At 38.1% G+C, this 72,089-nt stretch overlaps 1 pseudogene; it reads left to right on the top strand.

Moving 5' to 3' along the window:
• Positions 1–32,807: 32,807 nt before the first annotated feature.
• LOC107972861 (histone H3.Y-like) lies at positions 32,808–71,881 on the top strand (annotated as a pseudogene).
• Positions 71,882–72,089: the final 208 nt, after the last annotated feature.

The raw sequence follows: 72,089 nt of genomic DNA, 5'->3' as shown, positions 1-72,089 counted from the left end.
ACCTGCAAATCATTCAAATCATTATCATCCACTCATAATTTCTAGCGATAAGTAATGCAGATTTGTTACATTCCTAAAGGAATTGCTCTGCAGTAGTTAACCCTATTATTTTTTTCTCAAGAAATCAGAGTGGGGAGAAAAGGACATGGACTAAAATATCCAGGCTCCCCTCCGCAGTAAGGTTCTGAGAGAGTCATCGTTAGAATTAAATCAATTAGTTGTACAGATAATTCAATAAATTGTGGTTGGAGAGTGGATGTTCTCAAATCATATTTTACAAACTAATTATCTCCTGGTTCCTCAAAAGGGTCAAAGAGCATTCAGGGACCACAAATGGAGTGGGTATGTCAGTGGTACTCCTCAGAGCTTGGGATGGTTTTACTGCTGCCGGAAAAAGAAACCTACTAGCAAAATCCAGATAAACAGTCAAAGGTACTAATCTTTTCTTAAGGCACAGCATCTATTTGCCCCTTGGATTCTGTCTACTGCCCTCACACATGGGTGCCTATCCCTGATTGATATAGTTTGACTCTGTGTCCCCAGCGAGATCTCACCTTGAATTGTAATAATCCCCACATGTCAAGGGCGGGACCAGGTGGAGATAACTGAATCATGGGGGCAGTTTTCCCCATGCTGTTTTTGTGATAGTGAGTGAGTTCTCACAAGATCCGATGGTTTTATAAGGGGTTTCCACCTTTGCTCAGCACTCATTCTCTCTCCTGCCGCCCTGTGAAGAGGTGCCTTCTGCCATGATTGTTAAGTTTCCTAAGGCCTCTCCAGCCATGCAAAACTGTGAGTCAATAAACCTCTTTTCTTTATAAACTACCCAGTCTCAGATATTTCTTCATAGCAGCATGAGAACAGATTAATATGCTGATTCTGTGGAAATGTATGTACGCTTTAAGGGGGGTCACTGAAATAAATCACCATTGATTTTGGAAAGGACTTCAAAAAGGGTAACTGAGTTTTGTCTGAGTTAACCTTACTTGGCTGGAACTTTTCATTTCCTCTGAGTTAAGTCAAGTCAGGTTAATATGCTTGTATTAGGCACCTTTTGTTTACCTGGAACTGAGAGAAATAACAAGATAATTGTTATCCTGTTATTTGTCTCCAAAGGAGAGTCTGCAAGCCAAAAACAAAAGCTTCATAGGTGCCAAATATCATCTTATGGATTTATTCTCTAATTGTGATAATAGATTTTCACATTATTCTGAAAGATAATTATTTCCCAGAATTGTTATTAAAGTGTTTCAATAAAACATTCTTACAGATAAAATTTATGCCCAAGAAGTTATCATAAAATCAACTCATGAAAATGTTAAATAATCATGGTGATGATAACGATGATGATGATGATGCCAATGATGATTTCGAACAAGATGTAGTCAGTTTTGTTTTGTATGCATATTTTGATATGCAAATTTGTTTCTACACCATTAATATATTAGCAAAAACTGTGAGCATAACATTAATTTTACATTTCACAGTTATGTATAGTTATTTCATCTTTAAGGAACATCAGGTGAATGCAGAAAATGGCACTCTGCTGAAATTGAGCCTCAAAGGAATACATAAAACATACGAACACCGAGAATTTGTCAATTATCTCAGTTTACTCATGGGTTATGAGCCATACCCTTCTAGTGTTACAACTTTCCCATGACTTGAAAATAACTATCCTTCCTCTACTTCACAATAACTGCCAAGCTGCAACTCTTCTACAGCCAAACTTCAAGTATTTTTCAAGATAAAAGGCTATATTTATGCTATTATTTATTTCTTAACCACATAACATATGTAAGACTGTGCTACTTGTTTTAGTAGATTCCTACCTTATTTATGTGTCGGTGACTTAGTTTGGCGGTATTATACCCATAACCCCATTTTTCTCACAAGCCCTTTTATGTTATGTAATTTTCCACAACAGTGTGACTTATAGTAACACATTTGTCATGTTATAACAGAAGTGACAGTACTTATACTTTTCATATTTAAAGCGGGTTCATCAAAATAAAAACAACAAACCACCCAACAACATATTATACATTTTATATAACACAGGAAAATCCATTCTTGGAGCACACCAAAGGCCACTCATTCATTTAACTGAGAGAGTCTTTTATAAAATTAGTATTTTTAAACTAGATCCACAGCTTAGATCTACAGCATGAGCCTGACTTGTATTACAAAAAGACTCTAACATAGCCTTCAATGTCATTGTGGTTTCCATTATCCAGGTAATTTCACCACCATCTCTTACTTTTCTAAAGTACCACCTTGAGAATCAATATGTACTATCAACAGCCAAGTGGGAAGGGAAGGGTGGACTAATGAAAGTAAAAGGCTTAAAACAAGGTTAATGCTGCTTAAATGGAATTCAATAACTTAATTCACTTTGTGCTTAATATCCAGAACAGAGCTATTTGCAAATATCCCATTCTTGCATGTTTGCAAAATTAGTTTCTGTAGTTACATATTATGCAACACAACACTATCAAAAGGGATGCACTGGTGCAATTTATAGCAACACAAAAATGTTTGGTTTTTGTTTTTTATCTTGGGAAGGAAAGGGAGAACTATTAACTAAGCAAATGGTTTATATCTGTTTTTCTAAGAATTTAATAATGTCTTGGTTTTAATTTATAAGGCAATGGTTAAATATGACTGTAAGACAAAGTTTAGATTTGCTAATGAACTCTATTCAAAACCAATGGCACAACCCTATGAAAAAATTTTGTTTTTGTTGTTGCTTTGGGGTGGTGGGTGGTGGTGGCATATGCCACTTTGCGAAATCAATTAATTTCTGTCCTAATGCTCAGTCAGAGCAAGACAATAAAAAGAAAATAAAAATATGAGCATGACTACTAGTTAAGCTGTTAGACCTTTAAAAATATATATTTCCATGCTCCACTGTTTTTACTTTCTATCAGAAAGAAGGGTAAACTAGACAACAAAAAGAAAGATAAAAATTTCATTTTCTCTGCTTGTTCCATCAGTCAGAGTAGGACTGTGTTTTCCAGAAAGAATCACCAGGTTTATTTCCTGTATCCTGCGTTTTCTCTTAGCTTTGGGTCCACTGGTTTAGTCTACCTTGTTCTGACCAGAGAAAAACCCTCATTAATTTGCTTTTGCCACTGGACTCATTTATATGTCCACTGCCATGGGTTTTGCCACTAGTGTGTACAGAGATGGGATCTTTGCACCGGTAGGTCAACACCTCACCACCCTCCCAGCTGAATTGACACAAATGATCTTCTCCAAATTTTCCCACTCCAAACTCAAGATGGTTTCACCTGCAACTGGAAATCTCTCCTGCAACTGAAAATCTGTCTCCCAATTCCCTATGTCCTTAATGAAGATCTTGTCACTCCCCACTAAACTCCTCCATAATGCCACCACACTCCTACTACCAAGCAATGACTAGGATTTTCTCCTTATTTTCCACAGGGTAAAATTAATCATGGATGAAGCTGAAAAAGAAAATACGATTAATTATTTAAAAGTCATCCCATTTTGCAAGGTCCCTTCAAGAACTAAGCCTGCAAAATCTGACTGGGATTAAATGGAGTTCATTAACACATCTAAAGAAATAATATGTTGATACAAAGTATGCCTGATGAGTTATGGAAGATTTAAAAAGAGAGTCAGAAAGTTACATGTAAGCTGCTCACCAAAGCATTTTAAACAGGCCTAGCCAGACACAGAATATTGTAGTCCATTGTCAAGGTCTTTCTTTTTATGGCGGTGTAAACAACAAGCTAATTTAGCCTGTTGCCAAGAAACACTGAAGTTCATCAAACTAACAGTATGTTCTCATGCCACCCTGGAAAGTCTTCTGATTATAATGGGCTCCCTATATGGGATGACCTATAGGGAGAGAATGTGCTGGTGCTGAGGACTTGAGTATTCTGATTCCTAAGACAGAACTTTCACTATAAATAGATAAATTTGCATTCTATGTTTATATGTCAACCTTAAGCTCAACTAATATGAATCTGAATCTTAGAGACAGATGATTCTCAATTGCATCACACAGTCAGGCTTCCAAGTCTGTAAACCTAAGCACCTCAATAACTTTCTAAGATAATGCTACTGAAGAAGGTGTTTGGGGAAAAAAGCTGCCATCTGAAAGGTATCTTTGGTGGTAGGGGTCGGGGAGACAGCGTGGCATGCTGTTTGAATAAGTGAAGCACTTCTTACTGAGATTTCTAAATTCCCAACCAATTCATTTGTCAGGCCATTTTGCTCCTGACCCACCTGACTTCATACAGGAAAGGCCATTTGAGTTTTCTATGGTGGGAATACCTACTCACAATCATTATCATGGACACCATGTTTAACTACTGTGATATCAGTATCTTCCAAAATGAAATATAAACTTACCATATTCGTAGATAAAACAAAAATGTATTCCTACTTGAGGGTTACTCCTTCAGCAGGGTTGGCTTCTTCTTTTGCCACCTAATACCAGCTCTCTCCCCTTTCAACAAAACTCTATGTAGGATTGTATTAGGCCGTTCTCGTGCTGCTGATAAAGATATACCCAAGACTGGGTAATTTATAAAGAAAAAGAGGTCTAATGGACTCTCAGTTCCATGTGTCTGGGGAGGCCTCACAATCAGGGCAGAAGGTGAAAGGCACATTTTACATGGTGACAGGCAAGAAAGAATGAGAACCAAGAGAAAGGGGTTTCCCCTTATAAAACCATCAGATCTTGTGAGACTTATCCACTACCACAAGAACAGTATTGGGGAAACTGCCTCCATGATTCAATTATCTCCTACTGGGTCCCTCCCACAAAACATGGGAATTATGGGAGCTACAATTCAAGATGAGATTTGGGTGGGGACACAGCCAAACTATATCAAGGATGTTCACACAGAAATAAACATCTTTAAGATAAAAATCTCTGAGTTCTGCTACTTACCTGCCTTAGCCCATTCTAGGCATCAAAATATTCACTTCAGTAATCATAGTTTGTACCCCATCAGCTATCTGCATAAACGGTATCTATAGAACATTATGATTGCGGCAAATAATTTAGCTGCAAAGACTGGAAGCATACACTATTATGAAAACAATATAGAGTTTATTTTGTGACTATGGTAATAGAATATGTTCTAAGTAAATATATCAGACTCAAATTCTTTCCAAAGACCTGGTGATTACTCTCAATCTGCATGAGTAACAGAAATGTTATGGAACAGCCTGGATATTTCCAATGTGTTCCCCCAATTGCATTTGTCCCATGACCACTTGCTGGAAGGTTGGAATATTGGCCACTTCTTCAAAAAGCTTATTAAAAAGTTTCTGACTTACTAATATACCTGGTCAAAATAATACTTTTCAGAAGAGAATATATATCAACAGATTTGTATGGAAGTCTTTGCCAAGCTGCAAGAACCTGTCTCTAAAATCTAAATATTTTCTGCTCCTTTTTTTTTCATTTTCTTTGACATTAAGGTTTTCTCTAGCTTGATCAACTCTCCTCTTTAGGATCACTCTCCATTCTGCTGTATAGACGCAATACTGGGCTGGGTGTGAGGTAGAAAGGTGAAAAGACAAGCCCTTCCCTCAGTAGGGAGATCACACACAGTCATATAAAACAATTCCATCTAGAAAGAGAAATAAGCCAATAAGCCACAGTGCCAAGTGATTTGTGACAGGTCAAATGCATTTATAGCAGAAAATGCATTTTGAATGCATTTTGAATACATTTTGAATCAGGATGGTTTTTAAGATTTCTTAAAGAAAGAAAAGTTTGAATTCCGCCTGATATGATGAACAGATTTTAAATAAGCAAAGAACAAAGAGGAAAGAATAGCTGGGGAAAGGGTAGATTGAGAGGGGTGGTGGGAAAATGGTATATGCCAGGCATGGTCAGGATACAGTGAAATACCAGAAGAATCCCATTTGTTGGCATTTGTCTCATAAAGTCACTGAGTTTTTTTGTTTGTTTGTTTGTTGCTGTTGTTGTTTTTTGAGGCAGTGTCTTGCTCTGTCACCCAGGCTGGAGTGCAGTGGTGTGATCTAGGCTCACTGCAACCTCCGCCTCCCAGGTTCAAGTGATTCTCCTGCCTCAGCCTCCCGAGTAGCTGGGATTACAGGCATGCACCACCACATCCAGCTAATTTTTGTATTTTTAGTAGAGACAGGGTTTTGCCATATTGGCCAGGCTGGTTTAGAACTCCTGACCTCAGTGATCTGCCCACCTCAGCCTCCCAAAGTTCTAAGATTACAGGCATGAGCGACCACACCCAGCCTGAAGTCACTGCCAACCCTAACACAGCCTCAGAATTTCCATGCCAAATGCATTCTGAGCAAGGCAGTCAGCAGGAGATTTTAACACAAATAGAACCCTTCTCTCAACTGATGTCTTCTCTGGGAAATATTTGCTGCCAGAGAAGTCAAGCCTCTCTCCCCAAGACTGTGCTCTCCTTCCTCTCCACTTCCTTTATCATCTAGAAGAACATGCTTCTTCCTCTTGCTATCCAAGTATCTTCCTGAAGGTCACTTCTCCTTCTGAGCGACTCACTCTGAGCTCTTTATGTGCCTACCATTTTGCTATCAGCTGCTAAGAAAATTGATATTTTTTCATCTATATTATTTCATTAGTTAAGCAGGAAGAGAGTCTGCTTAGGAGAACCATGAGAAGTCAAAATGGAAAGTCTGATTTCAGCCAAAAGGAGGAGAGTTCTTAGAGTTTAAACATTTCTGAGGACTACTTAATAAGTCATAAGCAAAGGAATGACATTAAAAAGAGTGTTATGTGAACAACCAGGTGCTAAGGTCAGCTTCCTGGGCTTGCGACCTATGTAGGCACACAGGGCACTGGGCTCAGAAGAGCCCTACGCATCATTTAATGCTCTGCTCTCACCATCTTGAAATTCTTAATATTATTTGAAAAAGGGGTCCTGCATCTTTATTTTGCAGTGGGTCCCTCAAATTATGTAACAGGTCCTGCAGGGGCAGACTAGTACCCAGCTACTAGCAAAACACCTGGTACAGTTATTTTTTTTTAAATAAATTGGTAAGAGGAAATTGAAAAGAGAAGACATCAGAATCCAGAGGCTTCTTGCAGATGTCTCAGTATTAGGTGAAGCCATGCAGAGTACTAATCAAAGTATAAGACTATGAGTCAGAAGATGTGGCTTCTCGACCCAGATTTCTCTCTACAACCAGTGTCAACTTTCTGAAGTTTGCTTTCCTTACAAGTAAAGAAGTCCTCATTGGGGACTTGCCTAATAATAGTACAGTATACTCTTCCAGAAGAAAAAACTAAATGTGGGAGATATTGCAAAAGATATATACAGTCCCCAGCACTTTGGGAGGCTGAGGTGAGTGGACCACAAGGTCAGGAGTTTGAGACTAGCCTGGCCAACATAGTGAAACCCCATCTCTACTAAAAATACAAAAAAAATTAGCTGGGCATCGTGTCACGTGTGGTGGCCGCACCAGCCACTTGGGAGGCTGAAGCAGGAGAACTGCTTGAACCCAGTGGGCAGAGGTTGCAGTGAGCAGAGATCGTGCCACTGCACTCCAGCCCGGGGGTCCACGCAAGACTCCGTCTCAAAAAAAAAAAAAAAAGAAAAAAGAAAGATATATACAGTGATTTTAAAATATATGGAATTTGAGAAGTAAGGAAGCAAGGTCCGCAGAAAAGCAGGGGGATGAATTTGTTCACAAGAAAACAAATAAAGGTTGGGGACAGGAGGAAATTCGGCCTAAAGAGTAACTGGCCCAATCCAAAAGTGTTCAGCAGAAAAGAGGCACTGTCACTAGATGATTTCCTTAATCGAATAGTGCCTTCTTCAAACATTTAACAAAAACTAAAGCTACAGTTTCTGGTCACATTTTACCAACTGCAACTACTTTCCCCCTTCGTTCATAAGTCCAAAGGAACCTATTATTCATGATTTTGGCTCATTTATATTCAACTCACTAAAATATTACTTGTGAAGAGATATTTGATGCTAAAGAAGATGTGTGAACTCTTTATAGACCATTTATCATCAGAAGTCAAGAAACAGTGTGGTGCCAAATCAGTAAACACGATAGACCTGCAGTGTAAACTTAACTTCAGACCTTTCTATTTCAACTGGCTCTGAAGTTGGCAAAGGGTCCATTTCTCCTTGAATCCTTGTTAATGTCCAAAATGCTTTGAAGGGAATAATAAATATGGATATATGTTTGGCAAAAATTTGTAGTAGAGTAGATATTGAATTTGGTCTGTGGATTGGAGCCACATGTCTCATTAAACCATGCTGAATATCAACTTATGTGGCTCCTTCCCTGTCTTTGCTACTCACTTCAAAGGAAGTTTTCTGGCCATGTTAAACACCCCATTGACTGCAGAAACTCAAATGTAAACATATGGTTCCTGGCCTGACAGTTTAATCAAATCCTGATATCCCCCTATTTTGTTGGTCTCTAAATATATACTCACAAGTAGAAATATATTGTTGAGACTACTGATCTTGTTAGTATATTTCATGGCTGTTTCAGAAATCACCACTGAGTTTTACTTGAAATATTTTAATTTATCACTAACAGAATTAATTACTCTTATTTGTTTTATATAATCTTAAATCAAACCTCAAAAGTGCAAGAGTACCTGTAGTCTATTAAGCCCTCAGTTAGGAAATGTCCCAAAGAGCCAATTATTATTATTTCTGTGTGCCAGTGAAATGCCATTTTCAATTTAAAAAAAAACTCTGTGTTCATTCCAGAACTTCAGTTCAGTATTAAATATCAGGCCATCTGTGTACCATTTATTATTTGTATATTTCTAATGTGCTTACGGCTTTGCTCACGCATTTATGCCCATTTTTGTTCATTCTATTATTTATTTGATTTTAAAATATTGTCTATTTTGGTACCATTTCCAAATGTTCTAATTAGTTCTAGCTTTTTCTACATGTTTAGCATGGAAATAAATGTAGATGTGATGTTCAAGATCAGAATTAAATAATGAAATTCAGCAGATTATTTTCTTCAAATTACGTGTTCTGTTGTCCACCAATGTAAGAGGCATTCTTCCTCCTCCAAAATTATCCTTACTCTTTGGCTTGTCAGATGCCCTTAGCACCTCTAAACAAGTCAGACACTATTTTGGTTTTCTTGACAACATTATTGTTTGTGACAGTACTCTCTCAGGAATAAAACCAGGTTTGTTGAATCTCTCTCCTTTTTCAAATGACTAAGAAAGTACTTAGAGGCTGAGAACAGATGAGCATATCAACAAACGGGGTGATTTCAGAGGAACCTAGAAGCTTTCTAACCTCATCTTCTATCTCTGCCTAATCATTAATGTTTAAAATTCTCTTGAAAAAGGAAAAGCCTTTACTCAACATTTAGATAAGAGTTTACATTCAACTATCCCAGAAAGGAATATCATGGTGTCTGCAATTCACACTGGAAGATGATTAGATACCTTGCATGGTGCTGGGTCCCATCCTCGTGGCACAAAATGCACCCACTGCAATGGGGCTAAGTGGTGCTTTTGGGTTCAGTAAGAAACATCTTCAACTCCCTCAAAGCTAGTCAGTTTTGCCTAAATTCAGCCCTCACAATAAACATAAAATTCAGTTTGTGCCAAAATAAGGGGACATGGTGCTGTGGTATTTGCTCCTGTAAGACAGAGCTCTGAGCCCGCTCATCACATGCACGCTGCATCAGCCCAACTGTGCCCCAGGCACAACCTACTTCATCATGGAAATTGCCAGATTCATCAAGCTCATCACATGCCACAAACTGGAAAGAATATTCTCTATGCTTAGCTCTGTAGTCTCACGCCCAAAAGCACAACAATATGACTCAGTGTTCTGTGCACTACTGTAAGTGTGAAGCCATGAACAACAAAACCTTAGTGAAGCAGATAAAACAGAGGGCCTTTAATCCCAGCTTTGAGGGCCAATAGAATGTTGATCTCCAGAGAGGGGAGTGTGTATGCCAGGAGTGCACAAATCAATTTACAGGACTGGAAAGAAAACACTAGAACTCCTGTTTTTATTTGTATCTTAACCTTTTAAAATTCTGTTAGCTATGTGTTTTTAATGTATACAGTAATGCATGTCGATAACTTATATATATATAAAAATATATGGAGTTAAAATTGTTATAACTACAACTATATAGTTATGTGTTACACATATCACGTATATGTGTAAGACTATAAATATGTATGCTGACAAGGTTTTAGGACTCATACCTAATAGAATAAGCCTTTGATACAAGGATAGAAATCTTCCAAGCAGACTTAAACCCCAATTCTTTCCCTATCAACATTAAAGTCATTTACAAACCCTTCCCACCACAATATCTGAAGACATTTCTATATACCTGGGGAGACATATTCTGCAGTAATTGCTGTTTTCAGAGCAATTCTCAAGGCTGACTATTTCACATTAGGGAGGAAAAACACTCCGAGAATTTTGAGTTGAAAAATAAAAACAAAAATGGGTCAGTATAAAAGCAGTTCATGGACAACTTTGTAAATAAGGAAGAGACCACTAAGCTGGGTAAGGTGAGAAAACAATGCTTATGTCATAACCAGAGAAAGAATATGTTGCTATCAACATAACTAATGATGCCAGGAAACTACTAGACTAGTATAAGACATAGAGATGACCAAAGCATATCAGCAGATGATTCAAACAAGCAAAACAAAAGAAAAAGAGAACTGAGGCCAAAATCAATACAAAAATGATATGCTGGCCATTCATTTCAGAGATACTTAATGCTGACCTAATAATATTTTTGGCGAGATCCAACTCCCGCCAGAGTTCCCCCTGACACTCCTTATGGCGTCCATGTTGGTGCGGTTAGGGCCATCATCTGTGTCTCATTTTCTAGCGAATATTAGTTGTTATCAAAAAAAAGTTGATGAATTTAGAAGAAATTTCAAGTGCCATTTAAGATACTTCAACCAGTTGGCTCCAAGTGAAATTTGAAGTCACGTTTTTGTACGGACAAGATAAGTGGCACTTTTTGGTGAATAACTTCTGAAAATGGCCCATTAATATGTGATTGACTCACTTCTTGGAGAACATTCACGTAATTTGGTGGAATAAGATTTTTAAAATGAGTTTTGTGCCACTATGTCATTCTTTACTCTGTGATGTTATGGTAGTAAGTATATTATTTATTTTTGTCATATTTGGGCCACGTTTCTTTAACATTTAAGTCATTTTCATCATTTCATCATTTCTTTATCATTTAAACCAGGGGTTAGCAAACTATACAGCTCATGGACCAAATATGGCCTGCCACCTATTTTTGTATGGCCCTTGAGCTAAGAATGTTTCTTTATATTTTTAAATGGTTGGAAAAAAAATCCAAAGAAATAATATGTTGTGATACATGAAAGTTATATGAAATTCAAATTTCAGTGTTTATAAATAAAGTTCTATTGAAACACAATCATGCCCACTCTTTTACATATTCTCTATGGCTGCTTTCACACGACAACCCAAAGTTGTAATGTAGATTCATGGCCCCCAATACCAAAAATATTTACTATCTGGACCTTTACAGAAGTCTCCTGATCACTGATCTAAATGGACCAAAATCCAGGATTGCCATTTCTCACCTTTCATTTAAGATCAGACTGCACTTGCCTTTTTAACATCTATTTTATTATTTCAGTAATTTTTCAAAGGAGATAAATTCTGAATGGTTTCACTGTGATTAGGCAGGAAAAGAAAGGCAGATTTGTCTTATGTATCTAGGACTATTCTCATTGTCTGCATGGATCATTTGTTCTATTGCCTGTCTTTACCTTAATTAACTTTCGCAGGTAATTAAGGCTGCTAATCCATTTCACAATTGTACCACCCTCTCCAGCGCTTTCTCAGAACAGGTACAGCCACAGTTGAATCTGAGCCAGACCTGCTCATTTAAGTCTTATAAAAATGAGCTTAAGGACATGTTAAAATGGAATTAGATTGACAGAGGAGACATTTTGTGCCCCCTCTGAATGCTGATGCCTCCCCTTTCCTGAATAGTATCCACCTAATGGCTTTCTCCATGGCAGGTCTAGGTGGAGGGCCCTTTCAGAAACATGACTAGTAGGAAGTTATTCCAGAAATACGGCTCTCACATTCAACACGATCTCATGGGACAGCTATTACACAGGACTTTTTAGCTCTTAAAAAAATCACAAAGGCGATAAAATGGCAATAAAAAGAATGAGATGTGATAGGACAAGTAGTTAGAACAGGCTTGGGATTTGAGCCTCTTCTCTTTCATATGATTTTTCTTCCACCTTTGCTTTTTCTCTTCCTGGAGTCCCCTCATCTCTTTCTTTCCTGGCTTATTGTTGCTTCAAGTCTAAGCTCACATCACTACCATAATTATGTCTCTTCTCTGTTATTCCAAAGCAGTTTGCATAATGCCTTTATTAAAACACTTGTCCCATTATGTTACTTGAGTTTTTGTTTAGTTTTTAACGTATCTGCATCTTTACATGGATGACTAGCTTCCTAGAGGAAAAATCCATGTTTTTGCATCTTTAGTCTTCAGCCCTAGCCCAGTATCCAGGGCATAGTAAGTGCTCAATGAAAAGTATTTAAACTGAACTCACTCTTCTCTGTTTTACCATTTTAAATCTGTCTTTTAAAGGTCAGTTATTTCTCATTGTCATTCCCACCAGTAGCATAGTGATTGTGACTGTATTCAAAACAAATATTTGGCCACAATATTTTTTAAAAAACTTATCTATGTCAATTAGGCAATGTACCATTTAAAAATTAAAATGTTACTTGTAGTACCGTAGTGATTAATTTTAACAGCTGAAACCCCTCTCTCTCTCTCTCTCTCTTCTAGTAAATACTTAGCAAAGTATAAGAGACATCCACAACCTCTTGCTTCCCACCATGCAAGCCTCCTCGTGATACTCCCCAGTTATGTTTAAGGGCCTGTCTTTCTCCTGTGTTATACAGTGTTTGTTTGTTGGTTGGTTGGTTGGTTGGTTGGTTGGTTGGTTGGTTGGTTTTGAGACGGAGTTTCATTCTTCTTGCCTAGGCTGGAGTACAATGGCGTGATCTCGGCTCACTGCAACCTCCGCCTCCCGGGTTCAAGCGACTCTCCTGCCTCAGCTTCCTGACTAGCTGTGATTGCAGGCGCCCACCAACATGCCCAGCTAATTTTTGTATTTTTAGAAGAGGCAGGGTTTCACCATGTTGGCCAGGCTGGTCTCGAACTCCTGACCTCAGGTGATCCACCTGCCTCGGCCTCCCAAAGTGCTGGGATTACAGGCATAAGCCACCGCGTCCAGCCCTGTGTTGTATAGTTCTGGGGAGAGGTTGTGCCTGGACCATCCCAGAGGCCAAAGAGACCGGCCCTCTGTCCTAGCCCCTGCAGCCAGGAAAAGCCAAGCAGACCCCTCTTCTGGGCCCTTGTCTGTCTTGGAAGCAGCAAAGGATGCAGGGACCCGATGAGAGTTCTTCCCACGGGGACAGTGCCGCAGTCCAGGCTGCTCCTGCTGGTGACTCCCAGCACAGTTCCTGATCCCAGTCTTCTGGCTTCCCATGGCCTCTGCTCACTTTCCAGATCCAGACCTAGAGCCTGGTAGATTCTCCAGTGTTATTGTTCCAATAAATTCCTTTCTGTCTAAGATGACAGGTGTTGTTTTCTCTATCTTACAAACAAACTCCTGTCTGATAAAGGTTGGAGCAGACAAGACTGTTGAGGCTAAGCTCAAATTTAGCCGTATCTGGAAAAAATGCCAATGTATTTATTGAATAATTATCATCATCATCAGTATCAGTGTTATTATTATTATTGTTTACACACAGTGATCCTTCACTATGTGGCATTTAATCCTCACACAGCCCCATGAGGTGAGGCAGACACCATCATCCTCGCCTTGTGAACGAGAAAACGAAGCCAGAGAGAGGATAAATTAGGGTTGTGTTGCTGCACGGCTGCTAAGTGGAAGATCTTAGCTCCAGACTTAGGCAGTCTGTCTTTCACTCTCAAAATTCATAACAATACTAGTGTAATCATTCTTATTAATAACAATGTACCCAATATTTGTGTGCTTGTTATACACCAAGCACTGACCATTTATTACTCACAATTTTATATACCTCATAAAGTGCCTTATAAAGTATAGTCCGTACTTTACAGACAAGAAAACTGAAAAATAATGAGATTTTTGACTCATTAATGAGTTTGACTGGCCCAATTTCTGACAGCTAGTCGTCACAGGACCAACATTTGAAAGCCTGCTGTCCTGAGCCTCACACTCCTCACTCTCCACTATGGCCACTTTGATGACAGCTGTGAGACTGCAAGTGACTTGAGCTCTAAGTCTATCACTTGCATAAACTGGCTTGTGACTTTCACTGTGACTTAGTGTCTTCATCTATAAGCTGGTAATAATATTAACAGGCATCTAACATAACTTACAAGGCTTTTATGAGGCAAAAATGAGATGCAATTTCAAAGTGCTTTGAAAACTGTTGGTCATGTGAACAGTCATTTTTAATTTTTTTTTCACCTGGATTTTTAAAAATGTGAAAAGCTTTGCCAGGCTGTTTATTGTCATCAGGGTGGGGTGCCTAAAAGCAATGTGTACAAGGAGGACCCCCATTTATGAAACATCACTGAGTGTATTTTAGACAGCTAGACCACAGGTTACCTTTCCCCCAACATGTCTATAATATGTTTCCAGAGTGTGCTTCCAAAATGCAAAACCTGAAGAGTAATGTGAGGTACATAATGTAGGCTGAGATTAGGCATTCTCAACTGGGGGTGACTTTGCCTCACAGGGAACAGCTGTCAATGTCTGGAACATTTTTGGTTGTCACAACTAAGGCAGTATGACTGGCTTTTAGCGGAGAGAGGTCAGGGAAGCTGCTCATCATTCTAGAATGCACCAGACAGCCCTCCCCACAAAGAATCATCCAGCCCAAAATGGCAATAGTGCTGAGGCTGAGAATCCCTGGTTCAGCCCTTGCATCACTGTTATCTAGAACTTTGTTCCAAAAGAGGCTTTTGGCTGAGAGCAGTATATTTCTGTTGGGCTTTGTGCTTTTTCCTGAAATGGCATCTGGAGAGTTTAAAGGACACAGATCTGCTTAGGCCGCATGTGGATAATTGGGAATCACCCAACATAATTGCTTTTATTCAAGGCTTCTTGCCTAAATGACCAGATATAAAAGCAGCAGATGAATCACTTAACACACGATATCAAATTTCAGTTACGCAAAATTGAAAGGAAAGCCAAAGGGGATAATTATTGTTTCTTTATCAAGCATCAGAACAAACACCAAAACATTTCATAACTCCAAGACAGAGGGGGAAAGTAAGGTAAAAAGAAAGAAATGAATACAGTTTCTACTTTCAGCCCTAAAAAGCAAATTATAGGAAAGTTAAGCTCCGTCAAAAACAAGATTCCACTCTCAGCCCAAGAGCAAACTTCTTTATTCAGACTTCCAATTTATTCTCTAGTACATAAATTCCAAAAGGTCAATTTTGTAACAGAAGATCTAAGAGATTGGGCATCACATTAATTTCCTATTTCCTGCCCTTGCATTCAATATATAACTGATGCTGGAGGTACCCATGATTTCACTGTTCACTGGTTCTGAGCCTCAGTTTTCCCCTCCTCATTCGCAATGACAGAGTTGGTCCCAAGGCCTCTTTCAGCCCTAAACTGCCTTGATGCTATGCTAATACCTTCAATGATTTACACCATCAACTGGTACCACCTAAGGCTGGGCTCCTATAGAAATCTGAATACAGATAGAATGAGCTCACAGCTCACTTAGGTGCACATACCTCCACTGGAAACATACCAGAATAAAATAATTCTTTTAGTGCCTTAAGATCTGTAACTGTATCATGTGTCAAGGTAAGTATCAGCATAATTTAGAAGCTACATCAAAGATAAAAGTTACAAAATTAACTTTCTTATTCTTCTATATGGTAATAGATTTTATACCTATAAAATGTGTTGAAATAGTCTGAAAACCTCCTTCGAGAGGAAAACATATTCCCTTGAAGAAATTAAATACTAACACTAACAAAATTCATAGTAAGAAAAATATAGTAAAATGCAAAAATTTCAAACATTACTTGTTTTAAAATAAGATTGCAAAACAAGACCATTTCTTATATACATACATAAGAAGAGATCATTATATTATATATATATATATATATGTAAAATATGGTCTACATATATAATGGTCTTCTATTCATAAAGATAGGTAGATAGATAGATAGATAGATAGATAGATTATATATATATATGACCATTTCATAAATTTTATATATTTTTTCAAGAATATATGTAAGACTATTTCACACACACACACACACAATTCTACCAGCTTTAATGGCAGGTATCAGCTCTCAATTAACTATCTCCCAGCTCTGTGGAATTGTTTTGTGGAATAATATGGTGTTTAGGAACATGGGCTCTGCATCCAGACTGTCCAAATTCTTTCAGGCCCAACTCTGCCATTTCTTAGCTATGTGATCTTAGACATTCCTTAGTCTTCTGTGTCTTAGTTCTTCTGAAAAATTGGGATAATAATAGTAACTCATAAGGTTGTTGTGAGGATCTAATGAGTTCATTTATGAAAATGCTTAGGAAGATGCCAGGCATATAGCCCTCACTGCATTCAATTACCATTGCTAGTATCATTACCATTATTAGCATTCACACTCGCATTGCTGTTTTCCATTCAGGGCATCTTGTCTCCCTGCCAGACCTTTGCCTCTGCTGCTGATACTCCTCATAACATCATGCTCTTTGGACACTGATGTTTATGTCCAGTCATTACTATAGGAATCCCTATCCCCAGTCTGGGGATGGGACATTTTCTGTGTTGGTTTCAAAACTTTTAATTCCCTACATTCAAGCGAAACCTTTAATAGGCTATGCTGGAGGACAGAGGGCATGGATGGATTAGGGAGCAGAGAAGATAACTTGTGACCAATGTACATGACCAGACCCCTCCCATCTTTCATGGACACGACTCTTTCCTTTGTCTCTCAATCTCTCCCTCTCTCTCTCCCTCTCTCTCTCTCTGTCTCTCTCTCTCTCTCTCTCTGTCACACACACACACCCAGCAGCCACCACCACTTGAACAGAGCCATATCACTGTTTCCATGCCCAACACCCTCTTTCCTGGGTCCACTACAGATATCTTCATGCTTTAAAGTCTAGAAGCAAATCACCCCAGAGTGCAGAGATGTTTTTATTAATCTGTTCCTGCTGATGTCCTTCTCCCAAATCCATCTTTCAAGAAGATTGAGGATAAAAATGCCTGGTGTTCTTGGGAAGCCCAATAGTGGAATTGTCTAACTTTATAGGCTCAAAAATACAAGTAATATTTTCTGTTAAAACTCTCACTCCCCAAACTTAGCAACAGAAGAGATTCAGATAAAATTGGTGACATAGGACTGTTTGGAGAAAAGTTACACATCAATTTCAAAACTCTGACAACTTGGTATCTAAAATTTGGGCCCTGAATAGCTGAATCAGAATGCTCCCTGCTTTCCAAATTACTATTGGAATCCTCACTATCCCAATTTAGAAACTGAATAGATTTGAATAGCAGGGAATAAATGTATATAAGAGAGTTCAAAGTTGGTGTATTTCCTAGAATCTGGATTGTTCCTCTTTTCTGTAGTCTCCTCATTAAGGTAGAAGTGAAGAAATATAAATTTATTTTATAAAGCTGGCACACTCTAATATCAAAATCTGGAAAAGAGAGTATACTAAAAAAAAGAGGGGGGAGAAATATGGAAAAAAATAGTTTCCTAATGCTTGCTGTCTATAGCTAGGCAAGCATAATTTTTTATTGCTAGTGCCCTGCAAATAAAAAGCTAATCAAATATGATATCTCATAATATATGCTCCTGTTCTTCCAAAAGCCTTATTTCTTTCATCTCCTAAGAGGACAAAGATTAAAAACTCATCAAAACATCTGAGGCCAAAATATTCTTAATTAAAAACTTCTCTCTAGCTAATTTTATCTTTCAGATTATATCTTTAATCAGGCTCTTTCAAAATTAAGGTTTGGATTTATGCATTGTTTGGAATTTTTTCAGTATAATTATAAAAATGCATTGATCTACAAATAAATATGGAAAAGCTCCTTGCATTTGAGACTAGCAAAACTCCATACCACTTAAATAATTTTTTTAAGTAATGTTTTTCAATGATGAAATAATAGAACTAGTGTGTATCCACATGAGCATGAGCCATGGGGCATGCGTAATTAGTAGTACCGGCAGAAATCATGGCCACTACTCTCCTCTGAGCCAAGTGACTCTTAGGACTCCACCCCTTGAGCGAGTGAGTGGATTGGCCAGCTTAGAGATAGTGAGTCAGATGGGAAATCAGGATTCAGATCCCTGGGAAGGAGCACAAAACATGTAGAACAGATGCCCACACAGATGGAGGAATAGGGGACAGCCAAGGACCAAAGTATTTAAAGGGCTTTTAGGTTTATTGGACACAAGAAGCTAATTGAATACGTTAGGGGAAGGAGCAATCCAATAGAAGCCTAAGACCTGTTTTCCCAGGAACAACACATGTAACCTACACAACCCTCCCTCTTTCACTTCACTTTCAAATACAAAGTAAAAAGATTGGAGTAGATGAACTGTAAATCTCCTTTTAGTTCTAAAATTTAATTATTATACACAAATCACCTCCTTTTACTCATTTGCACTTGAAAACCGTCAACTATATTGGCTTGTAGAGGGAAGCGCTGAAACACAAAGATTAAAAATCATCCCTAATGAGCTTTGACTGTCATGATGTGGAGCATTTATGGCAGTATCTTCATATTATGTTCTAATTATACTATTTTTAAAATTAATAATTTTAATTTGGTGTTTGATTTTAAAAGACAGAAGGTGACCCAAAGAGAAAGCAGTAAGAGAAACTAAAAAGAATAAACAAATCTGTGTTTGTATCACAACCATCTCATAGGGCATTACAGAGATCCATAAATTATACGCTGCTTTATCTCTAGCGTTATTGACCTTTAGTTGTTGTCCATTCTGTGTTGATTAAAAAAAAATCATTCAATTATGAGTGAGCCATTGTTTTTGGAATCACCTTGCCTTTACCACTGTATTAGCAGAAAGAGAAAATAAAGAAAATTGATAAAAAGCTTCGTATAAAAAGCAGCATATAATATTTTCTACTTTCCACTATTTCATTCTAACGATATAGTTTCAAGATCATGAAGTAAAGGCAAAAATGACATCAGTGTAGGTAAAACTGTAGAATCAGATTCATTCATTTATTTGAACTTGACTTATTGTTAAACCAATATTTTATTAGTCTAGGTATCTTCTATCCTGAGGTTATAGAACTTATTTGAATTTGTACCATTTAAAAAACAAAGGATAGTTTTTCCTCTTTCATAATGGTTCCTGTAGAATTATTTTTCTCTGAGTCTCAATTTGATGCAAATTATTCAATGCAATTTAGATTGTACTAACTGTTGGTTTTTATTGGCCATATGCAAGCTAATCTAGTCATGTAGAGCCTGGGCTCTTTCAGGTACTTCGCAGTAAGAAGAATTGTCTTCCTCTTCCTACCTTTTGAGTGGAAATTTGCATATTACTACTTCAACTACTTTGACATTGCACTTTATGTTATTTAAACTTATATCATTTGGCATGTGGCCTTCTCCTAAGCTGGCTGACTGATCTCATTACTTCATTTTTATGAATGTCAGAATATCATTTGTTAAAGGAAATCTCACTTTTATTACCTGGTTCCAACAAATGAAGTGGTTGCAAATGTGTTATGTGCAAGCTATATGTGCCAATAAAATTTATTTTCTGGAAGGAATGAAAGCACACATAGTATGTCATTTCCCCTTTACTGGTCTTAGAGCATGAGCAGCATACTCAAGCAAGAGAAGGGAAGATTGTAACGCGAATTGTTTCCTGGAAACTCATAGTGCTCCCCAGCAAAACAAAATGTAGGCAAAAAAGGGGAGAACTCTGGATAGACAAATGCATTTTAGCCAAACAATTTTCTTCCATTCTTTTCTCAGTGGCTTAATTACTTGATTAACAAGTTTGCTTTTCTAGATGTTCTTTAGTGTTACTATTGCACTAATTTTGGAGAACCTACAAGCAAATGTTCAGATTTTCACGTAAGTCTGCAAAATTTCATTTGATTTCAGCACTAAATAAATGTCTACTGTGTAAATTTAAACTGTGGTTAAGGTTTTTGAACGTATCCTTTGCATAGGTTTGGGGGATCTATTTTTCAACGTCTGCTTGACCTCCCTTTAAGCACTAGGCCTCTTCCACAAAAAAACCACTTTTGAAAGCTGTGAGTGTTTCTTTTAATCACTGCAACAGAATTTTCTTTCAAAATACCCTTCTCTGACATTGCTCCCAGAAAAAAAAAAAAAAAAAGGTGTCATGGTAGATAAAGCATAAAAAGGGAAAATTCTTTTGAAAATGCTTCAAACACTAAATACCTTTTAGAAGTTCTAGCTAAAGGTAAAGAAAAAATAATTAGACATATACCACATTATATTCTCCAGTCATCTTCCTCCTAATTAGCAAAGGCCTTCCTTTTTGGTGCTACTGAAGGAGAAAATTTCATCAAGAATTTGTTGCCACAGCAAATACACTGGTGGGAACTGACGGAGGCATTTGTGAATATCAAATTCTTTTATTGGTAGATATTGCTGGACGCCAACAGAAAGAGTCAGATGAGGGCTATTGGGGTTCTCTCCGACATGTTACAACCACAGAAGGGTTTACAATAAAAGAATGAATTCAGCCAACTGAATTCAGCCATCCACTCAAAGAGGCAAAAATAGTTCTATGGACAGTCATATACCTGTTCTGAAAACCAAGTCAAGTCTTTACTTTGACTGTGGAGCACGCGGACCCTACTTTGCCTAATAGGTTCTTTTGAAGCAGATTGGACAATATTTTTGCAGTGAAATTCAGCTAACAGGGTAGTCAGAATCAAACAGCAAAATCCATGCATTTGTCTACAGAACGAATCCAAATCCTAGTCTACAGCATTATCCAGAAAAGGTATTAAGCTGGTGAGAGTCTTACGTGCTGCTCACACAAGGCGGATCACAGCTGCAGAATATCTCCCGCCAAATCACATTTCTTAAATGAGAATTATTTCACCAACATCTGCTATGCAAAATTTTTCACCTTCTGGGATTGATCAGAGATAGTTAGCTGGCACCCTATTATCAGCCACCTCTGGAGACTTCCTGGGCCTTAATTAATTTTTCAAATGTTAACCAAACACTTCTAAGGTGTATATTCCTGATTAGAGTACTACACGTGTTCATCAATTGCTCCTAGGGTATAAAGTATACTCTGTGCGTGTTTGAAGTGGGAAGTGTGTGTGCATTCGACTGATGATGCCAAAGTACTTCAAAACAAATCACAATCAAGATAGTCATTTTCAAAGATACAACTTGTAAGATGTGAATTAAAGGTCACTGAATAAGTCCCCTTCCCTCAAAAAATTCACCACCCCAATTATTTTAAATGCACGTAGCAATAAGCAATAAACATTTCTTGAATTGAATGGAATTGAATTGACCCAGAAACAGCAGGATCTTCTCACATTCCGGTAGGCTCCAACTCCAGAGCAGCCAGCACCACAGTGGAGCCTGATTTAGTGTGAAAACAATTCACTACCAAGTCCCCAGGACCCCAAAGTCAGGTTCATACAGGAGTTAAATTACCCCTGCGGAGACTGTGAAGGCAGCCCTTATCCCAAGACTCCAACTTTCTTTTAAATAAGATTTCAGTTTTAGGAAAAGCCATTAAATACTTTAGGATCTTAAGCCTTCATATGCCATATATTTTATCTGCTTCATTTTTTTTAATCTCTCACTTGGGGCAAAAAAAGGTTTTGAAAATTGCCAGAGTTTTGCTCTGAAAAAGAAAAAAATTATGATTTTTGAAGAGAGAAAAATTATTCACATTTGATAGCTGTTGTTGTAAGGACGTCCAGAAATCTGGAATAACCTCCCTCCAAAGCTCATTGACTTTTACTGCTGGCAGACAATGGAAATGTGGCATGTCCTTAGTGTTTAGCTTGGTGGGACATTTGTGCTCGGCTCCCAAACTCCGCAACTGCTGGGAAGCCTGCCAACCCCGAGTGTTCCCTGCCAGATCTAATCTATCTCACAACTAACCTCTTCTTAGCTGGAGATCTATTTCTCATACCTAAATATTGAGAAGGGCCATGGTTACAGACAGAAGCTTCTTTAGTTCTCATATTTGGAATTCACTCCATCCTCTTGATACTTAGCAGCCAAAGCAATTCGATCTCAAATCAACATTCCCAGTGCGTGAAGCGTCGATATGAGTCAAGGAACACCCAACAGTGCAAGGCGAAACTTTAACCAAACCACTGGCCTGTACTGCCATAAGCTTCTTTCAATCCTTGCTTGAAAAGATTCCCTTTAACTCCTACTTCAACTCAGATAATTCTCCATGAATAACACTAGCATTAAATAACATTGGAGTAAAATTACTTACGTATGCTTCTGTCCCACAATCATGCAAAACCCTTTAAAACCAAAAGATTCACAGTTGTATCGTTAGCACCTATCATTGTGCCTGGCAGGTTGCCAGAGTTTTTGGATCCAGGGGTCTTTAAATATTGTGTGCTGATTCTTCTCTGTGCAAGATACTTTATCAGTCCGCCAAAGTTGCCCAGTGACTCCCTAGGCCCAAAGGATATGAAACTCAGGCCACAAATCCATCCGGCGCAGGAAAAAAGTGACTTCTCGGCCGGGCACGGTGGCTCACGCCTGTAATCCCAGCATTTTGGGAAGCGGAGGCTGGCGGATCACGAGGTCAGGAGATCGAGACCATCCTGGCTAACGCGGTGAAACCCCGTCTCTACTAAAAATACAAAAAAATTAGCCAGGCGTGGCGGCGGGCCCCTGTAGTCCCAGCTGCTGGGGAGGCTGAGAAGAAAGAATGGCATGAACCTGGGAGGCGGAGCTTGCAGTGAGCCGAGATCGCGCCACTGCACTCCAGCCTGGGAGACAGAGCAAGACTCCGTCTCAAAAAAAAAAAAAAAGAGTGACTTCTCTCCCATGATTTAAATATCAGAGGAGATGTGCAAGACAGAAGGTTGGCTATTTCCAGTGTTCTGTATTTAAATGGCAAGTATAAGTCTACAAAGATTAGAAAGGGTGTGAGTCTCCTACCAGGCAGGGAAGGTGCCTGGTAACTTGGGCAGGAGGGTCAGCCAGAGAAGGAATGTCGACAAGACAGGCTTCCCCAAATTCATGCCATGCCTTGCACTGGCTCTCGAATTAAGAAAATTTAAAAGCAAAGGAAATAACCAATTTCAAAAACAAAAGAGAACGCAGAAAATATATTTTTAAAATACAGGATTTCTCTGATAAAAGCAGAAAGGGTAAATCACTGTGGTTAACATAAGGCAATTTTCCTAACTCTGCCACTATTTGAATACTGGATTAGCTATTAGCCTTCCAGTTAATAGTATATACATACTAAATATGATTATGTGTAAAAGTGGATGGATGGATAGATGATCTGCCTTAACTTCAAAACAATAGTGAGATCGGTATGATTACATGGACTAAAAAAGAAAAGCTGCTTGAAATGAAGTAATTCCATACTGATGATCTCAGGCATGAGGGAGCAAACGACTTTGAATGTGATGTGAGCGCTGCGTTTCATATGTTGGTCTCATGTGTCTTCCCTTTCAGCTCTTAACTGTCAAAGAAATTAGATGAAAACATAAAAGCTGACCCCAGGAGGCCGGGCACGGTGGCTCACGCCTGCAATCCCAGCACTTTGGGAGGCCGAGGGGGGCGGATCACGAGGTCTGGAATTCAAGCCAGCCTGACCAATATGGTGAAACGCCATCTCTACTAAAAATACAAAAATTAGCTGGGCGTGGTGGCGTGCACCTGTAGTCCCAACTACTAGGGAGGCAGGAGAATCGCTTGAACCTGGGAGGTGGAGGTTGCACTGAGCTCGCACCACTGCACTCCAGCCTGGGCGACAGAGCGAGACTCCGTCTCAAACAAAACAAACAAACAACAACAACAAAAAAAGCTGAAACCTGGTAACCTAACCTTTATGTGCTCAAAGTCCAAAGAGGGAGAGAAATCACAATAATAAGAAAAGAGAAAAAGAGGAGGACACCCAATTGAAAGAAGCTATTTTGTTCAAAGACATAGAAATTAGCATATAAAGAAATTTACTGTTAAAAAAAAATCACTCACATTCAAGGTGATAACATATTGAGGTCTATACATTGCAGCAATAACTAAAGCAAAAGATAGGAATTAACCTTCCCCAAACAACTGCAATTGCACAAGGTATAGGATTGTTAGATAAAATACAGGACCCACCGCTAAATTTCAATTTCAGAAAAACAATGATTCTTTTAGTCTAAGTCTCTCCCAAATATTTCGTGAGGTATGATTCTACTAAAATATTTTTTATTGTTTGTCAAAAATCTAGATTTAACTGGATATCCTGCATTTTCACTTGCTAAATCCAGCAGTCCTACCTATGTGTCCATCTATATCTGAATTTCTAAACACCTACAAAAATATCATTCAGCTTGTCATAAAATCACACTCAAATGCCCATACTCTGACAGCTGTTCAGATGCTAATACACAGTTTCCTGCCATTTCCAGCAAAAAAAAAAAATTGAGCCACAATTACTTCCTGTATTTTAAAGTGATGGCAACAAAAGCATATCAGGAAAAAAATAATCAGAATTCTTCTCACCCTCCAGTGCTTGAGTCCTGGCCATGCTCTCTCTCTTGCTTTTTATAGTGAATCAGCAGTTCCAAGGGTAAAATTGCCTCAAGAAGTTCCAGGGCGTGAATCGGATTAAGTGAGTGGGCCACATTGTGTACCAAATTTAGAAGAGGATATGCAAACACTTAGTAATCAAAATCAATAACATTGTAATGTAATATTGTTAATAAACTTGATTCTTTAGAGGAGTTTTAGGTTCATAGCAATATTGAATCGAAGCAATGTTGCAGGTACAGGGATAGCCCACAGGCCCCTGCCTACACGCATGCACAGCCTCCCCCATTAACAACATCCCCCCACTGGAATGGTACAAGGCTTACAATTGATACATCATGAGCACCCACAGTTCAGAATTTACGCGAGGGCTCACTCTTGGTGTGGTTCATTCTCCGTGTCTAGACACACGTATAATGGCATGCATCCACCCTTATAGTATCATACAGAGTAGTTTAACTGCCCTAAAAGTCCCCTATGTTCCACCTGTTCATTCCTCCCTCTCCTGTAACCCTTGGCAACCACCGATTCTTTTACTGTGTCCATAGTTTTGCCTTTTCCAGAATGTCATATAGTTGGAATTATGGCATATAGCCTTTTTAGATTGGCTTCTTTCACTCAGTAACATGTATTTAAGTTTCCTCCATGTCTTTCCATAGCTGGATAGCTCATTTCTTTTTAGCACTGAATATTTCATTGTCTGGATGTACTACAGTTGTTTTATACATTTATCTACTGAAGGACATCTTGCATACTTCCAAGTTTTGGCAATTATGGATAAAGCTGCTATAAACATTTATGTGCAAGTTTTTGTGTGATTATAAGTTTTCAGCTCCTTTGGGTAAATACCAAATATATTTTAAAATCAAAATTAATGCAAAAACTTCATGATTCACAAAATATCAAAAATTGGAATCAAAATAGGATCTGCACACAAGTATTTGCATGACTACTCCTCACTTGCCTCTCCTTAATCCTGGCCCTGGTTGTTAACCTTTGAGACACTGATGAACACCTGAGTCACCTTGAAGCTTTTCCTGTTGGCTCAGTAACAGTGATATACCACTCCTCAGCTCCTGTGGCTCAGTTGCTGTGCGTGGTTATCTTTGTAAGCTGGACGGAGACACCCTGAAACCAGTCCACGGCCACCACCCTCATCAGGCTGCAGAGAGCACAGCAGAGCTACATCTAAAAACACACCATTTCTGTTGCAACCATCATAGATGCATTTTCTGACCAATAGAAATAAAATGTCTTCATAAAGAGATTTTTTTTCTACTTTACATTAAAATGCTGTATGGACAAGCAATGACTCCATGACGTCTAAGATTGTGTCTTAAATTGTAACACACATCTAACATCTTAGCCAGAAAGTTGTCTTTCAAGGTGAAAATATGGAATGTTTGGTTGCCCTTATTTTACAAACAGATAGTCCTTTTTCTGCATATTGGTATGGACAGTATAAATAAACATACAACCTGAAACCATGCAACGTAATCTTAATAATCAATGTAAAAAATTATGATTGTTCCATGACTTTTAAAACGTTGGGGCAAAAGATATGAACAGAAAATTCTCAAAAGAAGACATTTATGCAGCCATCAAACATATGAAAAAAAGCTCATCATCACTGGTCATTAGAGAAATGCAAATCAAAACCACAATGAGACACCATCACATGCCAGTTAGAATGGCAACCATTAAAAAGTCAGGAAACAACAGATGCTGGAGAGAATGTGGAGCAATAGGAACACTTTTACACTGTTGTTGGGAGTGTAAATTCGTTCAACCATTGTGGAAGACAGTATCATGATTCCTCAAGGATCCAGAACCAGAAATACCATTTGACTCAACAATCCCATTACTGAGTATATACCCAAAGGATTACAAATCATTCTACTATAAAGACACATGCACACATATGTTTATTGCAGCACCATTTACAATAGCAAAGACCTGGAACCAACCCAAAAGCCCATCACTGATAGGATGGGTAAAGAAAATGTGGCACATATACACCATGGAATACTATGCAGTCATAAAAAAGAATGAGTTCATGTCCTTTGCAGGGACATGGATGAAGCTGGAAGCCATCTTTCTCAGAAAACACACACAGGAACAGAAAACCAAACACCACATGTTCTCACTCATAAGCGGGAGTTAAACAATGATAACACATGGACACAGGGAGGGGAACATCACACGCCAGGGCCTGTCACAGGGTAGGAGGCAAGGAGAGGGAAAGCATTAGGACAAATACCTAATACCTAGATGACGGGTTGATGGGTGCAGCAAACCACCATTGCACATGTATACCTATGTAACAAACCTGCATGTTCTGCACATGTATCCCAGAACTTAAAGTATCATAATAAAAAAATAAATAAAAAACTTTCTTACTGCTTATTATAAATGCATATGGAAATAAAAAATTAGTTAAGCTACTATTTATTTGAAACAGAAACATGGAGAATGTTATTTCTTTGTAAAAACAAACAAACAAAAACAAATAAAACAACTTCAGCAATTCCTTTTCTGGGTATATACTCAAAGGAAATTAAGTCAACATCTCATAGAGATAAATCTGCATTCCATTGTCTATTGCAGCATTATTCCTAATACCCAAAATTTGGAAACAACCTAAGCGTCCATCAATGGGTGAATAAAGAAATTATGCTATACATAATGCAATATTATTCAGCTTAAAAAAAATCCTGCCATTTGTCACAAAATGGATGGATCAGGAGGAGGACATTATTCTAAGTGAAATAAGCCAGACACAGAAAGAAAAATACTACATGATCTAACTTATATATGGAATCTAAAAAATGTTGAATACCTAGAAATAGAGAGTAGAATGGTGGTTGGTGGAGATGTGATGGGGGTGGCAGGTCAAAGGGTACAAACTTGTAGTTATGTAGGATGAATAAGTCCAGATACCTCATGTCCAGCATGAGGATAAAGATAATATTGTACGCTGGAAATTTCCTAAGAGCATAGATTTTAGGTGCTTTTATCACATACACAAAAAATGGTAACTATGTAAGATGATGATATGTTGATTTGCTTGACTGTAGTAACCATTTCGCTATGTATATCAAAACATTATGTTGTACACCTAAATATACATAATTTAATCAAAACATTATGTTGTACACTTAAATATATATAATTTTAAAAGGAAATAAAAAACCTACTTATAATCACCCCACCATTAAGAAAAGAAAAAATAAAAACTTACCAAAAGTAGTTTAAACAGTGCTTGCCTTCTTCTCATGTGATAATTGACAACATGGAGTGAGTATCTTTGCTATGTCTTGGTGAATTATCATAATCTTTTCGAAGTTTGGATGGGCTTTGAACACTATCCTTTATGCTTCCAATGTCATGAAATATCTCCAAGAGTTCCTCTAATGTAAAGTTTTTTGCCAGCATCACTTCCTCTGGGACATCATCATCCTTTTTGTCACAACCACTCTCCTCATTCATGTCGGTAAGTTCTTGGTCACTAAGTTCCCCTGATTGCAGTGTCCACGTGGTGGATACACGGTGGAGATGGCCACATCTATACCTTCTAAAATTCCATTTACTTTTCACGCAAACTTTACTCTTTACCTTGTCACTTTCTATTCTCCTCTGGACTGTGATCTCTGTTGGTCAGTTTCCACTTCCTATTATTTAGTTTTGCGAAATGTCATGTGGGTTTATCACTGAAGACAAGGAAGCAACACAACCACATGCTTACTCCTTTTAACTGATGCATGGTGACCAATCACCAGCAGATTTCAAAAGAAGTGATGTGATTGGTCATTGATCATCTTTTATTTGTGTAGTGATTCATGGACTAAAGAGCTAGCAGTGAAGTGTGTACTTTATGGGGTTATGCATAGTTAATATACTGTGTGAAGTTTAAGCCATACTGTGAGTGCTACTTAACTAGACTATGGTAACTGAAATTCATGCATATTGGAACTATGCAAAGTAAGAACTGCCTATATTCTAATCTCTTGCTTAATACTTCTAGCATTAAAATAGAATTGACTGAATATACAAGTTACATAATTGAATTTAGCATATTTTTCTCCTATTACCATTCAAAACATATTTTATACAAAATATGTTTTCTTGGTTCCTCATCCCTTTCCCTTTCCAAAATAATATTAACATTCTTATAAACTTTTCCATACTAACATATCATAGAGAATGAAAAAGCCAATTCCTGAGGCCCGTACTCTCTCCCAGACAGCATGCACATGGTGTTGTATAACCATTCAACAGCCATGCTGAGGTCAACACCATTCCAACACAGTATGCCTTTCTAAGATTAGAGCCTAGAAAATTTCAAACTGTATTTCATAGTCTCCCCTAAAGCAAGGAGTTTGCATGTGAACTAACATCTACTAAGCAGATATAGCCGCTGAGACTTGGAAGATGGAAGTCGGCACCATGTGCTTCAAGCTCTTCTGTGGTCTCCTGTGATGGTGGTGGCAGAAGAGGTTTTCTTAAGGTTCAGTCCCTAGTTTTCTGGTTGCCAAGAAGCAGGTACAGCGGCAACAGTGGATTCCACTGGAAGAGTCCCATGTCATAGCACAGTATACACGCTTGGTTATCTGACACTCCAGGAAATTACATAAGCAACCTTATATCCCATAATAAATCCCTTTAGGCTGTAAACAGCTAGAGTGGAAATTATTATTTGCAGTGAACACCATGAGAGATACAGGTGTTAATTCGCAGATTAGTTTTAATGATGCTCCATATCCAACCTCTTTATTTCCTGTGTATGTTTTTCTAAGAGATAAAAACAATTTAAATGAAAAATAAATTGTCTCAGATACTAAGTAAAAGTAGTTCAACCCAAATCCCATGAACTATGCATGTACTATCTTCAGCTCATCCAACTTCTTAAACTTAAATCAATGAGGCAGAAAATTCAGACACTTTTAAATTCAAATGTTTTGATTTTCCTATTTGATTAAAAATTGGCTCCCTGAGCACCAAATTTCTAGTTCCTTATGCCTGCCAAGGATAATTTTCTTCTAAAATTAGAACCCACATCTTCTATTACTTGCCATGCCTAACAAAGCAAGCAACACAAAGCAAAGAGTCTAGGTTAAAAACAAGCAAAGGTTGTACAAAAAAATAGTAAGAAATTGGCCACTTTATCCATTCAAAAGAGAAAAACCACAGCTAGATTTTAAAGAGAAGAAAATAAATAAATAAATAAATAAATAAATATAAATCAATGTCTTTTAAAATGTCCTAGGAACATTTATTTCCAGTAAAACCTCGGGGTTTTTTTTTAATCTAAAATGTTGAAAGCCGTGGGTTTCATACCTTTCTCCCTGCTGTATGATAACTAATGTTTAGAGTCAGAGTTAGGAAGATAAAAGACTTTTACCGTTTTATCCACATTCTGATACCAACTACGTCTGTGATTTCAGATCAGTCATTGAACACTGAGTCTTTACTTCCCAACCTATAAAATGAGGACTGTGGTCTAAGTCATCTCTAAGATTTCTTTCAGTGCAAACACGGTTTCTTTGTATGACTTCCAGTGTAAAATGCGTATATTGCCAGAGCCAGAAAATGCCATCAGAGTTATGATCTCCATTGCATGCCTCCATAAGAGAAAAATAGCCACCCTCAGCACTGAATGCTTCCATTTGTAAACAATAAAATATTTCATTACTCTGGCTTATAAATTTAATTGTATTCTTTTTACCAAGGATATGTTTTCACCTAAATGAATTATTTTTAAACTAATATTGGTTGAGGGATTACTGTTTATCAAATCTTGCCAATGCTTTATGTGTGTGGTCTCATTTGTCATAATACCCTTACGAGGTACTGTTCCTTTTTTTAAATAGATGAAACCACTAAACAGAGAAAGGATAACTGACTTGACCCAGGAAATCGAATTTCTAAACAGAAATGCAATACAATCTTCCCTCACTAACCAACTTCAACTTATTCCTGAAAAGCCTGCCACCAAGTGAAAAACAATTATATAAGAATATTTCCATTTATTTTAATGGGAAGAATCATAATATATTTCATCCAACATAAGATATTCAAATACTTTTATAATTGAACAATGAAAATAAGTTTATGTAAGTAATAAAAATGCAAGTTGGAAGAAAATAAATTTAGTATGTACATAAATTATTGTGAGAAAATACAAGATGCTTGACATGTACTGTCATAAAGGTTTACTGCGTCAAGAAAGCAGGATGTGACTGATGGCTGATGGAGAGAAGGAATGAGGTGGCATACCTCAAAGGTCAATTCTTTCTTATGCACCATTTTAGTCACCAAAATTTTTGACCCGGGGATGGAGGCTCATTATTGTATCTTGCATTCAAAGTACACTTAAAGTTATAGCACAGAAAAAAAAGAAGAAAAAATAAAAGCTAAATACAGTCTTTAAAAACACATTTAAAAAGTGCATGTTTACATCAGACTGAATAGTCAGAGAGGATATGTTTGCTTCGTCTTCCTCATTTGGTCACATATACAAAGGAAAACATATTAGATGCATATTTCCAGGCATTTCATACACTATTTTATAACTAGTGCCTGTTGTGATGAGTAGCAGGTGAGTGTGTCTTTGCTTGGAATATTAATGTTGGAGTATAAATTGCTTATAGCATATTTATTTAAAGAACTTTGGGGTAAAAAGGCCACACACTGACAAAATAAAAGTTGTCTGAAAATGATACAGCTTTTTAATAACTGCAATAGCAAAAACTAGTTCATTGAACAGTAAGTACAAGAGAAAGACTGCATGACCTCACAGCTAATATACAACTCCAAGGTAAGATGGCATTGGCCTGGTAGATAACTATCTGTTAGAAGTAAAGGAATGTGATAGCTTTATGAGGCATAGACTGAGCTAAGCTAAACTACAGGCCCCAGAATTCCCTTTCTGGTATGTTTCTGGTTGGAATGAACTACAAGAGATGTTGTCTCACAAGAGTTGGAGGACAGAAGAGGAAGCAGCAGGGTTTTAGCAGGCACACCTTCTCCCAGGTATTCAACCAAACATGAATCTAGGTACCATTGTAAATGGATTCTGCAGATGTACTTAAAGTCCCCAATAGAGGACTTTAAGTTCATCAATAAAGAGATTATCCTGATTAGGTCATGTCCACTTAGTTAGGGACTTTAAGATAATAGCCCCTAAATGGGTGATCCTGACTTAATCAGTTGTGAGTCCCTCAAAAGACGGCTTAGGTCTTTGCTAAACCCAAAGACCCCAACCAGCAGCTGCAATTGCTCCCCCTTTCCCTTGAATCTTCCTTCCTGACTGCCTGCCTATTAAACATTCACCCAGGCCCCAGGGGCTCTTCCCTTCCTGACTACCTGTCCTGTGATCTCTGGACATGCTTAGCTAGCTGCACTGTTATGTAAGCCAATTCCTCATCATAATCCCCTTAAAATATGTATCTACTGGTTTTGCCTCTTGGATGAACTCCAACTGATACACAGACTATAGCTGTAATTTTAATATTATAGTTGGAAAAACTGTTGCATACATTCTAGAGATGGAAGAAGTTGGCTTATAGGATATGAGAATGGAGTATTAGACTACTTACTTCTATGCATTTTTATCTCACAGACAGAGAGTAAGAAATTAAGTTTGGACAATATTTATAACACATTGAATTTCATACCCTCACTTGGCCCCTATGTCAGAGAGTGACTTGTTCCAACCAATACATGAAGTGGCCTCAGGGAAAAACTACAGAAATTCCATGGCATGCAGGGAATGACAGCAGAACCCTCTTCATTCACTAGCACCAAATTACAACACACTGGCCCTGTGGGTTATAGAGTAACCATTATTACAAATGCATGGATTTATGAAATACATAATGTTAACTACATTAAAATTTTAAAAATAGGCACCTAGTTTAAAAGACTGTAGCAAGTAAATTGAGTTGAGTAGATATCAATAATTCAAGCACAAATGAACTATGGCAAGTGGTAAAACCAATTCTTCCACTCTCGATGCAGGTTCGTCTTCAGCCACAAATCCAGGTGAGAAAAGTGATGACCTAACAGATTTGATGGGGAATTGGAGGGAAACAACTTAATTACCAACAAGACTATTTGAGTTATAGTATAGGTACATACATATACTATGCACATACACATATGCATATGCATATAAAATAGTGAACCTTGTCCTAATTATAAATTTTTCTCAAGATAATATGAAGTCATCATAATTAATGATACTTTTATATTATTTATTTAACTCAAGTTAATCCTAATTAATTTCTTTTTGGTGAACATTTTCTAATGTATATAATATATTAGTACAATAATATATTAGATAATCTAAAAATAAGTAAATAAAAACTGTAGAAACATGCATCCTTTTTAAAGATGCTTTGGGCATAAAAGATTATCTTTCACAAGTTCTAGAATATTAACTTTTTTTCTTTTTTCTCTTATTAGCCTTTGAAGATTGTAATAAAAGATATAAAACAACTGATTCAAATCAGATAATTTCAGACATTCCTTCTAGCTTTAGTCTTTAGTCTATGAATCTCTAGTAGCCTTTTTTTACTTATTATTTCTCAAATTCTGTGGCCCACCACTTCCTGTTAGAAAAACCCTTCTTAACAAATGACCTTCTTACCTTGTCTTCATCTTTTAGCTTCCACAGTGACCAAGTTATGCTTTTCTTTTGCACAATGGGAACCTTTAAATCCACAAGTGACTTATAATCAACCATCTCCTTGAACACTACCCAGCTCCTCATTGTGCTGCGTGGAACACAGATGCCAACCAAGGCCAAGCAACAAGAAATGAAATAAGGAGCTTGGCACCTTCAGGCCATGATGCTCTCAGTACCCCAACCCTGGATTCCCTGACTGGACTTCGACAGAACAATAAATTCTATCTTGCTGATGCCACTATAATTTGAGATTTTGCTGTCACGTGTAGTTTAATTTAGTCTTAACTACATATGCAAATGTTTACATAAAATATTTTTTAATTAAAAAGTAGAATCATAATATATTGACCTGGAGAATAATATCTTGACAACCTTTCTAGGACTGAATATATAGAGCTACTTCATTCTTTTTTTTTTATTATACTTTAAGTTTTAGGGTACATGTGCACATTGTGCAGGTTAGTTACATATGTATACATGTGCCATGCTGGTGCGCTGCACCCACTAACTCGTCATCTAGCATTAGGTATATCTCCCAGTGCTATCCCTCCCCCCTCCCCCCACCCCACAACAGTCCCCAGAGTGTGATGTTCCCCTTCCTGTGTCCATGTGATCTCATTGTTCAATTCCCACCTATGAGTGAGAATATGCGGTGTTTGGTTTTTTGTTCTTGCGATAGTTTACTGAGAATGATGATTTCCAATTTCATCCATGTCCCTACAAAGGACATGAACTCATCATTTTTTATGGCTGCATAGTATTCCATGGTGTATATGTGCCACATTTTCTTAATCCAGTCTATCATTGTTGGACATTTGGGTTGGTTCCAAGTCTTTGCTATTGTGAATAATGCCGCAATAAACATACGTGTGCATGTGTCTTTATAGCAGCATGATTTATAGTCATTTGGGTATATACCCAGTAATGGGATGGCTGGGTCAAATGGTATTTCTAGTTCTAGATCCCTGAGGAATCGCCACACTGACTTCCACAATGGTTGAACTAGTTTACAGTCCCACCAACAGTGTAAAAGTGTTCCTATTTCTCCACATCCTCTCCAGCACCTGTTGTTTCCTGACTTTTTAATGATTACCATTCTAACCGGTGTGAGATGGTAACTCATTGTGGTTTTGATTTGCATTTCTCTGATGGCCAGTGATGATGAGCATTTTTTGATGTGTTACTTCATTCTTTTAAATGGCCGCATCTGTTCAATTAAAATAGCATGTATAGAGAGTGTGTACACCATAGTTTATTTAACCATCTCTGTTAAGCTTGTTTCACAGCTCTGGTTATCATAAACAAAAGCCCCAGTCAACATCCTCAAAGGTGTTTCTTTCTACACGTATAGAAATATCCCACTCAGATTAATTTCATAGTGTAATTATTGAGTCCAAAAGTATTCATATTTCCAATGAACTCCAAGTTGCCTTTCTAAATATATTCCCCTTTTTTTCTCCAATCTTTAGTAAACCAGTTGTCAGTGGAAGTAGTATGCATCAACCTAATCTGCTTTTTTTGAATTTTATAAACTCCTTAAAAGCTCTTTTTTCCAGATGAAAAATTCTCCGTACTTTACTGTGTAGCATAGTTTTCACACATTTCATTCTCATAATAGCTAACTCTAGTTTATTAATATTTCTTAAATATGCCAACCAAAACTGTTCATATTACTACAAGCCAAGAGCTGGAACTTTTTTTTCTATAAAGGTCCAGAAGTAAATATTTTAGGCTTTGTGGGTTAAGTCAACTCTGTCATAACCATTCAACTCTGGCATTGAAGCATAAAACTACCCTAGACTATATGAAAACAAATGCATGTGACTATGTTCCAATAAAACTTTATTTACAAAAACAGACAGTGGGCCAGATTTGGGCCATGGGCTATAGTTTGTTATAAATTATAGTTTCACTATAATTTACCTTGATCTGAAAAACAGAACTAATGACTAGTGAGGAATTAGCTATGTATAGAAGAAAATTAAATTTCATTTACTGCCTAACACACAGTGGGTGCACACTGTTTGTTGAATTAATAAGTAGGAAAGTTATGTATGAGATATGTGAATAATCCCACACTTAACATAAAAGAAGAATGCATTTGAAAAAATATATACATTAAAAGCAAAAAATAGTAATATCTTCCCAGTGTTTCCACTAAGATGTAAGAATAGGTGCATTATTAAAAAAAAAAAAAAAGGAGTGGGATTCATAATGGAAAATATGTTGAGAGGAATGTAAAGATGAAAAAGGAGCTGGCTGAAGAAGCCCAAAATAAAATCACAAAATTTAAATCTACTCTCAAGGAATAAGGTATAGAATTAAGATGTATTCTATCATTTTTAATTTTCAAAATACAAATGAGATTAAATGGTTTTCTGTCTAATTCAGCACTTCTCTAATGACTTAGCAAAGAGTAGTATTAACTCAAATACGCTTCAATTGAGTGCCTACCATATGCCAGTCACTGGGTAAGGAACCCTCCATCATTGTCTCATTCAATAACAACAACGATATGAATTCATAGGGTTTTTTCCTTCCATTTTATAGATCATAAAATGAGAGCTAAGAGGAGTTAAGTCACTGTACCAGTGTCACAAAACAAGTGTATTACTTAGAGTCATGCTCCCTATTCAAAAACTGGGCACAAATGGTTAACTGGCCAAAATATATAAAATATGCAAAATAGCTAGCTATTTCAGCTATCTTTGGTACATATTAACAGCTACTTTATATTATCTCATGATTCTGTGGGTAGACTGGTGGGTTCTACTGCTCCCTGTGATCCCTGATGGGCTGCAGTTTTCCGAAGGTTTGACTGAGCTGGCTCTTTCCCATACTAGAAAATTGCCCTGGCTGTAGTCTAGGAAGTCAGTTGGAGTTCTCAACCAGAGAGCCTCACTTCTTCTCTACGTTGTCTCTCCACATGGCATGGGCTTCTCACAGTATGGTGTCTGTGTTGCAAGAAGCAGGAAGTGAAATGTGCCAGACCATTTGTGTCCTGACTTAGAACATTTTTTTCTGCTGCATCCTATTAGTCAAAGCCAATCAAAGCTAACACAGATTCAAGAACAGGGAAATGAGCTCTACCCTTTGATGTGAAACATCAAGATGTGAAACAAGTGTATACAAAAGTGAAGAAATTACTGGTGGCCATCTTTGGAGATAATATCGCAAAATAAATTATTATAAATATAAGCAAGAAATAAACACAAAATGAAGTATCTGTCATTTATATATGACAGTCCAAGCTGAAGGATGCCTGGTCATCAGACAGCTCTCCTCTATGCAGTGATTCAGAGACAAGGTCCTTTCCACAATTTACAGGCTCATAATCATTTTCATCTAGGAAGGGGAGGAGAGGAAAGCATAGAGAAGGCACCCGCTTCTTAAAGCCTCCAAGGAAGTGATATACATTAATTCCAAGGACAATCATAATCAGTAATCATACAACCACACCTAGATATGTGCAGGCCAGCAAATCTCCTTAGTCACTGGCTGGACAACTGTTCCATCATTCTCCCCTCTTTTTCAACAAAACCAACTTGGCTGACCATCTTAGTCAAGGCTAATAGTAAAAGAAAAAACCAGGACTGGAGCCTAGATCTATATAACTCTAGAACACAGGTTCTCTCCATCATGCCTACAGAAAAGAGGAGTCCCTACTCTAGGGACCTTATAGAGGAGGACAAGTGAACTGAGTAAAAATTATGGTATAATAATTACCACAATTAAGATAGACATTGGATCTATGGGAGTAGATTTTGGCATAGAAGAATATGAAGAGTAGCAGAAGACAAGCTTTGAGAAATAAGAAATAAGAAGGAGGCAGATGAGGAAAGACTCTATTGTAATGATAATGTATTTTTAAAAACCATGGAATGATTTTAATGAGGGGGAATGATCTGGTAAGTATTTGGAAATATTATTCGATTCATATAATCCAACATAAAGATTAAACAATAGGTCTTCAATAATACCTTGAATTATTCTATCATGATGAAGGTAATTTACCTGGGTAAGAAGATATTCTCATGAAAAGGATGCAAATTGTCTCTATTATTTACACGTTGTACATCATTTCTCTTCTAACCTATCTATGCTATTTTTTCTAGCATGAAGATCATTCTTCTTAGTAGAAAAGATAACCATAAAATATAATTTGAAAAGTGTTTTTCCCTTACAAAAATAGGGTTTGTTCTTTTTGTTTCACATAGCTTTACCTTTTAAAATATCCACAGCAATTTTTAGCATTAATTCCAACTTAAATTATCAAGTAAAGTATCAGGAAGCACTTGAGATAGTGTTTAAAGATGAAGCTGATGGCCTAGCAATGAAGTGAAGGGCATGCAACCATGAATTCCCATCTGATCCCTTTAGAAAAAGCTGAGAAACAGATGTGCTCAAAGATAGCTGCGCAGAAACATAGTTTAAAATATGGCAAAAATATGTTAAGGCCACATCCAGGAGTTCCTAGAATAACTTAGAAATTTTACTTTATGCAGAAGCATTGAACGGCATTGTGGAGATCCAACCTCTCCAAGCTGAGTTTTTAGAGAAAAACTAAGTATGGTTTGGATGAATATAAGAACTAAAATTAAGATTCCTAGACCAGTTACGAGTTTATTACAGCCATTAAGGTGAGGGATCTGAAGGGCGGACTAAGCAGTGGCAGGGGAGCACACTCAGAGTTGAGCACTGCAAGAGAAGCTGGGGAACATGAAGTCAATGCTGAGGATTCTCATCAATGAAACCCAATGGTAATGCCATGGACCCAGGTAGGCTGCACTTGAACTTGGGAAGTTTAGGAGGCAAATATTTTTAACAATTTGAAATACATTCTGCCAAGGCATCAAAATAGAATATTGAGGAAAATATTAGAAATTCACATCTGATGATGAGGAAAGAGACCAAGGTCACGTAAGTTTAAGGGCAAGAATAAGTGGCCCTGCTTTCCTAGCTACTGGTTCCTGGAAACCATTTTTTAGCGCTATCTTCTGAGCTCTAGCTGACAGTTTCCCACATACATGTGGTTTACTTGCTTGGGATTTTCACGGTGAAGGCAGTCTGTGTCTGTGTGTGTTTGTGTGTGTGTGTGTGTGTGTGCATTTTTTTCTTGATTATTGGGAGAAAATTAACTAACCGGAAATGAAAACAATACAAATTATTGACTCAGGAGTTGCCAAGTTACTGGTTTAATCCCTAAGACACTCAGCACAGTAACAACTGAATTCTCCATAACATGATGAATATATTTTCTCACACAGTAAAAATTGCCACCTAACACAAATTCTTTTCCATTACTCTCACTCGACCTTTACTTGTAATCTAAAGGATTACTACACAGCAGAAAAAGCACCTAGTCACTGTGACTATATAAAATTAACTTTTTATATCCCCAAAATCACAAATTCCCACAGATCAAAGCACTGACTCCTGGATAAAATATAATAAATTCTGATGTGATCATGAAACCAAAGTGTTCAATGTGATTATAAAATTTGAAGTTAATAAAAGTCATGTGAAATAATCCCCTATATATAGAACCCTACTGATTTACATTTTAATGAAAACTAAGCATTACTTAGGAAAGGTGGACTTTTAAAAGCATATGAAAAGAAATTTATTTCAGAACGCAGGCCTGCAGTTCTGAAAACTCTTCTAGTCTTTTAAAACATACACCCTCAGAAGTTCTTCAGAGACCTAGAATTTGTAGGCATACTTCAGTTTTCCTATCCTTACTCCTTATCTCCTTTTTTTAAATCCTAATTTACAGCATTTGTAAAGCCCAGATAGGATGAAAGTAATGTAAACAGGCAGCTATGGGCAGATTTTGTTGTAAATATAGAAACTAAAGGCTTGGAGCGATATCTGAATCCTGTTCGCTTGGCAGTGATGTAGATGTTCAGACAGGACAAATTTTCACTGGAAGGTACAGCTATAAATAAAAATTTTCCCACAGAGAAAGTAACAAAATGTCATCTCTTTCTATATGAGCCTGAAAGTGAGCTAGCTCTTTTCCTCCTCTCTGTTAGTCAGCCTTGAGCTGGGCTTTCTCATCTTTAAATAAGAGACATCTATTTTTATTTTATTTTTAGTTCTCTTCTCTCAACTTTTATTTTAAGTTCAGGGAGTACATGTGCAGGTTTGTTGCATGGGTAAACTGTGTGTCACTGGGGTTTGGTGTACAAATGATGCCATCACCAGGCAGTGAGCATGGTGAGATGTTTGTATCCTCATCCTCTGCCCACCTTCCGCCTTCAAGTAAGCCTCAATGTCTGTTGTTCCCTTCCTTGTGTCTATGTGTACTCAATGTTTAGTTCCCACTTATAAGTGAGAACATAGGGTATTTGGTTTTCTATTCCTGCATTAATTCACTTAGGATAATGGCCTCTGGCTCCACCTATGTTGCTGCAAATGGCATGATTTCATTTTTATGGCTGTGTAGTATTCCATGGCGTATATGTACCACATCTGCTTTATGAACATACAGATGCATGTGTCTTTTTGGTAGCATGATTTATATTCCTTTGGGCATAACCCAATAATGGGATTGCTGGGTGGAACAGTAGCTCTGTTTTAAGTTCTTTGAGAAATCTCTAAACTGCTTTCCACAATGGCTGAACTTATATACATTCCCACCAGCAGTATATAAGCATTCCCTTTTCTCTGCAACCTCAAAAACTTTATGACAGTCTCCAAAAGCAATTGAAACAAAAATAGACAAGTGGGACATAATTAAACTAAAGAGCTTCTGGGCAGCAAAAGAAACTGTCAACAGAATAAACAGACAGTCCACAGAATGGGAGAAAATATTTGCAAGCTATGCATTCCACAAAGGTCTCATACCCACCCAGCATCTGTAAGGAACTTAAACAAATCAACAAGCAAAACACAAACAACCACATTTAAAAATGGGCAAACAACATGAACAGACATTTTTCAAAAGAAGACATACATGAGGCCACAAGTATATGAAAAAATGCTCAGCATCACTGATCGTTAGAGAAATGTAAATCAAAACCACAATGAGATACCGTCTCTCACCAATCAGAATGTCCATTGCAGTCAAAAAATACATGAGACACATTTAAAGTCCTAGTTACAATCTGAAGCAAAACACCTCACTAGTAATGTGAGCTCAGCCATTTTATAAGTAACTTGTCAGAGAAACTTAAAGACATCTCAGCTAGTGGACCTAAGTGAAGACCTTGAGGACCATAAAGGAACCTTTCATTGGTCCAGAATCCATCACCACAGCAGTCATCTCACACAGAGGAAGCCACTGCCCTCTCCTGTGTCCTATCACCTTTGCAGTCTCCACGGTGATGATAATCATTTACAACCATTTTACCAAGATGAAAACTGGTTCAGAGAACTGACCAGTCATGCAACTTGTGGGGGCTCCTTGGTTGAAAGAAGTTATAACTCAGAAATAATAAAGAACTACACCACTTTTCTTTTCTTTCTCTTAATTTAACTTTATTTTAAGTTCCAGGATACAGTGCAGGACATGCAGGCTTGTTACATAGGTAAACAACTGCTATGGTGGTTTGCCGAACCTATCAACCTGTCACCTAGGTATTAAGCCCTGCATACATTAGCTATTTCTCCTGATGTCCTCCTTCTCCTCACCCCGTGAACAGGCCCCAGGGTGTGTTCTTTCCCTCCCTGTGTCCATGTGTTCTCATTGTTCAGCTCCCACGTATAAGTGAGAACATGCTGTGTTTGATTTTCTGTTTCTGTGTCAGTTTGCTGAGGATAATGGCTTCCAGCTCCATCCATGTCCCTGCAAAGGACATGATCTCATTCCTTTTTTGGCTACATAGTATTCCACGGTGTGTATGTACCACATTTTCTTTATCCAGTCCATCACTGATGGGCATTTGGGTTGATTCCACATCTTTGTCATTGTCGATAATGCTGCATTCTATTTATAGAATGGTGTATATTCCTTTAGGTATATACCAAGTAATGGGATTGCTGGGTCAAATGGTATGTCTGGTTCTAGATCCTTGAGGAATCACCACACTGTCTTCCACAATGGTTGAACTAATTTACATTCCAACCAAGAGTGTAGAAGTGTTCCCATTCCTCCACAGCCTTGTCAGCATCTGTTGTTTCTTGACTTTTTGATAATCACCATTCTGACTGGTGTGAGATAGCTATACCACTTTTCAAGGGGGAGGAAACGATCCTCTTCAATTGGAAATGTATGTGATCCATATATTTTTAAGAACTAAGGAGCTGAAAAATGATCAGTGTTGACAGAAGGAAGGAGAAGTGGCATTATAGCCTGGTGGCAGATTAAGGCAGCAGAGTTAGAGGACAAAACCAAAAATTTGAGTTATCCAGATAATCAGCACATTGAACTGGCCTAGTGGAGATGAAGAAGTTGATTGAGGAATAGAGACTTCACTTTGGCATCCATCCTGAGGGCTCTGTAAGTGATCTAAAACAAGTCCCACAGCACCTGAAGCACTTGTCTATGTTGTCCCACTTGTCTATGTTTTTCAGGCTTTCAAGAGGCAAACCCCCTTTTTACAAACATCAAAATCTCATATCCTCTATTTATGGTATAGATTATGGTAATTGTTTCGCAGTTGTATACTTATCTCCAAATTTATCAAGTTATATACATTAAATATGTACAGCTATTTCATGTCAGTTATACTTCCATGAAGTGGTGTTTTTAACAAATATAAAAAATAAAATTTTGTATTTTCATTTAATACAGAATTGTATAAAATATAGGTATTTCTGCTTTTTGAGATATACAATTATATTAAATGTAATGTGTCAATCTATACCAGTCATTCTCAGATAATGCAATTTGCCCTTCTATGATCGTCTTCTAGACTCTAATAGTCAATGGATATGTCTTTCTAGGTGATTATAGGTGCTAATTTAATTAGCTGTTATGCTGCTGCATGCTAGCAATGTAGATTGGATGAAAATTGTCAACTGTAGATTCTGATTTGGGAGCCAACCCCATAGACACTTGCTTTTTTGCCACAGTTTCCAGAGTTCCGATTTCCCAAAGAAACAAATCTGATTGTATCACATACTCACTTTATAAACCCTCACCTCCTTCCTATGGCCTTAAGGATGAATTCCAAACCTAATGCAACAAACACAATCCTTCACAGTTGGCCCAAACTTGCCGTTTTAATCGCACCCCCCATGACTAACATATTTTTTACACAACCTGAGCTCTAACCAAAATGAGCCTCCTGTCCATTTATGACTTGTCTGTACAGTCTATTATCTCTACCAGGAATAAAAGCACGTTCTTTGCTCCCTGTTGCAAAATGTGTGCTCTTTCTTCGCAATTCTGCTCAAAGTTCACAACTTTTCTTGGGCCCTCCACAACTCCTCTAAGCAAAAATGGCCACACTGTCCGCTCCCCACCCCCCACATATCCTTCTATAGCATTCATCAAATTCTGTTTCTAGATAACCCCTTACATATCTGCGTCTTCCTTTCCACAGTCCTTGGAGACAGGACTTCTTACTCATTTTTTTCCCAAATAAGAATCCAATAAATGTTTGTAGAGTAAGAAATGAGTCAATGAATGAATGAGAAGTGAGATCCATAAGGAGAAAGATGCATGTCCGAGGGGGCGGAGGGTATGTGAACCCCTACACTAGCATGCTCACCTATTCATAAGAGCACTGATCCTCTGTGAAAGCCGAAGTGTTTTCTGGTTGAGAACAGAAGCTCTTACAGTACATTGAAACTGTACTAGCAGTAGATTCAAATGTGTTTGAATTTATAATGGTTCATGAAGTAACTATTACTTAGAAAGAAGGATTGTTTACTTTTTTAAATCTCCTTTTTAACAAACACTTACATGACACTTACCACGTGCCCACTACTGTTCTAAGCACTTTACAACCATTAACTCATGTAATCACCACAACTGTCCTTGTAAGGCAGATGCTATTATTATCATCCTCATTTTACAGATGGGTAAACTGAGTCACCAGATACTCATGTGAATTCCCTAAGCTCTGACAATTAGCAAGTAAGAAGCTAACATTAGAATACATACCAGTGGCTTTAAAGTCCACTTTGATTGTTAATTGATTCATTCACCACCAGACTGTGCCTACAGTGTTTATGTAGTCTAATAACCCAATTAAGGAAAATGGACATTGAAAGAGCAACTTACCAAAGCTATACATAGTACCATCGCATCTAATTCATGACAGAATTGAAATTGTCCTCCACATATTCTGACGTTCAGAGTTGAAGGTCTTTCCTTTTGTTATGTATGAGGCATTGTGCTAGATGCAAAAGGAGAATCAGGATGAGAAAGACACAGTCCCTGCCCTCAAGATGCCTGTAGTTTATACATAAGTTGCTCTTCCAAGCAGAATAAGATCTTCAAAAGTATTATCAACACATTATTGTAATTCAAAGGTGAGTAAAACAGCATCTTATTGTAGAGCTTAGAAAAGACTTATAAGAAGACCTTGAATTTAAGGAGACCCATGAAGCTTAAGTAAAACTATTTAACGAGAGCTGGATCATGGGAATGTGAAAGGTGTGATTGGGAGAAGAGAAGTCCTCTGACCCACCTGGAGCACGCAGGAAAGTTGGGGAGATTGGGCAGCAAGGTTTGAATGATGTCTTTCTCTGAACCACAGTCACACATTCCTGACAGAAATTTATGTCTCGTTGCCATAGCAACTGGAAACCATCAAAGACCTTGAAGCAAGGAAACACCAGGATCAGAACTGCCCTAGATTCAATAAGAGATCCCTATGAAACTTTCAGGGATTAAAAAACTGGGGTAGCTGTAAAAAGCAGAAATAATAATGGGCATCAATTTATATGGCTCAATTCAAATTAGTTTGCAACTAATGAGAATAACTGTCCCCAAATGGTTCCACACACTTCAGCAGGGAGAATATTAATGTGTGATTGGAAAAAAAAAATAAATTTTTAAAATCATACCACTTGGCTATTACGAGATAGACAAAATAACATATGTGCATGCTTGAATTAGGATAAGCAGAGAAAGAGGCCGTTCCTATGTTACATCAATACAAACTGTATACTGAGTCAGCAGAACTAAAAAGTTAGTTAAGTACAAATGAATTAATCAAATCAATTAGCACCAAGTCAATGGAGCAACCGGTGCTGTGAGTTTTTGTTATTCCAATTTTTGTTTTACCTTCAGCTGGAAAGAGGCTTAAGGAAGCTCTTCTAGCTCATGGTATTGGAAATACAGCCAAATCCAAATCAAGTTTATCTATAACTTCCTGCTTTAGGCATGCAATCATTAAATTGAACACTTATATTCAAAACAATGGTTGCAAATAATATTTCAAATATATTACTATGCAGAGGTTAATATGGTGGTTTATTATAATATACTGAAAAACAAATCCCCATCTCAAAAGGGCAAAGTAATGTTTTTTGGACCTAATAGGGAAAGAGAAAAAAAACTTTATATAGGAAATAACAATTGGGCAGATGGACTTTAACAAAAGAGAAATCAAAGCCTGAAAGAATGATGAAGACTTCTCAGTAACCAGGAAACACTTTAATTTTGCAAGTCTCAAACTGGTAATTTTACTGATACCCAATAAGATACATTAGTTGTGGAAAATGATTTATTTTTGCATTCAATTAATTACACTTCAGGCTTCAACTGACCTATTTTTAACAGTAAGCACAGCTGCTTATGTTCATAAATCTAGAAATAAGCCTAGTGCTCCGTCAGCACTTTTGAGTTATAAACTTGGTTTCTGCTATCTACAAATTAAAAAAAAAAAAGAAAAGCCTTTATTAAACCATTGGTGCCAAAGAAGGCAAGGCTAAAATTCTACTCAAACTTTCTACCTAATTCCAGGAACATATGTTAATCCCAACCCAGAAAATGTTAAAGTTAACAAAATTCTTAGATTACCTCATCCCCACTGGATTTTGTCTGGTTAAGAAAACATCTCCTAAGGGGCTGAGTTAGCAGCCACTACATGCTTAAATGCCATTAACTCAAAGGAAAAAATTCAGAAAATATCTAAGGAAATATATGCATTCATACATAGACATACAGAAATCACCCAAATAGGCACTAAACCACATACTCAGAATTTTAAAGAAGTCATGCAAAACTGAAATGGCCAAAAATGTAACATTAGTTGAATCTATCATGCCAGGATCCTAATGAAAACAGCTCCTGAATGGGCTGTTTAATGTGAAATCATGTAGACAGAGCAGGATGATTACTTGAGAGCTGAATGAAGACTGTTGAGTGTATTGTTTACACATCACTAAAATATGCTAAGGCCAGGTGCAGTGGCTCACACCTATAATCCCAGTGGCAGTATTCCTTGAGCCCAGGAGTTCAAGACCAGCCTGGGCAACACAGCAAGACTTTATCTCTACAAAAAGTCAAAAACTTAGCTGGATGTGGTGGTGCACACCTGTGGTCCCAGTTACTCAGGAGGCTGAGTTGGGAGAATCATTTGAGCCCAGGAGGTCAAGGCTGCAGTGAGAGTGAACCTGCCACTGCACTCCAAACTGGGCAACAGAGCGAGAACCTAACTCAAGAAAAAAAATAAAGAAAATTATATATATATACACACACACACACACATATACTGCTATTTTTAATAATAAGTAGTACATGAGAATAAGTCCAATGAAGTTCTGTGGTTAATGACTGGTTTCTCTCACCCAAGCTCCGCAGTCAGAGTCTTCCCCTGGAATGAGAAGGTAACATCTCAGCATGATCCTCTTCTTTCTACAGCATGGGTCTGGCTGATCTCTGTCTCTCGTTGTCTCCATCTTCATGCTTAGCTCCTCCACAGCAAACTAACCACTTCCTTGTACTAAGCCAACATGTTATCATTTGTCTGAAATTGTTCTATGTCCAATGCTTAAGTATATGCTTTCTTCCTTAGCCACCAGTAGGTCTTGTTTTCTATTTCTGCTTCTTTCGATACTGCCTTTTGTTGTTATTTCTAATTACAACAATTAGGAAATCTGTACAATGCTGGAACCACAAGAGGTATGACAATCCTGAGTAATTTCTGTGGAATGGAAATGTGTTTTACAAATGCCTTCTGCAATGACTGTCAGAGAATATATTCTGTATTTTTTCATAATTTTAAAATCAGAAAAAAACGTATTTTGGAGGCAACATGGAAGATGTCTTTTCCAGTGATAAAAAAAAAACCTTTTTTTCTCTTGTTGCATTCTATCACAAGTAACAGAGTGGCTAAAGCAGGATGTTGTAGTTTCAAAATTTCAAATTCACAATGTGTGGATAACATATTAACTTGTTTTCTTTGGGAAATGTTTGAAAGCACAGGAACTGCATTGAGTAGATAACATCATTACTTGTTCTTAACAGATGACTCAGTATGTATTTATCGAACAACTATTATGCATTGAGCAACAACAACAATGTATAAGTCATTGGGAGGTTATGCAAAAAATACAAGATAAGATCTGTGCTCTTATAAAATTGATTATCTGTGTATGAGGATAAGAAACAAATTCATGAAAAGATAAACAACATGAATGCCAAATGAAGGGTATCAAGCCTTGTATTTACTTAGCACTTTACAGAGTACTCCCACATTCATTACTGTGTTGAATTCTTACACATTAAGCTCATAAGAGAGACAACTTTATATTACAAAAGAAACGACTAAGATTCAGAGAGTGAAGTTAGTTGTTCAAAGACATAGTTAATAAACAGCAGAGCTACAATTTTTTTTTTAATTTTTTAAGTTATTTCAGTACCAAATATAGTTTTTTTCCCCTATTATATCACTCTATGGAAAGTCTAGTCAGGAAAATAGAGATCATGCCAAGAAAGTTCTTAGAAGGAATTTGATTGGCAAAACTAATTACAAAGGTGTTGCAAGAGCATGAGGGCCAACAGGGAAAGGTGGGGCATGCCAAAGATGAGCAACAGCTAATATCACCTCTGGGTCTGCAAGGAAATGGAGATGGTGTTGCCAAATTATGGTTATCTGGGGCCCACTGGAGGGAATGAGTGCTATGGTGGAAGTACTATGGTAGGGCTGAGATCATGAGATGGGCTGCCTGGAGGAAGCTGGAACCCCAGAGTAGTTATTACCTGAATCAGATGGAAGAGAGTTTAGAGGGATTTTTTTTTTTAAGTAAGACTCTGGGACCATAGAATGAGTACTTAGTAGAAGCATCAAGAGGTAAACTTAATCCAACACAGAGGTAACATTCAAGGGGCTGAGTCTTGAGAAGAAAAATAGAAATCCCTTCTTTATCACTGAAAAATAAACAATTTCTGTCCAGATTAGGAAATCAAAATCTCCAAGGGCTATGGATTGGATGGCGATGTCTGGACTAATTAATTAGCAATTGTATAAGCTCTGGCCTGGCCATTGTGGTCTTTGCAAGAGGGACACCTTTTTATACACTCAAGATTGTGGTTATGGTGTCCCCTTTGTGGTCGCTGTCAATATGGGATACAGAACGACAATGCTACAGTTGATTTCTCACAGAAGTAACATCTTCTCCAACGTCAGTGGGCTAGACAACCATATGAGAATTTGCCACAGGCTCTTCACTTCCTCTCCCTTTCCAGCCTCCCTCCAACACCTCCCATTGGCATAACATGGAGGAAAGCCATTTGCCAAGGGAGTCTGGCAAAGACAGTTTGCAAAGGCCAGCCCTCTGAGATACAGAACACAGCAGAGAAAGAGTGGAACATGAGTCTCTGCATCAACAGGACATTTTATTACAATTGAATGAATGAAATACTCCAATCTCGTTGAAAGTGAAAAAGAAAAATTATAGCACTTGGGAGTTGCAGAAAGAAAAAGTCATTATGCTAAGACAAAAATGGCTTTTTGGTGAAAATGGTCTTTGATGTAAGTCTTGAATAGCATTTTAGAAACATATAGAAAAAAGGGATGATATGGTAGGACAGAAAGAGAGTGAGAAAATTTATAGAATCCAAGACTATAAAAAAAAAAGCAATGTCCAGGAGTAATGAATAGCCTAAGTCAATGAGTAAAGAAGGTGATAGAAACGTTGGAAGTGATTGGGAAAACAGATTGTACATTAAGGAGAGACTCAAAGTATAAACCAAGTGATGGATGTTAAGCTCATGCAATGTGCAGAGGCAATAGCAAGAAATCTGGTAACCTAGGAGAATGAGACTGTGGAAATGACATGAAGCCCAAACAAACGTGTTAGATCGAGCAAAATGTTGACCACTCAACATCTGAATCTATCCGCTTCTCTCTCTCTGCACATCTGAGAGCTCACCCATGATATATCACATTACATTTCTAACAAGTCTCCCCACAGCTTCTCTTTTGTACCATCAACATTCTATTCCACAGAACAACCAGCATGATCTTCTAAATGTTTAACTCAATCCAGTCATCCCTCTGCTTAAAATGCTTCACGGGGCCGGGCGTGGTGGCTTACACTTGTAATCCCAGCACTTTGGGAGGCCGAGATGAGCAGATCACCTGAGGTCAGGAGTTTGAGACCAGCCTGACCATTATGGTGAAACCCCGTCTCTACTAAAAATACAAAAATTAGCCAGACGTAGTGGCAGGTGCCAGTAATTCCAGCTACTTGGGAGACTGAGGCTGGAAAATCGCTTGAACCCGGGAGATGGAGGTTGCAGTGAGCCGAGATCAGGCCATTGCACTCCAGCCTGGGTGACAGTTAGACTCCATCTCAAAAAAAAAAAAGCTTCACTGGTCCCCTACTCATGTAAGATCAGAATCCTTAACACATCCCCGTGACAGTTCCCTTGATCTGATCCTTCTTCCTCTCCACCTCTTTTCATACCACACTTTCTCTTGATCTTTCTCCTCTAAGCAAACGGCAGTTCTTTCAGTTCCTCAGCTACGCCGCCTGACTCAAGGCAGCTGTTGCCTTTGCCAGGAACACTTTCCTCCTGCCCCATGATCCCACATAACCCAGGAACCTAATTCTTCAAACTTCACGTCAAAAGCCTTTTCTTCGGGGAAACCCTGCCTGACTACCCAGACTAGATCATTCTCTTGGTTATATACTTTTATACTACCTTAGTAAATACTATCACAGTTGAAATTGAATAAGGAATGAAGAGGATGCCAGAGAAGGAGGAGTCAAAAACTATCCCCATATTTCTTCCTGGCATAGTAATCAAATGGTAGAAAGAACTCAGAAGAGGGAAGAGATTGGACGAGGAAGGTCAGGAATTGAGGCTTGGACATGTGGAGCTAGAGATTCTTTATGACAAGCAAATGAGATGACCAGATAAGAGGTTTGATGTCCTGGTCTGAGGCGCAGAGGGGAGATCAGATCATCACATCAGGAGTTTTTACGACTTAGGGTCTAAGCTGGTCATACCCAAGCTGGGGCTCACCATCTTCCACCAGAGTCTATATGACCCTCAACTATAGCATGAATTCTCTTGCCACTTACACTTTCTTCCTAGGTGATCTCTTCCTCTTCTCTGGTTTTAAACTGTGTCTTCAAAAAGATAGTCCTAAATTTCAGACTCCAGGCTGATTTCTCCTCAGGGCACCAGGATCTGGAGGGAGTGGCAGTATTTTGAAACACACTAAGAAATGAGAGAGCATTCTAGGAATGTGTTGCAGAATTTGAAGTCAAACTGGCAAATAAAAACCCAGCTACCAAAAATAACAATTATAGATTATGTGCATCGTCAATGATCATTTCTATATTTCTAAACCATCATGAGAAAAATGAAGAGAAAATAACAAGCAGAAACCTACTTTTTTTTAGTTGCTCAGAGGGCCACACAACGTCTTTCTCAAACAAGATGAACCTGAGAGAGGAGAAGGAGCAGGTTTCCAAGGGTAATATGTTTGGACAAGGGCAAGAAGGAAGAATCAGGTGAAAAAGAAAACTATTTCAGACAGAAATGCAGCATGGATGAAGTCACCGAGATGAGAAAGGTCAGAGCAGGCTTGAAAGACAGAAAAAGTGCGTATGAGGGAGAGAACATGTGGCACCCAGTGAGGCTGGAAAGGAAGCGGGAAGGAGGTTATGAGGGTCTTCCCAGCTCACCGTCACCTTGAAACCCACTCACAGCTTGGCCTAGATGGCCCTTCCCGCCTGCCTCCATCTTTCTCTGTGGGTTGATCTCTTACCACTTCCCAATACACCCTATGCTGTACCTCTTCTTTACCTTTGCTGGAATGCCCTCTTCTCTTACTCCCCTTTCTCTACCTTTCAATCTTTCTCTCATCTTTCAAGCATTAACCGAAATAGCAAGCAGAGGTGGTTGCTCCATCCTCTGGTATCTGTCGTATAATATTTGTTTATACTTCTATTTTCATGCTTGCTGCAATATATATGTAATTGACCTTTTATAGGCTACTAAAATATGATCTTCTCTAGTTCTTTTTGAACTAAAACACTCCTACTATTCTACTATTAACCAAATACATGTTAGTTATCTTTGTATCTTCAATGCCTAGTCTTGGCAAGTACTCAATAAATATTTCTTGAAGATGACACATTTGTAGGCAAGAGATTATTATTAATGGACTAAAATTTGTTTGGGCAGATGTAAACTGTATGAATTACATCAAAACAAATAGTGATAATCTATTCCGTGTTTTAAACTCTCTGCAATAAGGGCTGACATAATTTGCATTTTCTGACCTGAAAGAATTTTGTGCTTTTTGTTCACCACTATTCTAAGAGAGATAATGACTTCCTAAGCTAGTCTGGGTCTTTGAAACATTAACATAAATGTCTTATTTTGCTTCCTTTGATTCCTGCTTTCTGTTTCCCATCTCGCATTCATGGCCTGTTACTTCATCATTTGCATGATAATCTGAAAATAGGGAGAGCTGGTGTGGTAGAGTGGACAGAACAGGGGCTCTAGAGACCAGTTTACTTGCCTCCCCTGTCATTGTCAAACTATGTGAAAAAGCAATGGCTTTCACTACCATCTAGTTCCACTTACATAGCAGAATTAGGGAACTTTTTTCCTGTCATATTACATTATCCCTCCGGCAGTGACAGGTAGAGCTATCAGGTGTCCTGGCAATTGAAAAGGGGAGTATCCATATAGGTAGTTTTGGATGGAATTCAGAAAAATAAAACGGCACAAGTCAACAATTCTCTTGAAAGGATCATATCAGGAAGCCATGAAGAAAAGTTTTGTAGGTCCTTACACAGCTAATGTGCAGGCTTCTTCTGGGTGGCTATAGGGCATCAAAGTCATTGACTGGTTACTCGTACACTCACTTCCTACTTTTGGTCACAAACAATGCAGGGAAGTCCCTTAATACTGACTTGACTCTCCAAGTGACCCTCAAGGTTGATCCACACCTCCAAGGACACACCAACCACCTCCAAGGTCAAATCCCACCCAAATCTTTTTCCTCGCCCCAGCCAACATGCCCTCACCTCATCTCCTAGCAAGTTGGACTCTTGAGAATTTTTCCATCCCCTTTCCAATGCATTGTTATAATATAAATTCTATATCCTGCCTCCTTCAAGAATCTTCCCTTTTTATGCTCAAGAGGATTTCTTCTCAGCAAAATCAGGCTCTTGTAGACATTGATAGATTCTTTCTCTTGAATTTTTGATACAATAATCACAATTTACCTCAAGGTAAAGTGGATGTACAAGGAAGTGCTGAAGAGAAAAGCACATTAATAAATAGACAGCATTTCAAAGATTATCTTCCTTTGTATGTAAGTTCTCAGTCTTATTTACCTATATTAAAAATTGAAATATCTGCCTTTTCTGCCTCATGGGATTGTTGTAACAGTCACAAGAGATAATTTATAAAAATATCTTTAAAAATCAAAAACTAACAGATGTTGGCATGGATGAGTTGAAAAGGAAACACTTCTTTTACACTGCTGGTGGGAATGTAAATGAGTACAACCATTATGGAAAACAGCATGGAGATTCCTTAAAGAATAAAAGTAGAATTACCATGTAATCCAGCAATCCCACTACTGGTTATCTACCCAGAGGAAAAGAAGTGATTATATGAAAAAGATACTTTCACAAGCATATTTATAGCAGCACAATTCGCAATTGTAAAAGTATGGAACCAGCCTACATGCCCATTGAACAACAAGTGGATAAAGAAAACATGGTGTATATACACAATAGAATACTACTCAGCCATAAAAATGAATGAAATAATGGCATTTGCAGCAACCTGGATGGAGGTGGAGAGCATTATTCTAAGTGAAGTACCTCAGAAATAGAAAACCAAATGTCGTATGTTCTCACTTACAAGTAGGAGATAAGCTATGAGGACGCAAAGGCATAAGAATGATATAATGGTCTCTGGGGACTCAGGGGGAAGGATGGACAGGGTTGAGGGACAAAAGACTACACATTGGGTACAGGGTACACTGCTCAGGTACAGGTGCACCAAAATCCCAGAAATTACCACTGAAGAACTTATCCATGTAACAAAAAAACCACCCCTTCCCCAAAAACTATTGAAATTTTTAAAAAATTTAACTTAAAATGATTTGTGTGTACATATATTAGTGGAGCCTCATATTAGGTGGGGATTCAGTTCCCAAAGAACAAGGTAAAAATTCTATATGGTTAAAAAAGATTACTCTTGAACATTTCTTAAATTGTCGATAAAGAATAGCCTATGAGGTTTTGTGCCTAAACCTGTACTTTCATTCTGAGGCAAACTAAATGTTAAGAACCACTGAGCTAGATGGAAAGCACAAAAGAGAAATCTATATGTGTATTTTCAGGCATTCAAAGCATTTTATTTTTAAGAAAGCTACCAAGCCCTAGAGAATAGCTAGAAAATAGGCAGAGAATTTTAAATGTTCTCTTTTGCCTGCCAGGTTCAGTCCATTTCCGTTCATGTTAAGCCACTGTAATATTAATAGATTTGTTTTGGTTGTAAAGATGAAAGAAACTATTATCTAAACTTTTGCATTCTTCTATAACCATAAATATCAGGAGACACCACTGCAACACCCTAACTGGGCTACACCTCTCACTACACAAAAACAATGGCGCCAATCATTTAATGACTTCTTACTCTTAGGATCTTATTTTCTTTTGGACTCAGATACCAATAACTCATTTCTCACTTAAGTGCCAGACCATGGTGACAGCTTATAAGGCTCTCCTCACAACGTGGACACGGCTAGTAGGCATTATTCTCTAATTACAACCATCTGACACATAAGACCTATAGAGAGCTCTGGTGCCATTTATCTGGAAAGTTTTGGATGAGTGTAGAAAAGTTGAAAGTAAAACCTTTCTAGAAATTACAGCTAAAGAATTGGCCAGACCTTTCAAAACTGAAATGACCTCTTTCTCTATTAGTGGCAAAATAGGGAAATGCATGGCCTACATTTAGGAATCACTGCCGCTTTATTGTGCTATGTAAACAAAGATCCACCTTGTAAAAACTAGAGTTTTTACCTTACCTTAAATAGCACTAAAAGCTGCTCATCTAATGGCCATTAGGAATATGGTTTTCTACAATCCCATAGCTCTAAATTCCACCCTAGCCAGCATAGGAAGAGTGTGAGCTCTGAATAGCAAAAAATATGCACATTCCCAAAAAGGAATGGCCAAAGGTTGAGGAATAGGAACAAGAAAGGTAGATGTTTCGATAAAGGGGTAGAGAGATCTTCATTTTGATGGAACTATCTGTATCTTGATTGCAGTAGTAGTTACACAAATCTGCACATGTGATAAAATTGCTTGGAACTTTATATACACACAGTGAGTGCCTATAAAACTAGTGGAATATGAATAAATTCTTTGGATTGGACTAATGTCAATTTTCTGGTTTGGATATTATACTATATAGTCGGCAAGAGATTACTACTGAGGGTGACTGGATAAAGAATACATGGGAACTAATTCTAAATCCTAAAGACCTTTACTTTTGCTAATTAGTAGTCATAAGTTGCTATATTTAATTTTTCCAGCATCAAAAGCTATATGAACAGCTTTGTCATTTTGTCAATAGAAAAGCTTTAGAATTACCTTTTTCTCATTTTTTTCATGAAGGTATATAAAATGATGACTCTGATAGATTTATAACCCTAAAACTATATGTATAAGTGATTTTTTAGTCCATCAATACCCTGCATCATTTTTCCCTACATGTGGCTTCCCAACCATTTGTATCAGGGAACTTGTTAGAAATGCAAATTCTGTGTCCCTCCCAGACCTACTCCTGGTGGACTGGGGAAGGGCAGGGAATCTATGTTTAACAAAAATCCTCCACATGATCTGATGCACAGTAAGATTTGAGAACCAATGCTCCGCACCATCATTGCTGTAAGATATCTGGCAACGTTCACACTAAAAAGAGAAAGCACTACAAACAGACATGCAATTTTAATCTGTGCTGAAGGACCCTCTCTGTTGTGCCTCCAAAATATGTGAATTCCTGATAATCCCTGAAGACTCAAGCCCATCCTGCCAGGTCATAGAACTCTGATTGCTAATTTTAGCACAATTCTTAGAAATTCCATCAAGAATATGGAATGTAGACAAAGTCTGATTCCCTGATATACATTATAATTATGTTCAACCAGTGTTTGAAAATCATCGACTTTGCGATTGGGATTAATTTTACATCCTTACCTTATAATTCCCTCAATAAATATTCATTGATTATACTTTTCCATACTTCCCTGTTTAACACTAGAACGTCTTAAGAAAACCCACTAATTTCCATGACTAACAGAGTACTCTGATACAGGTAATTCAAATCGAATCCATAATCGCAGTCCTTTCTGTTTAACCTACAGCCAAGCACATGATCTTTCATTTGTTTATTCTAAGGACAGTAGATTTTCTTCTTAATTAACCTTTCTCAGGCTAATAGTAGCATGAGTTCACGCTGCTAGAATGGGACTAGTTAACCTGGAACATTCTCAGTCATACTAACAAGAAAAGAGAGCCCTAAAGCTAGTTACAATTAATTCCTAAAATGTGTAAACCATTGGTGAAAACTGAGGCTAAACTGAGCTTTTAACAGTTTCACTCTAGCCAGTCAGCGTCCTACTATGGGACGTCACCCAGCGGCTGGACTTGATCCACCTCCACGTTCATGCCAGATGCAGAACTCTTCACCTGGGACACTTCCTAAAATAATGTATCTTGCTTGCATTAGTGAAAGCACATTGAAACTCTTTGATCAGATAATCATACCATATTGTCCCAAATGCTTTAAAATTAATTAATTACAATCAAATATACCCAGGCTATTTGAATGTAAGCCCTTAAAATGTAGGAATCTCACAGAAAAAATGAAAGAATAGCTGTGGTCCCACACAGTGACTATTCCCAGTAGTTACCAATATTCAAACAAGTAAGAATAATACTGTAATTCACGTGTAATTTCAGGATGTCTCAAGTGAACAAAAGAAGTACACATATGGCTAGGCACAGTGGTTCACACCTGTAATCCAGCATTTTGGGAGGCCAAGGTGGGTGGATCACGAGATCAGGAGATGGAGACCAGCCTGGTCAACATGGTGAAACCCCGTCTCTACTAAAAATACAAAACATCAGCTGAGCATGGTGGCGTGCACCTGTAGTCCCAGCTACTCGGAAGGCTGAGGCAGAGGAATTGCTAGAACTTGGGAGGCAGAGGCTGCAGTGAGCCGAGATCGCACCACTGCACTCCAGCCTGGCCACAGAGTGAGACTCCATCTCTTAAAAAAAAAAAAAAAAAAAAAAAAAAAAAAAAGAAGTACCCATATTTACGAAATTCAGGCCTGAAAGCTATGCATTGAGAAACACTTCAACTCTTAGCAGACATCCACCTGTAACGTAAATAAACTATGAAAGAAAAAAAATTAGGATAAGGTGAGTAGGGACTATGAACAGGAATTTCATGTGGTAAAAGTATTCTGCAAAATGGTGACAGGCTTCAGGCAAACAGTGAGAACAAAACTTACTCCGTTGTTTTTTTTTTTTTCCAAAAAATTTTTTTCATTATTTTTATTGTAAAAATCAATATATGCTCATTGAGGCAAAATTCAGAAAGTAAAATTAAGTCAAAAATAAATAAATATAAGTACCCATAAAATTCTCAAAAGGGAAAGTGAGAATGATCTTGCTAAGTCTTTCACAATTATATGAAATATAACAGTGAAATATAATATTATATCCTGAGAGACGTCATGCTGGATAGCAATTTAAACAGAAAAAATGCAGTCCTTATTACAACAAAATTACTTTTCCATAAAGCACCACAGCAAACAAATATAGGAACTCAAATGGAACAATGAAATAATGAGATCACTGTGCCTCATTATTTATAACAGCAGAAATTTGTATTTGCTATGAGAAAAGCAATTATGAGCAATAAAGGAAGTATGATTGTAGCATGCACCTTCATTAATTCACTCAAAAAAATATGTATTAAGTGTCTGTGAAATGCTGGAGATACAGCAGTGAGCAAGAAATGAAGTCTCTGCCCCTAGGAAATCTCACGAGCTGATGGGTAAGACCGGGGCTGGATTTACCTGAAGCCAGTGAAGAAAACCTTCAGGTCCACTCCCTTGCACAGTGCTCTCTGCGACATTTTCTACCTCATTTTGTACAATAAGTCAGAAAGTTCTTGGAAACAGCGACTTTAAGCTGAATGACATACCACAAATCCAACTTTACACTGACAAATTGATGTAAACGAGAGGGAAGTTCCTACTGCATATTTCTGGCCACAAAAGCATCAGCAAACTCCTAAATAAAAACCAAAACACTCCTGCTATTAACCAAATAAATGTTAGCTATGCAAATATTTAATAGACATACATATATGTAATAATTAATAAATATATTTAATAAAAATAAGATAATTATTTACCCAATTATTCCAGCTCAGGGTCGTGATTAGCCAGAGCCAATCTCAGCAGCTCAGGGTACAAGGTTGGGGAGACAGGCTTGGACAGGACAACAACCCATCACGGGGTTCAGTCACACTCACACCCACACTCGCTCACACTGGGACAATGAGGATGTGCCAGTTCACCTAATGTGCACGTCTTTGGGATTGGAAGGCAACCTGAGAACCCAGAGAAAACCCTGCGGATCGGGGGAGAAGGTGCCAGCTCCACACAGACAGTGGTCCCTCTGGGAGTCAGTGTTTTTGCTCATCAGTGTTATTATGAAATGATGTTGAACAAAACAGCATTATTCAAGGACTTGCTGTACTCATAATTTCAAATTATTTTCTTTAAAAGGATCACCAGAATCGTGTTAGCTTCAGACCCCACAAAACCTGGATTTGCTCTCGAATTAGATAATAGTGAACAACTAAAAATATAAATAAACAAGATACTTTCAGGTACTGACAAGGGCTCCGCAGGAATGAGAATAAGCTGATTTAATACAGAATGGCAGGGCTATTTTTAAAAAGGAGATCAGGGAAGAACTTATGAACTGAGACCTAAATGAAAATGCCTTAGATGAATTTAGAAAAGCAACAGCCAAAAAGGTTTAAACATTACTTTGCATTGAATTTATTTACACACTTAACATGGACTAGAGAAAAATTTTATTATTGTAGAATGATGTTAAATTTAGAAAGATTAATTATAACTGCAGAAGTTAAACCCTGCTCATATTTTGTTTTCCACAGGTTAGCACAGCAGAACTCATGAAAATGGATCTCTTTTATGACTTGCAGACCTAACAATAAATACATTGGTATTTGTTTTAGTTATTTTTATTCTAAAGTCTCACGACTCTTCTACAGACATTTTAATATTTAAAAATGAATACAAATACAAATATATATACATACATATATATGTGTGTGTATATATATACACACACACATACACATATATACATACTTCCTGAGACTACTTTAGCAAACCTAGTGACCTAAATCACTCTGAATTAAAATATAATGTGTATGTATGTATGTGTATCTAATTCTAGTTTTATAATTGTTTTGATTATCATTATTACCTATACACCTGGGGAAATAAGCAGAAAAAAAGTTTATATTGAAAATAAGAGGCCGGGCACGGTGGCTCACGCCTGTAATCCCAGCACTTTGGGAGGCTGAGGCGGGCGGATCATGAGGTCAGGAGATTGAGACCATCCTGGCTAACACGGTGAAACCCCATCTCTACTAAAAATACAAAAAATTAGCTGGGCGTGGTGACAGGCGCCTGTAGTCCCAGCTACTCGGGAGGCTGAGGCAGGAGAATGGCGCGAACCCGCAAGGCGGAGCTTGCAGTGAGCCAAGATCGCACCACTGCACTCCAGCCTGGGCGACAGAGCGAAACTCTGTTTCAAAAAAAAAAAAAAAGAAAGAAAAAGAAAATAAGGGGTAGGACTAATGTTCATGTAGTCTTTAAATGACTTTAATATCCTCTCCTGTAAATGGGATAATTAGGAAGTAGGAAATAGTTGGCTTCTAAACATTTTTCAGCTCTAATAGCAATATAAAAATATTAACTATGGTAGTTTATATTCATACTCGCCAACTAGGAGATATATATATATACACACACACACTCTCTCTCTCACACACACGTGTGTTCGTGTGTGCGTGTGTGTGTGTTTTAGAGACAGAGTCTCAATCTATTGCCCAGGTTGGAGTGCTTACTGCAGCCTTGACCTCCTGGGCTCAACCGATCCTCTAACCTCAGCCCCTCAAATATAGCTAGAACTAGAGGCATGTGACACCTTGCCAGGCTAATTTGTTTATTTTTTGTAGAGACAGGGTCTCACCATGTTGGCTAGACTGGTCTGGAACTCCTGGGCTCAAGCCATCTGCCTCCCAAAGTGCTGGAATTACAGGCGTGCACCACTGTGCCCAGCCTACAGAAATAGAAATACTTTGCTTAAGTTAGGGGTCTTTTACCTCTACCTTTTTTTCTCCATAAAAATGTTTTTGTCAGCCAGGCGCTGTGGCTCATGCCTGTAATCCCAGCACTTTGGGAGGCTGAGGCAGGCAGATCACAAGAACAAGAGATCAAGACCATCCTGGACAACATGGTGAAACCCGGTCTCTACTAAAAATACAAAAATTAGCTGGGTGTGGTGGTGAGTGCCTCTAGTCCCAGCTACTCAGGAGGCTGAGGCAGGAGAATCACTTGAACCCGGGAGGCGGAGGTTACAGTGAGCCAAGATTGCGCCACTGCACTCCAGCCTGGGGGACAGAGAGAGACTCAGTCTCAAAAAAAAAAGGTTTTGTTCTGTGTAAAATGCTGACACTACTACATCTGTACTTCTGAGTTCTGAATCCCCAAGTAAACATTTATAAGCATTTTCTTACCTAGTATTAACTTCCAAATCAAGGCATTTCAAGCTGAGATCTACGTGCAACATATTCATGTTGCTAGAATCAATTAATCAAAATTACTTCCATCAGACTCGCATCTAATTCCAGAATTGTGATTTTCTTTGTAATAATGAGAAGCATATGGAGGTCTCAATGATGCCTACTACAGTTGATGAGGAGAATAAATAAAAAGAAAAACAGAATGAGAAAGATCAAGAGTCACAGGGAAAAAGGAGAGGCAGAAAGAATAACAGAGAGACCAATCTGCACAGGGAAGGAGAAGCTCGGGACTGAGAAGGCAGCCACTCTGAGTCTTTCTTTGGCTTTTCTTCTATCAGTGAGCTGAACTCCTACTCACTTTTTAGTACAATGATCAACTCCATTGCTGGTGCCTTGAATTCACTCCTGAGGTCAATGGCAGTCTTGTGTCTTATTTCCTTTCAACTACGCACCATCTAATTGTCTGTGGCCCTCAGTTGTAAGGCAAACAAATCCCTAATCCATGATTCAATATCTGGACTCCTCCAGGTGTTTGAAGGTGTCTAGGTTAGCAGTGCCCAACATTTTCAGCACCAGGGATTGGTTTCATGGAAGACAATTTTTCCATGGACCATGGTGGGTGATGGTTTTGGAATGATTAAAGCACATCACATTTATTGTGCACTTTGTTTCTATTATTATTATGTTGTAATATATAATGAAATAATTATACAACTCATCATAATGTAGAATCAGTGGAAGTCCTGAGCTGGTAACTAGAGGGTATCATCTGGGTGTGATGGAAGACAGTGACACCCCAAGTCTGTTGCTTATGTCCAGTCTACTCTGAAATCTTGTTTTGGTTGCTGTCACTACAGAAAACTGTCCTTCACAAAGTAAGAAGCTGGAAATGAAGCAGGCTTTTCAGTGCTTTTGTGGCCATCTCAGGATATTTCACCTCGGCTTTAACCCAGAACATATGGAGATTTGAAGTTGTCTCAACATGCTTTCAAGGCCACTGTCATTTGCAATCTCAAGCCGTTAATCCTCTTCTAGCATGGACAAAGTGGATTCCTCTGGTTTATTTACAAATGGGAAGCAGATCCTTTCCTTCCCAGTTCAGGGGTCTTTTATCATTGGGAAGTAATGCTCAAACTGTTTTGAAACCTGAAGTAGGTAATCATATACCACCTGGGAAAAAGAAGGCTCTGGCTCAATCTCTTTCAAAATTCCTGCTAATGATTGAATCTTGTAAAAAAAAAATGTTCACTCATCACCCTCATAATTCCAATTTGGCTTTGAACATAGCCACTTTTTCTGCCGACTTGAACACACTTGTCATTCTACCCTGAAGTGACAGATTGAGTTTGTTGAGCAGGTTGAATACGTCACATGAGTAAGCAAGTTTTGTGGCCCATTCTGTGTCACTGAAATGTGCTGCCAGTGGTGACTTTTTCTAAAAGAAATCTCTGGAGTAGCTCTCATAACTCAAAAACTCTGGCCAGTGATCTACCTTTAGAAAGCCATCTCAGTTCTAGGTGTAAGAGAAGACAGGTGTGCTCCGCATCCATCTCCTCACAGAGCTTAGTGAACAGACATAAGTTGAGGGTATGTACTTTAATGTGGTTGATAATTTTAACTACATTCTGCAAAATGATGTTAAGTTCAGCTGACACTTTTTGGCTTGCCAGCATTTCTCTACGGATGACACAGTGCATAGACTCACATTCAGAAGCAACCTCTTTAACCCAAGCAGTGAAACCAGAAAGCTGTCCAGTCATGGCCACTCTATCCATGCATATACCAACACAAAACGACCAGTTAAGTTTTCCTGATATGTAATCATTCAAAGACTTGACTAGTGCTGCAGCTCTGGTGTTGGTTGGCAAGAAAAGTGCACACATTACCTCATGCACATCCTCCTGAAAATATATTGCACAAAAATAAGCATTGTTGGCCTGGGCAGTGGCTCATGCCTGTAATCCCTGCACTTTGGGAGGCTGAGGCAGGTGGATCACAAGGTCAGGAGTTCGACACCAGCCTGGCCAAGATGATGAAACCCCGTCTCTATTAAAAATACAAAAATTAGCCAGGCGCGGTGGTGGGCACCTGTAATCCCAACTACTCGGGAGACTGAGACAGGAGAATTGTTTGAACCCGGGAAGCACACTTCAGCCTGTGCAACAGAGACTCCATCTCAAAAACAAACAAACAAGTATTGTTACATTGTTGTCAACATCAGTAGACTCATCAACCTGGATTGCTTACCACAGTGACTCATTAATCCTCTCTAACAATGGTGTCTCAGTATCTTTTATTTTATCAATTCATTTAGTTATGGTTCTGGCTGAAAGAGGAACATGTACCACCTTTTGAACTGCAGTGTCTCCTAAAAGTTTACAACAAATGTCCTTAGCAGCAGGCAGGATCAACTCTTCACCAACAGTAAAAGGCTTCTTAGCTTTAGCAATGTGGTTAGCCGCAAGAATGATGCTGTCAGTGCAGACGCATCTGATGCAGTGGTGGCCTTCAATAATTGCTTCTCTTTGTGTTCACATTTTTTTTTTCATTTGAAAAACTCCAAAGGCTTGTCTTTTAATGCAGAGTGGTTGGTCTCCATGAGACAAAGCAGTTTTGAAGGTTTCGTGGCTTCATTGGATAGGTGATCACCACATATTATACAAAGTGGGTTTGGAGACTGTGAATCACCTTTTGCATTGAACCCATAATTTTAGTAGGATTCTCGGTATTTTCTTTTAAATGCAGCTTTCTTTTTGTTAGCAATCTTAGTGTCTTCTTCTGTCTCATCATTGGGTCTTTCCTCCTTTTCAAAGAAGCTCTCCAGTGATGTTTCTTTTTTACTCATTTTGGCTAGAGTTAGCTCATGAGTTTGCCAAAACTTGACTGAGACAAGTGTGCAGTGCAAGAAAGAGGCATGGGCAGAAGTGGTAAATAAAATAATGACAGGGCCACATGTGGGCTAAAATAACTGTCACATTCGGACTTAAAGCCTGCCAACAGATGCAGCTTAATTGTCACTTGCCACTCACTGATAGGATTTTGATATGAGTCTGTAAACAATTGATTTATCATGCTGTCTGAGCGGTCAAACCTCTCTGCTAATGTTCATCTTATATGCAGCCGCTCCCCAGCACTAGCATCACTGCCTCGGCTCCACCTCAGGTAATCAAGCAGTAGAGTCTCATAAGGAGCACTCAGCCTAGATCCTCGCATGCATAGTTCACACTAGGGTTTGTGCTCTTATGACAATCTAATGCTACTGCTGATCTGACAGGAGGCAGAGCTCAGGCATTAATGTGAGTGATGGGGAGCAGCTATGAATACAGATGAAGCTTTGCTCACTTGCCCACTGCTCACCTCCTGCTGCACAGCCTGGTTGTTAACAGGCCACGGACTAGTACTGGTTCATGGCCTGGAAACTGGGGACCCTGGTGTAGGTCATAAAATTCTGATTCCTGATAGCCAGCTCTATGCTCTAGTAAACTATACCCCTTCCCTTCAAGGCATCTAATTTTAGTTAAAAGAAGATTGTATTTGTTTTCATGTGTATCAGTGGTGACATAATATTTCTCTAAATGCAATAATTATATGTTGGACACATACCACATGTATGTTTGATGGAATACAGAATTTCCATAAGATAAATGATAATGCAATAGTCATTACTATCTCATCATTTCTACATGGTCTTCTGTGTTTAGAAATATAAGAATTCTAATTACCATAATACTTTATAGTACTAGTTTACATATAATTATAGTATGTATACGTATATATTAGTTTGATATGTCAAGTCTGTTAAAAGTTAAAGATTTGGTAACTGGATATTTTCAATCTAGGGGCTCAGAAAAACACAGTACTTCAGTGCCAAAGAGGAAAAATTAAAAGACGCAAAGAAGGAAAAGCGTTGACTGTAGTTAAAAGAATGCAGTGGTTATGGTGTAAGCAAAGAGATACAAAATCAAAAGAATCAATTCAGCATGTTCAAACTGAATAAATTTTTTGACCTTATGAAAAATGCATTATCAACAAAGATAATGCCTTAGATAAAAAGCTACTTTTAAAAACTGGCTTCTTTGGTGCCATAGGAGCCAGACCTTTGTTGGTCCTCTAGTCCCCTGCTGCACAAGGTGTGACCTACACCAGCCCCACAGCAGCACCAGCCTCAGATGGAAGCCCATTAGAAATGAGGAATCCCACTCCAGCCTGGGTGACAAAGCGAGACTTCAAAAAAAAAAAAAAAAAGGAAATGAGGAATCCTACGGTCCCCTCCACACCTGCTAGAACAAAACAAGTATGTAGAAAACTAGGATCTGTCATATTGTTGATTTCTGGTAGCCACGAATATAAATTATTTTCATAACATAATTTAGAAATATAATTAAAATCACATAATTTCTATAGAACTGAGATATAATAAGTAGACCATGGGTGCCAATGAAGGTCATTTATTAGATAACTTGTATATTTAAAACCTAGAGAATAGAAGGACAATGAACAGGAAAAATAAAACATCTGTTTCAAAAATAATTTCTGGATCTTGATAAGAAACTACTGCTATTAATAGCAAAGGTGCTGACATTTTCAGATACAGAGGTGAATTTTCAGCTTCTGAAGACACCCATGAACATATGACAATATAATTATTATACACTTAAATGTCAAAAGATTAACCTTTTAGTTTCTACAGCAATTATTACATAATTATCAAAAACTCTTTATGATGTGTTAGACAGTAACTACATCAATTCTAAACCTGGTTCTTCTACACTCCTTCCTAGATGATTCCATAGGTTTTAGTGGATTTCACTACTAAAACCACTTTTTTCTTATTTCTATCCAAATAATCTCTGAAAGATATTAATCTACACTAGTATCAAAATGTTAACAGGAAACCAACGGAAATAAAAACCAATATAGTAAAATGGCACAGCCACTATGGTAAACAGTACGGCGGTATCTAAAAATATGAAAAATAGAATTACCATATGATTTAGCAATTCCACTTCTGAGTATATACTCAAAAGAATTGAAAGCAGTTTGGAAGAGTTATTTGCATACCCATGGTCTTAGCAGCATTATTTATAACAGCCAAAAGATAAAAGCAACACAGGTGTCCAACAACCAACAACCAAGGGGAGAATGGATAAAGAAGATGAGGTATTATAATATATGCATGCAATAAAATATGATTGGGCTTTATAAGGAAGAAAATTCTGTCATCTGCTACAACATGGATGAAACTTGAGGACTTCATTCTAAATGAAATAAACCAGTCACAGGAAGAAAGATACTGTATAATTCCCCTTACACAAGGCACCCAGACTAGTCACACTGATAGAGACAGAAAGTAGAAGGGTGGTTTCCAGGCGCTATGTGGAAGGGGGGAAAAATGAGTTGGTACTTAATGGATATAGAATTTCAGTACTTCAAGATGAAGAATGTTTTGAATATTGGTTGCACAACATGTGTATGTAGTTAACACTACTGAACTGTACACTTACAAACTGCTAAGGTGTTAAAAACTTTATGTTATGTGTATTTCACCACAATATTTTTTTATTTTTTTATTTCATTTTATTTTATTTATTTTTTTTTTGAGACAGGGTCTCACTCTGTCACCAGGCCTCCTGAGTAGCTGGGACTACAGGTGCCCACCATCACGCCTGGCTAAGTTTTGTAATTTTAGTAGAGACAGGGTTTCACCATGTTGGTCAGGCTGGTCTCGAACTCCTGACCTCAGGTAATCTGCCCGCCTCAGCCTCCCAAAGTGCTGGGATTACAGTCATGAGCCACCGCGCCCGGCCAATTTTTTTTTTTTTATTTTAAAGGGGAAAATAAACCGATGCAGAAGGACATACATAGCTAGGTGTTTATTGTAGCATCATTTACAATAAACACTAGAAATAAGTGAATGTCATGACAAGGAAAATGGCTGAATAATTTGCCATCTAATAATATGAAGACATTGACTTAAGGTAAATTAGTTGATTTGGAATAATTTCCACAAAGTAAAACTATTATAAATGAATAAAGTAAGATGAAGAATATTGGGTATATATGATCACTTTATGAAAAGCAAGCAACCAACAAATGAAATAATATAATACAAATTATACTAGTCACTGACATTATTGAACACTCATTACACACCAGGTACCTTTCTAAACACGTAACATGAAATAATGCACTTAATCTTCACAAATGCCGTTAGCCCAGTTTTCAAATAAATCAGCTGAGTTACTGAGAGGTTAGAAAGATTCTCCAAGGTCACACGGTAAGTGTCAGAGACAAGGTGCAAATCCAAGAAGTTGACCTCCAGAAGCTCGTCCTTAAATGTGTGTGTGTATATACGCATGTGTGTGTGTGTCTTTTTATATATGATTCCAGATGAAATATATGGAATAATATGTAATAGGCTGATGTGCATTCTCTGGAGTAGAGACAGGAATGCCAATGTGGCTGAAAGGAAAAAGAAAGGCAGGGTGGGAATCAGGGAAAAAAAGAAGAGAGCCAGAAGCATAAATGGAATGGCCATATTTGTGCATTTATGTAATATCACATATGTGTAAGAGGAAACATCGAAACTCAAGAAAAGAACAATGAAAAATGTATTCCCAGGAATAACTGTACTTTGGCTTTTTGAAACTTTGGTAATGCTATTTCGGAAAGTGAAATTTGAAATTCTCAGGCAATATTATAGATTTCTATAATTGCACTCATTTTGTATATTTCAACAATTAAATAAAAATCAAATATTTGTGACATTTTATATATGCCTTCTATCTTGTTTTCAAAAGTCTGAGATAGTCTTATCAATGGTTCAAACATAACAGCAAATATTAATTCATAATCTGTACAATGACAATAGATGTTTTGAGAGGAGAAATGCGTGCCTCATAGTCAAACCAGTGCAGAAGACACAGCATTAACGTTAAACAGAATATTTTTAGTCAGTTCACCTTACATAATTTACTATGTTGATGTTTACTGCAAATCTCTAAAAGGGATTAAAGTATCCATCATCTTCCAACTTTTTTTGACTAGAGAGAACTTTTTCCCGTGCCTCTTAAACATTGTGCAAGAAAAAAAAAAGATTTCACACAGCAGAATCTAGGAGCCTCTTACCTACAATATAACTTTTCTTAACCTTCAAAACTGCCATAAATTCCCTGTGAAACAAGGCAATGGGAGATATAAATACAGAGATACAGAGAGGTTTTGCTTATTTGTTTTCCGTTCACCAAGTTATGTTCTCACATTTGATATTTTATCACACATAAGATATTAATACCAGAAAAGCAAATATGAGCTCAGCCATGTATTTCATTTATCTTTTTGAAAACAAGAAGTTTACTCACATCAGTCAGTTCTTGACCCATAGTATCATAGCATTTGATTTTTGTCTGTGAGTTTCATATTATTCAAAAATTAATCTGTCTGAAGCTATTTTTATGTTAATGTCTATTTTATGTCCTTTCACTATGTTGAAAGTGTTGGCCAGTCATAACACATTCAATAAAAAAGCCCCAAAAATCAATCAACTAAGACCCCAACAGAATACTACCCTGGTGCAAGAATACCTTACACTTTTCTCTACCAAGGGAATCAGAAAATCTACAGGGTCTAAAATATGTGTAAGGGAATAGAAACAAAAAGAAAGAGGAAAGATTTTGTAACCTGGCCAAAGAGATAATTTCCACTAATGAGCTGCCATTGTTACAGGCTGTACAAACATTTGATTTAAAAGGACTTTATTGCTGTACTTCCTAAAGCTCACTTTTAAGATTGTAAGCATACTCCTGCTCTTTGAACTTTACTAGGTTTTCATGCTGTGATTTGACTACATGCTCTCCAAAATTCATGTTGACACTTAATTCCCATTGTGTTGGTATTAAGAGATGAGGCCTTTAGGTTGGTGATTAGGCCGTGAGAGGTCCACCCTCATGAACAAATTAGCATTCTTACAAAATGGTCACAGGCCACTCTTGCCCTTCCTCCTTCCACCACATGAGGAGAGTCATAAGGTGGCATTTTGAAACCTGAGAGTAGCCCTCAGCAGACACCACTGTTGGCACCCTGATCTTGAACTCCCAGCCTCCAGAACAGTAAGAAATACATTTCTGTTCATTATAAATTACCCAGCCTAAGATATTTTGTTATAGCAGTGCAAAGGGGCTAAGACACAGGAGAAAACTGATGTGAAAGAACTCTGAAGAATTCTTAAACCTATTTAGTAAGTTTATTATTAAAACTGAAGATAATGGGAATTAATAGGGTTCAATGATAGATATTCCCAATTGTTCATCAAAATCTGTCTTCCTGTCTTCTGGGCATGCGGCCGTCCAGCCTCATTTGATGTTAACTTCAGCCATGTGTCCACTCTTATGCCAAGTTCCACTCTCAGGCCTAGCTCAACATTCCATGGGCAGTCCCCTCCCAGACTCTCTTCTCCTCAGTGTCAACTAGAGTGTTTTGCAGACAAATTTTCCTCACAAAAATGATGACAAGACAGCAATGGAATAATTGAATTGCAACAAATCTGGATCCCTGAATAAATAACAGTGTGGAGCAGAGCTACTCATCAGTCTGGAAAACTCAACTCAGTCTGTTAAGCAGGAGATAAATAAATGTGAATTACTGAATTATACTATACAGAAAGAATGTCACTACCTAAGTTTAAGTCCCATATTTGCCACTGCCTGACTGGGTGAGTTCAGACAAGTTGTCATTTCCTAATTTCTAAAATGAGAGTGTCTGGCCACATCAGTGCTTTGACAACAGTGTCTCATAGAGCCCTAATTCTCACATTTTTTAAATTATTTCAGAGGGTAGTTTTGGTGGTAGATGAAAGGACATGAGTTAGTGAAGTAGGAAGACATAAGAATCCTTACAATGTTGGTTTACAGACCCCAATTTTTTTCCCTCATCAACTAGTGCAACGCTCTGTTTGACACACTGGGCATTCAAGTATATGAATAAAGAATTCTGCAATTAGAAATATTTATCAAAACCACTAAGCTATAAAATGAATAACATACGCTTACATTCTGCCATTCTGTATTTTTAGTTGTTCAGTTTCTTAGTAACGATGCAGATTTTTCTCTAAAACATCTGTGCACTTTTACTTAATTGCACTTGTGATCAGTGACACATATTTCATAAGTGACCTGACAAAGTTAGTCATAGAGTCCATAGTCATAAAATGTAATTTTCTTTGTGCAAATTAACTAGGCTATCCAGGGATCTAAGATACAATCTTGACCTCATTAATTTTGTACTTGAATCAACTTACAGGGGAAAAAAAGAGGTAAGAAATATTTTGCTGTATTAAATGAGTTTTTCATATCCATTTGGTGCCTTCAGTTTGTTGTGGCAGAATTCTGGACAACAAGTAACAAAAATAATTGTTCTGTGATGTATTAATGTCTTTTAAACTCAATACTCCACCCTATGGCCCTCGTAATGGTGTCCATTGCATATGTCATTGGCAGCCTTTCCTTTGACTCACTGACAATCAGAATCTAATCTCTCTGGATTCTCCAGGGTTATTTTGAAGAGTTATCATTTCTTGGTGATAACATTTCAATCCTCTAGACTACACAATTTAATACTCATCAACTTATGTCTAACACTCAAATCATTATCACTCATTATACCATTATATATATTTACTCTGATTTCTAACAATTTATCTATACTCACCCTCTCTGTAGACATATTCAATTATCTTTATATATATTTATTTATAAAAACTAAACATTCTTTGATATTAAATATTGATCAAAATTTACAGCTCCTGCTACCAAAGCACTTGGAGCTAATGCCATGGGATTTATTTTTAATAATACATTCTTTTCAATCAAATCATTAGTATTAAAAGACATAATATACATACAAATTGTAATGGTGTTACTTATTTTGTTACTATAGATCTCATAAAATTTCTTGTCTGCGAATGGCATGCATTATATGGATGAGTGTTGCTTTCTGCTACAAGTGTCAGAAAAGTGTAAGATGGACTGAAACAGGAATTTTGTTCTCATGAACCCCCCTGGAGGTATCACCTGTTAACTCACATAAATGGCTCAATAAAGTCAGGGATGGCTTCTCTGTCATTTCCATCCTGGGCAATGGAAAGATGGCTCAATCCAGCCATCACATCCAGGTCCAAGACTGAGGAGGAGCCAAGAAGAGCATCAGTGATATTCACACAGGATCATTTTATCAGAAAAGCTTCCGCTTTCCCATGAGCCTCTCTGCAGTTTCCAATATGTGTTTCGTAGCAGAGAATAATGCCCCAGGAACATCCCTGCCAGAGAGAAATGTCAGCTAGAGGAGTGGCTACTTAGATTTTTCACATTCTCTTTCCTGGTGCTATGTACCATCAGAGCACCTGATAAAACAACTTCATGCCTCATCAACTGCATAAGACACAACTTTATTAAAACATATTTTTATTATAAATACTTCCATTACTATCATAAAATGTGAACTGTCAGAATCTCTGTTGCAGGCAGAATTCTGGATGACCACGGTATTAGTCTGTTGTCACACTGCTATAAAGAAATACCTGAGACTAGATAATTTATAAAGAAAAGAGGTTTAATTGACTCACTGTTCTGAATGGCTGGGGAGGCCTCAGGAAACTTACAATCGTGGCAGGAGGGGAAGCAAATACGTCCTTCTTCACAAGGCAGCAGGAGAGAGAAGTGCAAAGAGTGAGAGGGAAGAGTCCCTTATAAAACCATTAGATCTTGTGAGAACCCACTCACTATCCCAAGAACAGCATGGGGGAAACTGGGGAACTGCCCCCATGATTCAGTTACCTCCACCTGGTCTCTCCCTTGACATGGGGAGTATGGGGACTATAGGGATTACAATTCAAGATGAGATTTTATGTGGTGACAACAAAACCGTATCAACCACCACCTATGATCCATCCCATAATGCATACTCCAGATATCTGCCCCTCTTTTGAGTGTTGGAGGAACCCATGAACTTAGTTTTTCATACCTTGATTAGGTTACAAATCTGTGAACCCGTAAATACAATGGAAGGTAACACCACCCTTGGGTGTGGCACAACCCATAGACTTGATAAGCTTTTACTGTGGGGGGGAGAGGGGTGGAGGGAGGAGAACCTCATTGGTGCTCCTTGCCCTGCCTCCAACTTCAGGATGATGCAGAGATCCTTTGAGCTGACACCTGGGCATGTCATCCCCTTACCCCCAGGACTGCACTCAGCCCTGACCAGCTACTTTGTAGGGTGGGATGGGGACAGCTCATTCTCATTAGATTAAAAATCTCGTGAAGCAATGAGTGCAATGGAAGCTAGCCAGGTGGCTCTAATGCAATCATCGCAGCGAATTATAAGACTCTAAACTTGGTTGAGACCACAGAGCAAGACTAGCTGCAAGAAGATTCCCACTGCGGGTGCGTAGACCTCGGAAGCCCAGGACCCCACAGGGCGAACGAGCAGCCTGACTTCTGACCCGCAGACCTGTGAGCAGGTAAGTCTAGGGCTGGATTCAAAGGAGCTAAGCGTGAGGGTGCATCTTCTGCACGGATCTCAACTCACAGGCTCTCTGAATCCTGTCCACAAACCCACCGCCCTCGCTCCCTGACGCCAGAGCTGCCTGCAGCTGGCCAGGCTCAGCCCAAGGACAGGGGAGAGGCCGCGGCCCTGCACCACAGTGGACATCAAGCAGAACACCCGCAAAGCCACCACCTCGGACGCCCCCAGGAAGCCCCTGGCCACCAAAGCTGCCGGCAAGAGGGCGCCGCCTACAGGAGGGATCAAGAAGCCCCACGGCTACAGGCCTGGCACCCTGGCACTCTGCAAAATCAGAAAGTAGCAGAAGTCCACTCAGCTGCTCCTGCGCAAGCTGCACTTCCAGCGCCTGGTGCGCGAGATCACCCAGGCCATCAGCCCGGACCTGCGCTTCCAGAGCGCAACCACTAGCGCCCTGCAGGAGCCCAGCAAGGCCTACCTGGTGCGCCTCTTTGAAGACACCAACCTGTGTGCCATCCATGCCAGGCACGTGACATGACAATTATGCCCAGAGACATGCAGCTGGCCCGCTGCCTCCGTGCAGGGGGTACTTAAGAGCCCACGCTCCTGGGATACCTTGCACTCTAGACGGCTTCGTTTCTGTTTTGTTATGTGTTTTTTTTTTTTCTCTTCTTTCAGTTACTGGTAGTTCTGATGTTAGAAGTTTTATTCCGTTCTGGTTTCTTTTCCCCCATGGGGTCCAAAAGTAGCTAAGAATATGATTGGGAGTGGAAACATAAGCAGAAATCACAGGTAGTGACTGTGTTTCTATTTGCTTTTATTTGTAAACTTTTAT

Source organism: Pan troglodytes, chromosome 4 (assembly GCF_028858775.2).
Source record: "Pan troglodytes isolate AG18354 chromosome 4, NHGRI_mPanTro3-v2.0_pri, whole genome shotgun sequence".
NCBI classification, from domain to species: domain Eukaryota; kingdom Metazoa; phylum Chordata; class Mammalia; order Primates; family Hominidae; genus Pan; species Pan troglodytes.
This window is presented reverse-complemented; position numbering and strand designations above follow the sequence as displayed.